The following is a 60,948-nucleotide window of genomic DNA, read 5'->3' as shown; positions in this document are numbered from 1 at the left end:
AATTCAAATTGCATGGGGCGGGCTTAATACCTCCGCCCCATTTTTTCTATTTCTTTTTTATTACTTCTTTTTTTTGAATCTTTCTTACCCGGGCGAACGTATAGTCCCCGTCCCACACCAGGCGTTGGTATAGTCCACGCCCCACACCAGGCGAACGTATAATGTACGTCTGACCAAATTTAGTCTTTCCACCGTAACGTCACACACCAGACTAAACTCAAAATTTGGTCTTTTTTCCCCTCTTTGGTCTTTGGTTATACTCACACCACTGCAGTTGCTCTAAGCGACCCAAAACTTACTGTTAAGTTCTTAATTGGAATTTATCCAAAGCATAAGGCCAAAGAGCAATATGGTACGCTATTTTTCTTAGCTATGGCTTATTTAAAGCGAGGTACTACGAGGCTTCGCCTGGCTTTAATGTCCTTTCTCTTCACTAAAGAGTGGATCACATCCGATCCACCCTTAAGCTAAGTGACGAGACACGGAACCGAGTTTCCGTAATGTCATTTTTTGGGAGGCCTACACTTAAAATCTCTATTTCTGTTCTACTTTTTATGGACCAAAAAATATGAGTTTTCGTCTATATAAAACTATGAGAAAAAAGAAACCCAACCCCTGAATGTCTTTTTTTAAAACAATTAATTGGGGGATATGGAAAGTTGAAGGATATTTTACTTTTCATCGTAATCGGCATGGTTTTGAACCGTAAAATATCCTTCAATTACTTTTCATATCCCCGATTAATCCTTTTTTTTTTGTTTCCCTATCTCTTGGCTATAATTAAGCTATAGCTAAGCAAAATGGCATTACCATGGTGCTTAGCCTAAAAAGGGCCCAAAAGGAAAGACTCACAAACAGCCCTAATTTTGAAAGCGGACAGGAAAAGTTTGTAAACTTCAAGGCTGTCTTTTAACCTAGTCACTAGATCTGATAATTTACTAGTGGCGAACATTTCAATCAGGAACTTAGAAATTCAATCAGGAACCTTGATAATTTACTAGTGGCGAACATTTCAATCAGGAACAGCATGTCAATCAGGAACCTCAGCATGTCTCACCTTGATCTAACTTGGCCGATGTATTACCATGGGTATTTTGGTTTTTACCATTTCTTGAAAAAAAAAAGTTTTTCTCCCATTTGCAAATGCAGTTTTATGATTATAAAATTCAACAAATAACTAGAGAGTGAAGAAAATAACTAATAACAAGGGGAGAAATGTGCATCCCCGGATAAAAGGGGTGCACGAAGTCGCACTCCAAAACATTTACAAATAAGTCGAATCAAAAGCAAATGATAATAATATCATGATATAGGCTTCAATTCAAGTCACTGGTTATATTGGAAAACTATAGCACAGAATCCCAAACCCTCACTTTGCCATCTTCTAATCTGCTCGAGATTGACCAGCTCGCGATGAGAGAATAATACCAACAATGAGACCATACAAGGCGAGTGCTTCAGCAAAGATAAGAATCAAGATCATCCCGACAAATAGTTTTGGCTGTTGTGCGTTGGCCCTGCAAACAACAATAACCAATTACCGAATTTTCAAAAGAAAGAAAAAAAGAGAGGAAAAGGTCTTAATGCCTTCAATTGAGCAAATCCTTCTCTAGATCCAGATCATACTCAAAAACTGTGGGATGCATTGATTCTTGAGAGACAAAAAGTAACAAATGTACGAACAACTCAGATGACAAGAAAGAAAACCTAGAAACTCATCCAATACAATAGAAGATTAAAATCGTTCACCATATTCATTGCGAGTAATAAAACACTGCCTTATCTAAAAGAAGTAAAGAACACGTCAAATGGATCAGTTCACAAATGCGGTTCTTATAGGAAACTCCATAACTTCTTAACTGAACCAACACATAGTGAAACATAGTAAACTATAAGTAAAATCACCCAAAATTATACTCAACAATATTTTACTCTTATTTGATCAGTTGTGTTTTTATGAGCAGTTTAACTCCATGTTTCCTGATAATACATAACCTTCAACATTGCAACATTAGAAGTTTAGTGAGAATTTTGCCTACAGCTTACCAATGCACACTTTAGAATTGTGAAAAAGTTAATAAAAACTAAGTAAATACTTTCAGTTGTATGGTAATACCAATTAGTTCTGCACTACATAAGAATGTATCTTCTAGTACCAGTAAAAAACATACACAGAAAAAAAAAATCATAGATCATGGAAAAATAACCTAGATAGTAACAGTGATCCAACGTACAACAGCAAAGGCAAAGCATATTAGCATTCAAATTAACCTTCGTCAACCCATAGAAATTTTAAAATGTATAAACATGAACAAATAAATCTTGATGTGAATTCTCTCAGACTTCAACGATACCAAAACATTCTGTTCAGAAGTTTAAAAAGAAAAGTCTACGCTCCAACAGGATCCTTATTGCATATCAAACAAGAAATCCATGTGAGGTATAAAAATCCTAGATCAAGCACATGATAATAAAAATCCATGTGGGGTTTTAGTTCTAATCTCCTTTCTGATGAAGAACAAACTAATTGTTCACATGGCCATAATCAAATTTCTCCTAAGCTCACAATCACAACTACAAACGTTTGCATTATGTTGAAGATCCATAACTGGACTGATGAATGGGCCAACAATCACAGAAGATATAGGGCAATTAATTAGGTAAACTACACCATAACCTAAGCAAAATTGATCAAAATCTGATTTAAGAAATTACAGACTCAGAAGAAACTATGGATTCATAAGAAGATGAAAGTGAATTTACCTGACACCTGCATCACCAACAATTCCAATAGCCATACCAGCAGAAAGACCAGCAAGACCACAAGCAAGACCAGATGATAAATGAGCATATCCATCAAACAAGTAGTATGATTTTGCCTTAGGATTAATACCAGTACTGATGATGACAGCGATAATTAAACCGTAGATTCCCAACACTCCAGCCATAACAACTGGAACAATAGATTTCATAACAAGTTCAGGTCTCATCACACCCATAGATGCAACTCCTACACCACTCTTTGCTGTTCCATATGCAGCTCCCATACCTAAAATCAACAACAACAATAAAAAGATCAAGATCAATTTAACCCTACAATCTAAGAAATCTACAGAAAGAAAAAGAGAGAGAGAGAGAGATCTACATGAGAAGACGAGAGCGGCAGCGGCTCCAAGGAAGCCGAAGAAGGGAGCGGTTTCATCTCCAGAGAAGCTTGAAGACATTTTCGAAGAGAGATCTGAGAAAAAAGCCTATTTCAGTTGGAAATTCTCTCTATCTCTCTTTGTGAAGACGAAGGAGAAGAGTAAAGGGGAAGATCGGGACTGATAATAAAATTGGTGATTAGACTCTCTCTACAAGGTGATGATTCAAGTTACGATACTAACCTTTAGTATACTCATAATTACGAAGGGTTGTCAGGTAATAGATGGTGGTACTGGTCCTGGCGGAGTTCTCCGGTTTGCCTTTAAATTGGAAAGTTCCAGGAAGGTCACTATTGACCAAACTTTGCCATGGTGTTAGCATTTGGGAAAATTTAATGTGGTTTCAGGTGATCCAAATTAGGACACGTGTACCTGTAATCAATGAAGATGAGTTGCCTATGGAATTAGTGGATATCAACGTCCAGTGACTTTGGAACACTGGAAAAATGATACTTTCATTTTTATTTTAGTAAAAAGGCACATACTTTGTGAAGAAGTTTTCTGTATATGCTAACGAAAGTTCATTATCTCCTCTGGGCTGTAGGATCCAAATTAGAACGTGGAACACATGTATTAATGGAAGAAGATACGACTATTGAAGCAATGATGTGTAAATGAGTAATATAAATTTCACACATAAAAGCTGGATAGCCAAAACCGAAATTCTAACGGAACAACTGACAAATGCTGTGAAAGACCAGACCGAAATATCACGCCTCATCGAAATCTAGATGGAACAACTGATAGAGGCAATATTATTCTTTATGGAAGACCAGTAAACTACAAATACCTGTTCTTATGGGTAAATTACATAATGTCGTAGATAGGAGTTTCAACGACTTTAAGTTTGACATACTATTACAAACACTTAACAATACAAATACCTGTTTTTATGTACATATAGACGATCTATAGAAGAAGTTCCTTATAGTCCAAAAGAGAAGAAGAGTTCATGCTGGTTTCCACACGGTGAGCAATTCATGAAATAACTCCACCATCAATTCCCTGTCTGCATTCCTGAAGAAAGCATCGATTTCATCTTTCACATCATATATTTTTCCAAAATCAAACAAGTACATCAGACACCCTTTCTTAAGCTTGTCAAGCTGATACAGCCAGGCCTCTTGAAGCCTCTCAAGGACATTTCCTGAATTAATATCCTCCAACAGACTTTCCTCACATGCATCTTTAAGGTCCAGAATGTCATACTTGTGTGCAGCTCCAAGTAGTGCCAATCTGTGCCTCCAAAAGTCATCTTGTTTTATGGTACCGTACAAGTAACTGAGCAAGGCCATACAAGATTCTACAGATATGTCCTCTATATCAACCATGGAAGACTCTTTCTCTTTTAGATCATGTAAAAACATACTCTGAAATACTGGAGAAGATGCAGATAGAATTGCCTTGTGTGCTCTTAGTGTGCCACCCGACGTGTTAATAGTGACATCGGTGAGTATTTCCTCATTGAGCATTCGGGAGAGACAGCAGAGTGTCCGCTGTGTTGCAAGAGATTGTGTTGCTCCATCGCCAGGCCATATCGAAATGGGATCACCACCCTGAAATTTGAAGAAAGTTTGGAACAGCTTAAACAAGGGAGAGTCATGACTATTTGGTGGAGTGTCGAAGTATAAAAATATGAAGCTCACATTAAGTTGACAGATTTTCAGGTCCAGAAATTCAACATCAATGACTATACGGCCCAAAAATGTGGAATCAACCGGCCAAACAAAGTCTTCACTGGTCCGGAGCAGTCTCTCGTGAACTGAAGCACCAATCAGGAATCGGTTAGTGGAAAAGCTGAAAACATTGAATATTTATAACAATAATCCAGAATAATCAGATGCCCATATTTGTATAACGAAAATACTGTTATTTTTGCAATCAACAATTAAAATTAAGTCCAACAACTTGGTTTAAAGAAGTTTCTTAGACAATTCCTCTACAGACCACAAGGCATTTGTTCTGTACGGGCTATGGAGATCAGCAAGGGTTAGGGAATGGAGTTGAGCGAGAAACGCTTTCCAAAAAGCAACTGTATGTGGGTAAGTTGGATCATCTGGACCTTCCATTTTTCTAAAAGCTGAACCAGGACAGCATTCAGAATGCATGTACATGCCACCAGAAATAATCATTCAATACAGACAACTGCAGGGTTGAATTTGTCTCAGGAAATCGTAATCCTTCAACAAGTTCAAGAGAATCTTGAGGTAGAGTTACTAATTTCAGAAAATATACGGGATAAAAAGTCCGATTTAGTCATTTAGAGCTAAACAACTCTTTGCTAAAAAAGCATGGAATATCAGACGTTCCATATCATTAACTGCAATGTAACAAATAATAATACTAGAACAACGGCCATCCCTTGTATCAGCACAAATATAGCATTTTCTATTGTTTTTGCAAGTTCAGGTTTTTAATAAAATAAAATAACTTAAATAAGTTGTTCAAGAAGATGTAGGAGAAGGGTGCCCCGACAGGTCAACAGTTAAGAAACAGTTGGTAAGAAACCCCATGCTAGTCTTTGAGAGGGAGTATTAGGGGATAATGGTTCCAGCCTCATATCGTCATGAATATAAATCCGTCACCTCCAAAAATTTGAGCTTCTAAGAATGCAGGTGTTCAACATAGTATAAGAGGAGCTGATACAAAAGAGGCCAAAAGATTAAGTCCCAGCTCTAGCTATTGAACAGTCAGAAGTTTTAACATTTTTCAGATTGCCTACTCTGACGCCATATTGAACAACCGTTTTCTCCAAGAGCATCTCCAATGCTAGGGATCAAGATCATCCTATGTGGAGGTCTTATATACACCTTTTGGTTGTGGGTCAATAATTACATGACAAACAAAAGTAAAGATAAGACTTTCTACCTAAATTTTATCTCCAATCCCCAAGGTCTTATTTAACACTGTTTATTTAATTTTAGAGACAAAAGATGATGTGGACTTAAGACCCAAGGTAATGAAGAAAGTCTAATCTAGACTTTCTCCTTTACCTCCACTTAGCCATGTCATCTTTTTTTTATGACCTGGACCCTTGCATTGGAGATGGAAATTGGGTGGAAAAGCTCTTAAATCCTATGTGTCATGTTATTTTAAGACCTTGATCCCTTGCATCGGAGATGTTCTACAAGCTCAAACTCGTAAAGAAATGTCAGTAGTATGCTTATGTGTAGAAGGGTCGGCACTTTCTTAAATTGCAAATGAGACTAATTTACACAGAAATGTAAAGATAACTTTGGATATACATTTAATGTTAAACACTGAAGCTCCTCCTATCCCTAGCACAGCAGCAAAATCCTGCCTTCCTAGAAGTAGAACCTCTCCTTTTATGGTACACCATACACTTGTCCCGTTTGGTTATTGACATGTGTCTCCCCATAACCCCTTCTTTGAGAGTTACTTTAGGAGTCCTACACGTGTCCTACGTTAGCTAGTGTTTCTCCTTTCGGCCCTACCTATCATAAGGTGCCACTTTTGGCTCTCGTTCCCAAGTCCAAAATGTGCCGGGTGAGAGCTTTACCTTCATAGAAAGAAGGCTAGGGCAGCGTTTCTTGGCATGAAAAACGCCCACCGTGGGGCTCGAACCCACGACCACAAGGTTAAGAGCCTTGCGCTCTACCAACTGAGCTAGACGGGCAGGTGTTTGCTGTTACTAACATTAGCATTACGAACCACATCCAAAGGTATATTACAACTCAAAGGAACATGAGACAGAGAGTGTCAAAAATAACCCAAAAATGAATTTGAAACGAAGGCCTGAGCAAGAAAAGGCACAAAATTGGAATATAAGTTGAACAGGCCGCTGGTGAGTAAGAATCCAGATCCAGAAGAAACCCAAAATGGGATTATATAAAACACAACTGAAATGATTACACCGGTTGAAGCGCCCAGGCGGAGCTATTTCTCTAAGAGTTGCCCCCGACCTTCCATCTCTTTATGACACTCAAGTGGAGCAAGCTGAATTATTGGAATGAAATAGGCAGTTTCCCACATATTTTACCCAGTTTATAGAGTTAGAGACATTGACACAAAGATCTACGTGGTTCTGCCACGAAGGCGGGGTTGAGGAGTTTCACTATGATACTGATGTTACAGCATCATGTCTACCTTGGGTGTGGTTCCTAAATATCATTAACTACATATATTTCCATCAATCAAAAAAGTAACTAGAAAATGGATGACGGAACGAACAGTAAGGGAAATTCATATTATAGTCAATATTTATAGCACAAACAGTTGAACCAGTCTGGACATTCAGCTTGCCGATTATCTAAGTAAATCAAATGAGCTATCACTAGGTAACGTTTAAAACGCAAGCTCGCTGATGCAAGGGATCTCTAGCTGTAATCATTTTGCATGTTTGGCAATTTATCTATTCATTCAGGCAAGAAATTGGTGTATCTTATTTCTTCAAAAACAACCAATCTTAAATTTTTACTGCGGACTATTCTTTTACATTCTTGTACACATATCATCACACCTAACAGGCATAACCAGTCAAAATGGCATGACGCCAGGTTTTAGACGGGCTAAGACAAATCAGATTCCTATGTTTTGATCTAAACCACTAACTTGGCTTCATGCCGTTTTGGATGTTAAGCTAGTATATTCAGTTTGGATTACGTAATAAGAAAAACTGACACTATTCTGTACCTACATAAAAGTGAATACATATCATGTGCACCATGTATCAGATTATTAATAATTGCACAAGAACTAATGAGATGATGTCGTTATAAATCCACACGAATCGGATCAACTCACTCCAAATAAACGAAAATCATAGTACTGACGGATACTCATTAGATAATCAGACACAACCAGAAAGCATAACAAAACTTACTGGGAGAAATGTAAGGTCGTCTATTAGGACCACAACTTGAGACTCGTAGGACGAATCTAGCAAGAGGTGGTTGTTCTTTGGAGACTCGAGACGGTTCAGGAAATAGACGAACATATAGATACCGATTCTTCTCAATTGATATGTGCCTAAGTTTGATGATAAGAAAAGAGAAAACCCTAAGTTAACATCATCAAGACAGTCTGAGAGAGAAAACTGAATTCGGGCTTAATTGGATGAAATTGGTTGGAAGATTAAGATGAAGATAAAGTATTACCAGTTCCAAATTCCAAGTTTGAAAGAATCGGATCGTCGATAAGAACAAGGACCAAAGCTCTCAATTCTCCATTGAGCTAACCTAGAAATTATCTCTACCTTTGAATCACTGCTACTACCAGTCATCTCTCACCCTCTTTGTGCAGGCATGAACTAGTATTTGGCTTTGATTAGCACTACTCTCTGTAAAGAGACCAAGGGGCAGAGAAGCAGAGAGGAGTGGTTGGTGAGTGGAATGTGTCACAGTGAAGGTGGTGGACTAACTTTTACTCAACTCTATTTTTGTAGCTAATCTTTAGTTAAACATGAAATGATTATACTCCCTCGGTTGCTTTTTAATATGCTCGTTTTGTTTTTAGAAAAATTTAAGAAAATTAAGAGAAATCATTAAAAGTGGTTTTTAAGAAGTGAAGTGAAATGGTTTCCATGGTACTTGTCGACAAAAGGAGTAAAGTGAAATGGTCCACATGACACTTGTCATCAAAGTAGTTAAGAGAAAAATGGTCCAAAAAATTAAAATAACATTTGACTATCTCAATTAGGAAACAAGCCTATTTTTTGAAACATTTATTTATAAAAACCAGCCTATTAAAAAAGAACAGAGGAAGTACTTTTTTTTTCTTTTTTACGATAAACATTAAAATGATTAAGGGGAACCTTAATCTAATGTCAGGGCCTCCGACAAAGGACCAGCACTGGCTTTGTGATGTAAGGGTTACTAACTCTCTAAATTAGTCTTTTGTTAGTGTATTTTAACTTATAAAAAAAGATTAAGGGGAATCAAAATATCTCCCCCTCTTTAAAGTAAGCAAGCTTAATTGAAATCCTTACTTTTTTTTTTGGTTCACCAAATGTTAAATGGTTAATCAAACGAATTAAGGACCAAAATGTTAAACAAAATAGAAACTGTTTGGTTAAGAAATATATATAAGGACTGAAATGCTTAAGAGAATAGGGACTTAAAAATAATAATATATGAATTATAGAAATACCCTTTTTGTAAAAATAATGATAAATATTTTAAAACTTCGTATCTTCCAAATGGTACGTCAGACTGTTGTGAATTCTATACATTTGGAAAGCTCTTTCAATCACCTACGCAACGAGTATAAACAAGCATATCAAATTTTTACTTTTTAATATATTTATAGTTCTCCGAAAAAATTGCTATAATTTAAAGGTAAATTGAAAGAGCTTAGGTACTTTTTATATGTTGCATATATAATGTTCAAATACTTCACTTGATATATTATAAAATTACTTAGAAAAATCTATAAATTTTAGTTTCGATACGAAAGATTACCTCCATTTCATTAAAAGTGATACTTTAATCTTTTTTCTTTTTTTTTCTTTCCATTTTTACCTAATATTAGGCTAAATTGAAAAGTAAAATGAAGGTACCACATTTCACAAATGGAATGAAAAATTAATGTTGTCGACGTGCATTGCATGTGCTCACTACTTGTTTTATTAAGTCTGTTACATCAGTAAGGTATGCCATAATCTTTCCAACCAAAAAGTCTGGAGGATCGATATACCATGTATCAAACATTATAGAGTCCCTAGCGTGCTTGACCAACGTATCTCCCGGACCATTACATTTTCTAATGGTGTTTACATCCAACTTGAAAAACTACTTAAATAATAATGTTCATATTCTGCCATGAGAGGGATGGATTATTTCCATTTATTGCATTAGCTATGTTGCTTGAATCAACTTCAATACATATATGCTCCACTTGTCTTTCTAGAGTCCATTGAACCTCATCCAATACAACAAAGCATTCTTCTTCCTCTGCACTTAGTACATCTTGTCTTGCAATGCACCTTGAGCCTCGATATTCACCTGCAAAATTTCTCAGTATCAGGCCAATACCACAATAAGAATAATTAAGTTTGAAAGATGAATCGCAATTTAGTTTAAGGAAAGGGCTAGTTAGAGGATTCCATCTTTGGTATCTATTTGCAGAATCTCTGACTTTATGATGAACTATATCCTTAGACTCTGCAGATTTTGTGATCTTCTAATAGTTATCACTGGATTTGGCTTGTGATTCTCGAAGAAACAATAACCTCTCTCTTTTCAGACTTCCCAAACTGTACAAGCAGCATTAACAATCCAGTCTTCATACCTTACTCTATTTCCATGTGCAGGAAACAACCAACTTTTGACCCAATCTGGGACACTGTTAAAGCTTTGTAAAGATTGTGTTATTCCTGGAACTGAAGTATAGACCGCTCTTGTGAAATTACAGTGCATTAGAATGTGATTGGTGGTTTCAACACTATAATCATACATAGAGCAGCCAGATGGCTCCCCATCAATTCGCATCATTATCCTTTCACTAGTCGGGACAATGTCAATTATACACTTCCATATAAATAGTTTGTTTTTTCTGGAAGCTTCAGACCCCAAATAATTTTCCGTAGTTGCACCTCTTCCTGATTTGTAGCTTGTGTACCATTTTTTATATCCATCTTTTTATTATAGGCTGACTTGACAGTAAACACCCCATTATGTGTAAGGTTCCAAACTAGATTATCATCCGCCAGTCTTGGAATTATGGTGTTGAAAATCTTTGTTGCAACATCAGGTACAAATAGCTGATTAATAAGATCAATTTTTCAGGTTTTGTCTGCTTGATTTATTAGATCACAAACATACATATCCTTTGAATAGAGTGTTGCATACGTATTCATAGGGATTGGAGGTTCATCCACACCAAAAATCCATTTATCTTTCCATACCTGAATTTTCTCTCCATTTCCTATTTGCCAAAAGCTATATTTCTTAATGAAATCAACTTCTTTAAATAGACTATTCCAGACCCAAGTTGCATTCTTTTTCTCTCTAGCATGAAGAAGAGCAGAATCCGAGAAGTATCTTTTTTTAGTGAATTCCCTCACAGCTGATCTTCATTGTTGCATAATATCCATGCACACTTAGCAAGTAAAGCATCATTAAAGATGTTAGAGCATTGCTCGGTCGAACTCGCGTGCATTGTTATCTCAAGCATGTTTGTCAATATTAGTGATCAAAACTATATGTCTTGATTTCTAGTTTACTTATGACTAAGTCTCGGTCTAAGATAGTCAAGTATATTTGAATCTCCAGACTCCATGGCGATCATCTTACGAAGACGAAGAACTACTCGAGGAACTAGTGGAACTTCATCCGATTAAAAGGTATGTGGAAACTTGAACTTATCTATCACTCAAAAATCTATTATATATCCTACTCTTGAGACAAAGTCGTATAAGTATGATAGTTTTCATATATACACATTTGCTATTTCGAGCTGAGTTTACTCGCCTATCTTTTTCTCGAAATATGTGTTGGCAAGATTTCGCTTTAACCATTTTCATCTTTACCCGTGATGAAAGTCATGATGACGTTTCAATCTTGAAAATAGCTTTGATGACGATAGTCGTGAATAACGATTGTTATAACATTATAGAAGAATGTTTCAATGATTGAAATGTAGAGTTGAGATTACCATCTATGGATATAAGCATATATAGTGTGTTCGCACATTAGTGTATAAATCCATGTGCCGGAAGCCAAGTGTGTGCATATGTGTGCATGCGGTATTAGTAAAAGAGACAGGTTGAGTACGCGTACCCGTACGCGTACCCACGAAAGTTTTCATACCGAAAATTTCTGCTGGAGTTTGTAAGTTTGCAAACTAGTAAACCAGTCACCTTAGGTACGCGTACTCACGGAAGTTTTCGAACCGAATTTTTTTTTGCTGAGTTTGTAAACTCAAATCCGGTAGCTAAGGTACGCATAGCCGTACGCGTACTCAAGCTGGTGATATCTCAAATCCGTAGTTCATGAACTTAAAACAATAAATTATAAGGAATGCAATCTTTGCAAACCGTGGCTATATTGTTCATGAATTGATTCAAGTGGATCAAACCGATTTTGTTTCAATTGTGTCTATGAATAAATACCTAAGAAATTGAACAACTCTTCAACTAGTTCTTATGAGTCATTTGAACTAGTTATGAGAAAGATGAATACGGTTAATATGAAAGTGCTCATATGGCTAACCATTGGTTAACTATTTGTGAACCAACTAAGTGTACACTTTTAGGTACGGTTACTCAAACTTAAATGAATACATTTCATTTGTGTGCGTGACAAGCTAAGTGTCGATCTAACGGTTGAAAGATATTAGCTTAGTTGAATCAGGTTTTTCATCTAACGGTAAATATTGAATGTTTTTTTACCAAGGTAACTTAGATTGCAAACCCTGATTTGAAAACTATATAAAGGAGACATCTCATCTGGAAAAACTAATCCCCACACCTTCTGTCTGATACTAGTTGGTTTGCTAGAGTCGATTATCCTTTAACCTTAGGTTTCTTCTCGAGACCCTGTAGGTTAAAAACGACTGGATGACTTCATTGGGATTGTGAAGCCAGACGAAACGAATTTTTTTTGTAGTTGAGCGATCTGATCTTGTCATTTTCTATCGTACGAGTTCAATTGAATAATTGGCTTGAGATTATATCTCTGATAGGTCAAGATAAAAAAAATCACAAACATCTTCGTCTCATCTTTTGTGATTCCACAATATCTAGTTTCGCTACCATACAATTAGATTATTGTGAGGTGATTGATAATACTAGGATGTTATTCGGGAATATAAGTCTGGTTTAACAATTAGTTCATGTTCACCTTGATTTACCAAAATACGGAACAAAAACTCTTGGGTATTTCTGTGGGAGACAGATTTATTCAATTCTATAGACTTTTCTGTGTGAGACAGATTTGTTTATCAAGTCTTCGACTTTGGGTCGTAGCAACTCTTAGTTGTGGGTGAGATCAGCTAAGGGAATCAAGTGCGTAGTATCCTGATGGGATCAGAGACGTAAAGAGTGCAAATGTACCTTGAATCAGTGTGAGATTGATTAGGGTTCAACTACAGTCCAAATTGAAGTTAGTTTGTAGTAGGCTAGTGTCTGTAGCGGCTTAATACAGTGTGGTGTTCAATCTGGACTAGGTCCCTTGGTTTTTCTGCATTTTTGGTTTCCTCGTTAACAAAGCTTCTGGTGTTTGTGTTATTTCTATTCCGCATTATATTTTGTTATATAATTGAAATATCACAGGTTGTGCGTTGTATCGATCAATTGTGTAATCCAACCTTTGGTTGTTGATTGGAAATTGATTTATCCTTGGATATTGGTGTTTGGTACCATCCAAGTTTTTATCCTTGTATTTGATAAAGACTCGCAGATTTCTATTTGCTTGAGTAAAGATCAAATCAAGAGATTGAGATATTAACTCCTCGATATACTTTTCTCTAGATTGAGTTTGACTGTCTAGTTGATTCTCTAGAAAGTATATTGGAGTTAGTCCATACATATTTATAATCGAAATATTGGGTGAGGTTGTTGTACCCCCGCATTTTCAATTGGTATCAGAGCAGGCAAACACGTTCAAGACCTCAAAAGTCTTTGTTTGTAGTGATCTGACTCTATGGACAGAGGTGTGATCTCTATTAACGTACCACCAGTCTTTGATGGCTCTAATTACTTATGGTGGAAAATTGTTATGCGAGATTTTCTTCAAGCGCGTGATTTTCAATCATGGGTATATGTTGTTAATGGCTATGATGCTCCTGTTGTTGCAGTAGGTAATGTTAATGTTCCAAAAAATATTGGCGAATACGATGCTGCTGAGATACTTGCTGCAAAGCAAAACTCCGACGGTTTGAATGCCATCATACATGCCATTGCCCCAAATCTTCAGCACCATGTGTCAAACTGCACTAGGTCTAAATATGCGTGGGATATCTTAGAAACCGTATTCGAAGGTAATACCAGTGAAAAGGAATCTAGGCTTCAAAACCTTAATTCCGATTCGGAAAACCTTCGTATGGAAGATGAAGATTCATTTAATGAGTTTAATCACAAAGTGTCTGAAATTGTTAATGCATTTTTTGCATTGGGTAAGACTATTCCTGAAAAGGACATTGTGATGAAAATTCTCAGATCGATACCATCTAGATACGACTCTAAGAAGCATGCCATCGTTGAGGGAAATAACCTTGATACACTTTCCAGAAACACTCTGATAGGAAAGTTAAAAATTCTTGACACAAGCAGAACGTTCGCGCTCAATGCTGTAACCAAAACAGGTGTATCCTCTCAATTGTCTTAGGCTGATGAATTGATAATTCATTATTAATCAGAAAGGTCAAGGATTTGATAAAGGGGAAAAATAGACGATGAATATTCGTCTTCAGTTAATGCTTCTGATGATTCAATAGAAGACAAAACTACTCTGGATGTCTCAGATGAGTCTACTACAGAGTCTCTCTCCTCTTCAACTTCTGATTCAGAACTTGAATGTGACACAGAGTTTCTTGAATAAAGAGATTCTTCAAGAAAACCTTCACTTGAAGGCCTCCTTGAAGAGAGTTGAATCATCACTCCGGGAGAAAAACATTGAGATGGAGCATCTTAATGACAAGTTCGTCAGAACCATGTGTCTAAAGGAAGAAGAGATTAACACTCTCAAGTATGACCTCCAAAGGTTATCTGGAAGCTCTGACAAAATTGCAGCAATGTTATTTCGTCAGAGATCCTTTGGAAACACTAATGGTTTAGGATTCAAAAGCATCAAAGCTCAAAGATGTGCGTTCCAACTAATCAAGGAACAACGTTTGTTGATTGTTGTGTAAACAAGAAAAATCACATAAAGACGAAAAATCCTCATTGATTTGTTCTTTTTGTGGACATTCGAAGCATGAACAGAGCACTTGCTGGAGATTCAGAAAGAGCAATAAGCGAATCACCAAACTTCAAGAGAATATGCAGAAAATGAATCTGGGTCCAGATAACCAAGCTCTTTTAAAAAAATTCAGATCGAGACGAGGTAAGAAATCTGTCTACACAACAAACAGTAAAAAGCCACGAAAAAATAAGAGGTGTCAGCATATGGCTCACTCAGTCACCAACTAATGCTGGTGACGTCCGCATCCTTATTTTTAGCTTAGGAAAAATGAGGTTTGCACTAAAAAGTGGCTCAATTCCTTGTGTTTGTAAATCTTTTTTTTTTTAATTGTTAAGAAAATATTTCCTAAGAAGATGGAAGGCGGATAAAAAATCCCGAAAGACTCATTCAATGTCTTTTTAGGATTTTGAGTTTACAAATCCGTATATGTAATTCTGTTTCCTTCTTTTCTCCTTCCTTATCAAAAGATACATTCTCATGGCTCATGTAACTAGAGGGATCACAAGAAGAGATGCAGTCGAAGCAGTTAATGTGTATCTTTATGAAGGAATCTCTTCCTTAAGAGTAAAGAAAGTGAAGTTTACAATCAATGAAGAAGGTTCTTCTTCTAACTGTCTCTTATCTGTTTGTCATTATGTTAATGATTTTAGAGGCATGGTGAAAGATTTCATCAACAAGAGAAATGATTTAAAATCTCAAATCATTTCCTCTTTAGAAAAGATAACTCACTATGAATAAATGTTGTCTCTAACTAAGAACACCTTGTGTGAACTGAAAAGAGAACTTAGTGAGTTAACTGACATTTCTGAAGATCTAGAGGAATTAAATGATCCCATTATCAATAGCTTCTTAAATAATAAGAAGGAATTCTATGTGGATGCTCTGAGAAAGCTCTATAATGTCTAGTAAATCTTCTTATGAGAATTTTATTCTTGTTTTGTTTAGAAGAATAACTAGAGTTTGGAATAGCTATTATTGTGAGTACACATAGCTAGTCCAACGTTTTCATCTTCGTGTTTTTAGGTTTATTTGTTTAAATTCTAAAAAATTGTTTTGGAAGATGATGCTTGCAGTATTAATCTTTATGGTTTTATATATTGCAATATGCTATGGGATATGTGTGTTTGCGTCCGTGGACTATTATTGTCCCATACGGTATCAAAAGTTATCTCGTTTGTATGTCGATATGCATGTATTGATACAAGAATGAATGAACTTTTGACAAACAAAAGTTAATCCTATTATGTCAATTCTTTGATGGAAGATAGGTTAAAATATTTTGTTAACAAGGATTATGTCTATTTTATATCGTTATGCAAATAGTGATGGAAAATAGAATGAGTCCTTGTATATTCCGCAGTATTGATCTTCCCTGATCCATATTTTATGTATATACTGTGTGGCTCCATAAGTCTTCTTGTGTGAGCATTTCCAACAAAAATAATCATAGATTCATTTGTGATTATTTTGGCTGTGTATTCCGATTAGATTAATCATGGATTCTCTTGTGGTTAATTTGATTGAGAATTTATAGATAACAAATCATTTTTTGGTTGTTGGTGTCCAAAGAAATCCTTCTTTTCTTGTAAAAGTAAGGTCGCTCTTGTTGTTCTTTCGGTAATAACATCAAATGGGGGAGAGTTCTTTTGAACTTGCGCTTAATTTCCATATCTTTGAGGGGAGTGCGGCTGTGGAATATTTGAGGAGTTATCTTGTATCTTTATAAACTCCGTGATGAATGCATTTAGCTTCGGCTATATGATTGCATCAACACAATGTTGATATGTACTTTTCTTTGGTCTTGAAGTGTCTCCATGAGAATTTCATTAGGATCCCGTTTTCGTACCTTTGCCAATTTTATTGACAAAAAGGGGGAGAATTAATATGTAGTTCACACTACAAATATATATGGTTTTCGGATCATTATGTAAGGGGGAGTGGTTTTCATGTTGAGACAAAGTATTGACTAAGGGGGAGTAATACATATCACTATAGTATTGTTGTCGAAGTTGTGATATGAGAACTTTGATGTTGTGTAATGATACTATGACACTGTATAACAATGATCGAGAGATTTTGTTTTTTCATTGTTATGGCTACGGAACTTCAAAAACGATGATGCTAAACTTACAACCTTTGGAATCATTGGAGTAATTGGAAGTGACGAAGATTTCGAGTAATGTTGAAGCACCAAGGAGATCGAGCATGTGGACAAGAAGCTACAAAGTTTTATCTTTTTTGTAATCCATATGTATTAATAGTTTTGCCACTAAAATTGACAAAGGGGGAGATTGTTAGAGCATTTCTCGGTCGAACTCGCATGGGTTGCTATCTCAAGCATGTTTGTCAATATTAGTGATCAAAACTATATGTCTTGATTTCTAGTTTACTTATGACTAAGTCTCGGTCTAGGATAGTCAAGTGTAGTTGAAGCTCCAGACTCCATGGCGATTATCTTACGAAGACAAAGAACTACTCAAGGAACCGGTGGAACTTCATCCGACTAAAAGGTATGTGGAAACTTGAACTTATATATCACTCAAAAGTATATTCTATCTCCTACTCTTAAGACAAAGTCGTATGAGTCTGATAGTTTTCATACATACACATTTGCTATTTCGAGCCGAGTTTACTCGCCTATATTTTTCTAGAAATATGTGTTGGTAAGCTTTTGCTTTAACCATTTTCATCTTTACCCGTGAGGAAAGTCATGATGACGTTTCAATCTTGAAAATAGCTTTGATGACGATAGTCGTGAATAACGATTGTTATTGCATTATAGAAGAATGTTTCAATGATTGAAATGTAGAGTTGAGATTACCATCTATGGATATAAGCATATATAGTGTGTTCGCACATTATTGTATAAATTCATGTGCCGGAAGCCAAGTGCGTGCATATATGTGCATGCGGTATTGGTGAAGGAGACAGGTTGAGTACGCGTACCCGTACGCGTACTCATGAAAGTTTTCATACCGAAAATTTCTGCTGGAGTTTGTAAGGTTGCAAAATATTAAACCAGGTACGCGTACTCACCGAAGTTTTCGAACCGAAAATTTCTGCTGAGTTTGTAAACTCAAATCCGGTAGCTAAGGTACGTATACCCGTACGCATACTCAAGCTAGTAATATCTCAAGAGTGAATTTTTGATGGGGGAGTGAGGGACAAATAGCAAGCTGCCATTTGTCCTTCTTTGTCAACGGTTTATAACGATGATTATTAAACGGAAGGGTATATTCGGATGTTCAAAATGGAAATACTAAATTCGTTTAATTTTGATTCTAATAAAACTTGCAAAACTTTCTTTTCTTATCTTAATGAAAGGGTTTGGATTCGTCTCTAATAAGGTATGTTTTCTTCTTCTAATCCAAGCAGTGGATTCGTCTCTATAACAACCTATTTTAAAAAAATGAAGGATAAAGAAATAAATCCAGTAACTGACTGGTTTATCCCCATCAATCAAGCTCGGGTAAAAAGAATCCCATGATTTAACGTGTTTGCATGATGGAAATGGAGAGTTTATTTAAATCCACTTAAAACCTCACCTTTTTATTATTTATTTGTTATCATTATCAATGATCACTACTTTCGGGAAACATATTTCTTTTCTTTTTATATCACTCGTTTCAGATCCGGGGAACTTTAGGTTTCGATGAAGTTTTAGTGATTTCATTGAGTTCTATATTTGTTGATTAATCACAAGTTTTTGTATCAATCTGTTCCTTTCTGTTGTTTATTTCTTCATAAACAAAAATGACTATTCATCTTCTTCCAATTAAAATCAATGGTTTGATGATATTTGATTGCAGATTGAAAGTGGGGAATTGCTGAAGCGAAGATATAAAGATATTTGGAGGAGAAGATCAGGAGGATAAATTTTTAATGTGATTTTGAAATCCAAAAATACCCTTTATATTTTGTTATATAATTGAAATATCACAGGTTGTGCGTTGTATCGATCAATTGTGTAATCCAACCTTTAGTTGTTGATTGGAAATTGATTGATCCTTGGATATTGGTCTTTGGTACCATCCAAGTTTTTATCCTTGTATTTGATAAAGATTCGCAGATTTCTATTTTCTTGAGTAAAGATCAAATCAAGAGATTGAGATATTAACTCCTCGATATACTTTTCTCTAGATTGAGTCTAACTGTCTGGTTGATTCTCTAGAAAGTATATTGGAGTTAGTCCATACAGATTACTAATCGAAATATTGAGTGAGGTTATTATACCCCCGCATTTTCAAAAGACTCTTAAGTTTCTTTCGTGTATCGATTAAGGAGAACCCATAACCTTACGAACTACAAATCAAAAAAAAAAAAAAAACTGTTTAAAATAGACTTTATGACTACTATCCTCCTCTACAATACTTCGCAATTGATCAACTTCGACAAAATTTCCAATGGGTGAATACTTGCAAGATGATCAACTACCTTTTTGTCTCGCGAAAAACATAAGGATATCTAATAGCCTCAAAAATTAACCTTAAGTGAAAAATACGTCTCTATATGTGAAGAACACTCCAGGCAGGGTAGGCTTCTTAGCAGCAAGCAACTTGTATACCACTATTGAATCTGTAATGACATGAAGACCTTTATATCTCTTAAACTTTGCTAGTTTGAAGCCTAATTCTTCACCCTGAAGTTCATGAGTTACCACAGTAGCAGGAACTGAACCACCACAAGCAGCTGCAATAGCGGTACCTAGATGATTCCTAATAATAGCTCCATTACCACCTGAATCATCCTTCCTTGATCCATCTATATGGATCATAACTTCATCCTCACTAGGAGGAGGAATCCAAGAACAAGGTATAATTTTCTTAGACTGAAAAGCATAAGTTATCCCCCATCCATCCATCAGCTCCCTAACCTGAGGTTTATCCATCTCTATAAGAATCGCAGAAATATATTTCAATCTGACATCATTAACAATCAGATAGCTAACTCCATCAGCAGTGGTACTTTGAGTAGAAAAACCTCTCATATTTCTTTCTCTCCATATATGATAAACAAAACTATTTAGGCAGAGTTTTTGCAGAGAAACAATAACTCCATCCCCTTTAAAAGTATCAATACACCATTGAAGTTCTACTTCCCAATTTACTCTTGGTTCTCTAAAACACCCCATTTTGATCAAAAGGCCAACCCAAATAGATTTTTAGAAAGGACATTCAAAGAATAAGTGATCTTCATCCTCAATACCAGTTTCACAAATTAAACAACTAGCATTCTCAGTCAAACCCCACCTCTGTGATTTAAATCTAGTTTTTAGCCTTCTTAATAAAGCTCCCCAAAAAATAAAAGAATTCCCTGGGATTCTATTCTTGAGCCAAACCATTTTATGCCAAATAACCTCAACATCATTACCACAAAGAGTCTTGTAAGTGTGATGCATAGAAAAATCACTGTTAAGACTAGCTTTCCAAATAGGCATGCCAGCATCTCTACTATCAAATTCTTCTCCCAACAACTAAGATAAAATAGGACAATCCACATTATGACTGCATGCAATTAGGAAAATTCCAGTAATCATCCTCCATACAATGTGCAAGAGTCATCTGTTAATTTGTACACATATCTTGAATACACTCAGCAGGCATCCAATCACATACTCTCCCTTTTTGATGCCATAAACCATAAAAAAACTAATGTTCTCACCATTACCAATACATACACCCATGAATTGCTGAGCAACACTTCTAAACTCAAGGATTATTCTCCAAATCCAAGAACAATCTTGAGGAATTGTTAAAGACCAAAAATCTCTGCTTTTTATAAGATTTGACTGAATCCATTGAGTCCAGATTGTCTCCTTACCAGAAGTGATATCCCATATATGCCTCAAACTTGCTGCAACATTGGTGCCTTCCAAATTCTTAACTCCATGCCCACCTACCTTCTCATCAGTGCAAATATGATTCCATCTTACTGGATTATGTTTCTTCCCTAAATCTGATCCAGACCATAGAGACCTTTTAAATATAGTACCCATCTCCTTTATAACTCTCTTAGAAAGCACAAAACATGTGAACCAAAAATATGCCATACCACTTAAAACATGTCTTATTGACAATAATCTTCCAGCAAAAGCCATATGTTTTGCTTTCCATTATTTGATCCTCTTGATTACCTTATCAGTAAGTGGAAGACAATCCACATAATAAAGTCTAGTGTATATTAAAGAAACCCCTAAATATCTAATAGGCGCATTTTATTTAGAATGTGATAAGCAACCAATAATAGCATTCACAAAACTATGTTCAACATCAGAATAAAAAATGGAAGTCTTCTTATTATTTATAACTAACCCAGAGAACTTACTAAAATCAGCATGCACATTAGAAAAAACCTGAGCAGACTTCATATTGCCCTTAAAGAAAACTAGGACATCATCTGCAAAACAAAGATGTGTCAGCTGAGTAATTTTGCACTTTGGATGAAGACCAAAAGAGCCAGAAGTAACTTGTTTCTTCAACAAAACACTTATAACTTCCATCACTATCACAAACAAATAGGGTGACAAGGGACAACCTTGTCTTATTCCTCTATAAGCACCAAAAAATTCATATGGAGATCCATTAACCATAACAAAGAATCTTGAAGAAGAAATACTTACCATAATCCAACCAATAAACTTACTTGGAAAACCAAATTTATTCATAGCAACTCTTATAGCCTCCCAACTCACCGTATCATAAGCCTTTTGAATATCTAATTTCAGAGCACACTAGGAGACCCCTTAGTATTATGATAATTCCTTACAATCTCATGAGCAAGAAGTATATTGTCTTGGATGGATCTTCCAGAGATAAATGCATATTGATTTGAACTCACTAATTTAATTCTTTCAAGACAAACTTATTCTAGAAGCAATCATCTTGATAATGCATTTATAAATGACGTTACAATAAGATATGTGCCTAAAATCAGAAATGGAAGATGGATTTTCACATTTAGATGTTAAGGTAAGAAAAGTATTATTTACCTCCTTCAATAATTTACCATATTTGAAGAAATTCATAATGGCTGCTACAAATCATCACCTACCATAGACCAATCGTTTTTAAAGAAATAGCAATTGTACCTATCAGGTCGAGGAGTCTTTTAAAAATGAATATAAAAAAGAGATACAAGTATCTCATCTCTGGATACTGGTGTATCCAACTCTATAACATCATCAGAATAAACCAATCTCTCAAAATTTAGATTAGCAATAACAACCTTGGATTAAACTGAAAAAGTGTCCTCATTAAACAAGGAATTGAAGAAATCAACACACTCAGCCCCAATTTCTCTGTCATCTTCCGATCTTACATTATTTCTAGAATTAAGAATCAAGATATTATTTCTTGATCTTCTTTATTTTAAATAAGAATAAAAAAATCTAGCATTTGAGTCTCCAACTGCCATCCACTTCACTTTAGATTTCTCTTTAAGAATTGATTCTTCATATCTTACCAATTTTGCACAAGATTGAACAACCGCCTTCTTTTATTTAGCAATATCTCTATTAAAAGGATATGTCTAAAGTTATTTTTGAAGATCATACATTTGATTCTTAGCAATCACAACCTGTTCAGAAAATCTTCTAAATCTATCATTTTTCTAATCAATCAACACCTTCTTAGGTCTCTTTAATTTATTAACAAGAACCATCATAGGATTACCACGAATAAGGGCATTCTTGACAACTTCTAAGAAATCTGGTTCATCTTCCCCAAAGCGGCATAACTTATAAGGAGGAGGACCATGATATCTTCCTTCAAAAATACTAATTATGGCTGGGCTATGATCTGAAACACCAAGATGAAGAAATTCTGCACTTGATTCAGAAAAATAATCTAGCCCATATTAACCATTACTCTCTCTATTTTTGAAGCAATTTTTGTTTCGCCCTCATGCTTATTGCTCCAAGAATAAAAACAACCACTATATCTTAAGTCAAAAATAAGACAATCCTGAGCACAATCCCTAAATTCATAATAATGAGCAGGGGGAATAGCAGCTGCACCAATTCTATCTCTAACCTCCAACATAGAATTAAAATCCCTCAGAAGAATCTAAGGTTTCTGAAAAAGTGGGGGTACAATAACCTCACCCAATATTTCGCTTAGCAATCTGTATGAACTAACTCCAATATACTTTTAAGAGAATCAACTAGACAGTCAGACTCAATCTTAATAAAAATTATATAAAAGAGTTATATCTCAATTTCTCGATTCAATCCTCACTCGAACAAATAGAAATTTGAGAGCCTGATTGAATACAAGAGAAATCATTTGAACGGTACCAAAGACCAATGTTCAAGGATCGATCAATTTCAATCAACAACCAAAGCTTGGATTTGTTAGAGCACTGCTCGGTCGAACTCGCATTCGTTTATATCTTAAGCATGTTTGTCAAGTTTAGTTGTCAAAACTATATGTCTTGATTTCTAGACTACTTATAGCTAAGTCTCGGTTTAAGACATATTAGTGTAGTTGTGCTCCAGACTCCATGGCGATCATCTTACGAAGACGAAGAACTACTCGAGGAACCAGTGGAAATTCATCCGACTAAAAGGTATGTGGAGACTTGAACTTATCTATCACTTAAAATTCTATCTCTCTATCTCCTACTCTTGATACAAAGTCGTATAAGTATGATAGTTTTCACACATACACATTTGCCATTTCGAGCCGAGTTTACTCGCCTATCTTTTTCTCGAAATACATGTTGGTAAGCTTTCGCTTTAACCACTCTTCATCTTTATCCGTGACGAAAGTCATGATGACGTTGCAATCTTGAAAATAGCTTTGATGACGATAGTCGTGACTAATGATTGTTATAACATTATAGAAGAATGTTTCAACGATTGAAATGTAGAGTTGAGATTATGTAACCAACTATGGATATAAGCATATATATAGTGTGTGTGCACATTAGTGTATAAATCCATGTGCCGGAAACCAATTGTGTGCAGTTGTGCATGCGACATTGGTAAAGGAGACAGGTTGGGTACGTGTACCCGTACGCGTACTGGAGGAAGTTTTCTAATCGAAAATTTCTGCTGAAGTTTGTAGTTTACAAACTGGAAAACCAATCACCTTAGGTACGCGTACCCGTATGCGTACTCATGGAAGTTTTCGAACCGGAAATTTCTGCTGAGTTTCCAAACTCAAATCCGGTTAGCTAAGGTACATGTACCCGTACGCGTACTCAAGCTAGTTATTTCTCAAATCGGAAGTTCATGAACTTAAAAAAATAAATCAATACGGAATGCAATCTTTACAAACCATGGCTATATTGTTCATGAATTGATTCAAGTGAATCAAACCGATTTTGTTTCAATTGTGTCAATGAATAAAGACCTAGGCAATTGAACAACTCTATCAACTAGTTCTTATGAGTCATTTGAACTAGTTATGAGAAAGATTAATATGGTTGATATGAAAATACTCATATGGCTAACCTCGGTTAACTATTTATGAACCAACTAAGTGTACACGTTTAGGTACGGTTAATCAAACCTAAATGAAACACATTTCATTTGTGTATGACAAGTTAAGTTTCGATCCAACGGTTGAAAGATATTATCTTGGAGAAATCAGGTTTTTCATCTAACGGTGAATATTGAATGCTTTGTTACCAAGGTAACTTAGATTGCAAATCCTGATTTGAAAACTATATAAAGGAGATATCTAGTAATTGGAAAAACTAATCCCCAAGCCTCCCCTATGATACTAGTTAGTTTGATAGAATCGATTCTCCTTTAACCTTAGGTTTCTTCCCGAGACCCTGTAGGTTAACGACTGAAAGACTTCATTGAGATTGTGAAGCCAGACGAAACTACTTCTCTTGAAGTTGAGCGATCTGATATTTCCATTTTCTATCGTACGAGTTCAATTGAATAATTTACTTGAGATTATATCTCTGATAGGGCATGATAAAAAGAAATCACAAACATTTTCGTCTCATCGTTTGTGATTCCGCAACATCTTGTTTCGCTACCATATGATTAAGATTGTTGTGAGGTGATTGATAATACTAGGTTGTTCTTCGGGAATATAAGTCTGTATTATCAATTGGTTCTTGTTCACCTTGATTTATCAAAAGACGGAACAAAAACTCTTGGGTATTTCTGTGGGAGACAGATTTATTCAATCCTATAGACTTTTCTGTGTGAGACATATTTGTCTATCAAGTCTTCGACTTTGGGTCGTAGCAACTCTTGGTTGTGGGTGAGATCATCTAAGGGAATCACATGCGTAGTATCCTGCTAGGATCAGAGACGTAAGGAGCGCAACTGCACCTTGAATCAATGTGAGATTGATTAGGGTTCAACTACAGTCCTGACCAAAGTTAGTTTGTAGTAGGCTCTGTAGCGGCTTAATAAAGTGTGGTGTTCAATCTGGACTAGGTCCCGGGGTTTTTCTGCATTTGTGGTTTCCTCGTTAACAAAATTTCTGGTGTCTGTGTTATTCTTATTCCGCATTATATTTCGTTATATAATTGAAATATCACAGGTTGTGCGTTAAGATCAATCAATTAGAATATCCAACCTTTGGTTGTTGATTTAAATTGATTGACACTTGGATATTGGTTTTTGGTACCATCCAAGTTATTATCCTTGTATTTGATAAAGACTCGCAGATTTCTATTTGCTTGAGTAAAGATCAAATCAAGTGAGAGAGAGATATTAACTCCTCCATATACTTTTCTCTTGATTGAGTCTGACTGTCTAGTTGATTCTCTAGAAAGTATATTGGAGTTAGTCCATACAGATTGCCAATTGAAATATTGGGTGTGGTTGTTGTACCCCCATTTTTTCAATTGGTATCAGAGCAGGCAAACACGTTCAAGACCTCAAAAGTATGTGTTTGTAGCGATCTGAGTCTATGGATAGTAGTGATATCTCTAACTTCGCAAAACTAGATCAGGATCCTCTTGATAATGTTTAGAGTTCTGAGACCTCAAATAAGTCTATCACTTGTTCCCCTCTGTCTGAGACCGATGTAAACTGGGAAGCTCGCTTAAATAATCAACTAGATGAACTTTCTGATGAGAGTGACTCAGACGAGGGACCAAATATTGATGAAGAAGTCTCACAGTATATTATACTCTTTGGAGATATCATAGGAAAAAAAAGATCAACTTCCTACCTGGCAGAATATCTGTTTCCTCTCTGTCGTGAAAACATGAAACTAAAAAAACTCTTTAAAGGATACGATAGTGGTTATACACTGTTACAATCCATCCTTAAAGACCGTGATGAAGATCTCCGGTCAAAGGACGCTGAATGTGAAAAACTTCATAAGAGTATCTATGAGTTGAAAGAAAAACTTACAGAATCTAAGGCAATGTGTGACTCTCAAATCAAAGAGGCTAATGACAGTAAACGACTCTTTCACATCAAAGATAAGAAATCGAAGGATGACCTGTATACAACTGTAAACAAGGTAAAATCACTAGAAGAGAATCTTAAAAGATTCAACACTAGCTCTACAAAATTATCCTCCATGTTAGGAGCATGTAAAGAACATCGTGATACACGTGGTCTGGGCTATAAAGGAATAGACGCTCCAAACACTGGGAAGATCAATTTTGTACGTGCAAATAATAACTCTCTATGTGAAACACCTACTACAGCTAATGTTCCTGTTAACAAAGATGGTCATTCTTCAAAAACAGGACATAAGAGAGCCGTGAATAACGTTACCTTTAAGTGCTATTATTGTGGAAACAAAGGTCACGTTGAACGAAAATGTCGTTTTCGAATAAGGAATGAAAAACGTCATAACATTCTTATATGGATGTCAAAAGAAGTAACCAAGCCTGTTTCTCTCCATTTTGAGAACGTTATTGTCTCAAATCCTGAAGATTACTACGATATGTCTTCTCTTATTCATATGTATGATCCTAACTCCTTCTACAATCTTAGAGGAAAGAAGGTCATATAAGAAACTAAGTCTGTGGATGTTCCAGTAAAAGGAAAAAGACGACAAAGGAAGAAGGAGGTTTCAATCAAAGAGGAAATATCATCTAACGGCAAGGATCACACTGTGTCAAATGAATCTGGTTCTGATTACATTCATATTAATAATCGTGCTTCCGATTTAAAGACCAGTATAAATAATTTCAAGCGAAAAATCAAAAAATTAAGGAAGAAATCATTTTCAGATATGCCTCATCCTTATCATAATAATTATTTTGAAATTATTCCCACTATTTCTCCTTGTACCTCAGAGAAGGAAAACGATGATGAGATACTCGCTCATACAACAATGTAATCATTTTGTAAACTATGCATTCTAATTCCAACCTTAAGAGAATGCACATTGAGTTCAAGATATAACCCATCTTGACAAAAATGGTTGTTGTATTACTCGTTTGTAATTCGTTTTCTATGGCTTGTTTGAACCACTGGTTTTTCAATGCTCCTTCTGTGTCTTATAAATCTCTTGGAAAAGTCTTTTGACATAAGGCTCCCTTTCTCGTAGGGTTTAGAACCCGTTTCCTAACCGTGAGCGTTTACGTACCTGGCCATTACCGACATTAACCCTAAGGTTTTTCTATATGTATCTCATACATATATATATATATATATATATATATCATGAATTTTTTTCTTGGTATATACTAGTTCGGTAACGGAAACAGTCTCCTGAGGATTAAAGGTGCAAACAATGGAAGGGTGCAAGAAGGAAGTTGAGATTGAAAGAGATGTTATCGCTGGGTTTTATGAGAATCTTGTTCTTATAAACTGCTACCAGGCAATAGATTATGAAAAAAATCAACCAGTTCAAATGTCACAACAACTGGTTGGAAATCTTCTTCAAGATTTTCAAGTTCTACGTGAACAATTCGTGATCGCTAAAAGAAATCTTTAGTTCGTGAGGAACAAGTTGAAGGAATCCAATGAGGAACTTGTCTCTGTTCGAGATCTTTTAGCTCGACTTGATTAGATGATTTATTTGACTAGGAAACTTCTTAAGAGAATTTTATTCTTGTTTTTGTTTAAGAAGGATAACTAGGGTTTGGAATATCCATTATTGTGAGTACACATAGCTATGTCCAACGTTTTCATCTTCGTTTTTTTATATTTATTTGTTCAAACTCTAAAGCTGGTTTGAAAGATGATTTTTGCAGTATTAATCTTTATGGTTTTATATATTGCAATATGTTATGGGATATGTATGTTTGCGTCCGTGAACTATTATTGTCCCATACAATGTCAAAAGTTATCTCGTTTATATGTCGATATGCATGTATTGATACAAGATCGATGAACTCTTGACATAACAAAAGTTAAGCCTATTATGTCAATTCTTTGATGGAAGATAGGTTAAAATATTTTGTTTACGAGGATTATTTCTATTGAATGTCGTTATGCAAATAGTGATGAAGATAGAATGAATCCTCGTATACCCCGCAATATTGATCTTTCCCTAGTCCATATTTTATGTGTATACTGTGCGGCTCCATAAGTCTTCTTGTGTGAGCATTTCCAACTAAACTAATCATAGATTCGTTTATGGTTATTTTTGTTGTGTATTCCGATTAAATTAAGGGAAATTTTGAATTTGGTGCCTATAAAATGGTATACCTTTGCGTTTGGTGCCAAACTTTGTCCAACTTTGAGTTAGGTGCCTAGTGGGACCCAGTCAAACAATTGACTTAACGGCTGACTAGTTGACCGTCCATAATTTGATTTATATTTTAGGTTAATAATTTATCAGCTAACGCTACTGACAGCCGTTTGAGATAATGGTTAGAACCACCATAATTGAACCACCACTACCAGTCTACCACCATTAAACCACCATCGTTATCATTAAGAAGAAGCATCAAAATCTAGATCAACCTATCCATCTTTCTTATAACAATTTTGAATCCATCTTGCTTATAGCAATTTTGAATTCGTATTGCTTATAGCAATTCAAACATGAAGCAAAAATTTCATGAAAAACTTTCAGAAGTTTCAGATAACTTAGAGTCTCGATTGAAAAATCAAAAATAACTCAAAGTACAATTAGAAATGTTTGCGATCGATCAAATATGATCTTAAGAAAATGAGAACTATATAAATTAAATGTTCATCGTCGTAGTCATGACTCAAGCCTCCTCTCTGTAAACGCTTCTAACTACTCATCTTTAAGAGTTTTCATAATACATTCATGAATCGCCTCTTCTTTTCCCTTGACATGGATCGCTTCTTCTAACTACTACAAATCAAGGTTGTTTACAAATCAGTTCATAATAGTGGATATACTTTTTGGAGATTGCTTCTGCTGGATTTAGATTCCACGAGTTAGTAAACAGAGATGGGTGTTAAGATTAGAGAAAAATAAGAGTTAGAGAGAGAGATAGTGGGAAACTTTGAGTTTCAGAGAATAGTAGAGGAGGAGATGAGTTGGAGATGATACCATCCTGGAAAAGTTAGTAAATAAAATAGAAATAAGAATTTAATTGGTCATTTTGCATTTTTAACTGTTTATTGGATGGTCAAGACGGTCAATCTATTGACTGGGCACCAAACTCAAAGTTGGACAAAGTTAGGCACCAAACGCAAAGGTGTAGCATTTTATAGGCACCAAACTCAAAATTTCCCTTAAATTAATCATGGGCTCTCTTGTGGTTAGTTTAATTGAGAATTTTTGGATACAAAATCATTTTGTGGTTTTTGTTGTCCAAAGAAATCCTTCTTTTCTTGTAAAAGTAAGGTCGCTCTTGTTGTTCTCTCGGGAATGACATCAAATGGGGGAGAGTTCTTTTGAACTTGCGCTTAATTTCCATATCTTTGTGGGGAGTGCGGCTGTGGAATTTTGAGGAGGTATCTTGTATCTTTATAAACTCCTTGATGAATGCATTTAGCTTCGGCTATATGATTGCATCTAAACAAGTTGATATGTGCTTTTCTTTGGTCTTGAAGTGTCTCCATGAAAATTTCAGTAGGATCCCGTTTTCGTACCTTTGCCAATTTTATTGACAAAAAGGGGGAGAATTAATATGTAGTTCACACTACAAATACATATGGTTTTCGGATCATTATGTAAGGGGGAGTGCTTTTCATGTTGAGACGAAGTATTGACTAAGGAGGAGTGATACATATCACCATAGTATTGTTGTCGAAGTTGTGATATAAGAGCTTTGATACTGTGTAATAATACTATAACACTGTATAACAATGATCGAGATCTTTTGTTTTCTCATTGTTATGGCTACGGAACTTCAACAACTATGATGTTGAATTGAACATCTATGAAATCATGGGAGTACTTGGAAAATACGAAGTTTTCAAGTAACGTTGAAGCACCAAGGAGATCAAGCATGTGGACGAGAAGCTACAAAGTTTTATTTATTTTGTAATCCATATGTATTGATAGTTTTGCCACTAAAATTGACAAAGGGGGAGATTGTTAGAGCACTGCTCGGCCGAACTCTCATGCGTTTCTATCTCAAGCATGTTTGTCAAGTTTAGTTGTCAAAACTATATGTCTTGATTTCTAGACTACTTATAGCTAAGTCTCGGTTTAGGACATATTAGTGTAGTTGAGCTCTAGACTCCATGGAGGATCATCTTACGAAGACGAAGAACTACTCGGGGAACCAGTGGAACTTCATCCGACTAAAAGGTATGTGGAGACTTGAACTTATCTATCACTCTAAAGTCTATCTCTCTATCTCCTACTCTTGAGACAAAGGCGTATAAGTATGATAGTTTTCAGACATACACAGTTGCCATTTCGAGCCGAGTTTACTCGCCTATCTTTTTCTCGAAATACGTGTTGGTAAGCTTTCGATTTAACCACTCTTCATCTTTATCCGTGACGAAAGTCATGATGACGTTTCAATCTTAAAAATAGCTTTGATGACGATAGTCGTGAATAACGATTGTTATAACATTATAGAAGAATATTTCAATGATTGAAATGTAGAGTTGAGATTATGTAACTAACTATGGATATAAGCATATATAGTGTGTTCGCACATTAGTGTATAAATCCATGTGCCGGAAACCAATTGTGTGCACTTGTGCATGCGACTTTGGTAAAAGAGACAGGTTGGGTACGCGTACCCGTACGCGTACTGGCAGAAGTTTTCTAACCGATCTTTTTTTCTGGAGTTTGTAGTTTACAAACTGGAAAACCAGTCACCTTAGGTACGCGTACTCACAGAAGTTTTCGAACCGAAAACATTTGCTGAGTATCCAAACTCAAATCCGGTTAGCTAAGGTATATGTACCCGTACGCGTACTCAAGTTGGTTATTTCTCAAATCGGAAGTTCATGAACTTAAAACAATAAATCAATAAGGAATGCAATCTTTGCAAACCATGGATATATTGTTCATGAATTGATTCAAGTGAATCAAACAGATTTTGTTTCAATTGTGTCTATGAATAAAGACCTAAGTAATTGAACAATTCTATCAACTAGTTCTTATGAGTCATTTGAACTAGTTTTGGGAAAGATGAATATGGTTGATATGAAAGTACTCATATGGCTAACCTCGGTTAACTATTTGTGAACCAACCAAGTGTACACGTTTAGGTACGGTTACTCAAACCTAAATGAAACACATTTCATTTGTGTATGACAAGCTAAGTTTCGATCTAACGGTTGAAAGATATTAGCTTGGAGAAATCAGGTTTTTCATCTAACGGTGAATATTGAATGCTTTGTTACCAAGGTAACTTAGATTGCAAACCCTGATTTGAAAACTATATAAAGGAGACATATAGCAATTGGAAAATCTAATCCCCACACCTCCTGTGTGATACTAGTTAGTTTGCTAGAGTCGATTCTCCTTTAACCTTAGGTTTCTTCCCGAGACCCTGTAGGTTAACGACTGAAAGACTTCATTGGGATTGTGAAGCCAGACGAAACTACTTCTCTTGTAGTTGAGCGATCTGATCTTTCAATTTTCTATCGTACGAGTTCAATTGAATAATTGACGTGATATTATATCTCCGATAGGGAAGGATAAAAAGAAATCACAAACATCTTCGTCTCATCGTTTGTGATTCCGCAACATCTTGTTTCGCTACCATACGATTAAGATTGTTGTGAGGTGATTGATAATACTAGGATGTTCTTATGGAATATAAGTATGGATTATTAGTTAGTTCCTGTTCACCTTGATTTATCAAAAGACGGAACAAAAACTCTTGGGTATTTCTGTGGGAGACAGATTTATTCAATCCTATAGACTTTTCTGTGTGAGACAGATTTGTCTATCAAGTCTTCGACTTTGGGTCGTAGCAATTCTTGGTTGTGGGTGAGATCAGTTAAGGGAATCAAGTGCGGTAGTATCTTTCTGGGATCATAGACGTAAGGAGCGCAACTGTACCTTGAATCCATGTGAGATTGATTAGGGTTCAACTACAGTCCTGACTGAAGTTAGTTTGTAGTAGGCTAGTGTCTGTAGCGGCTCAATACAGTGTGGTGTTCAATCTAAACTAGGTCCCGGGGTTTTTCTGCATTTGCGGTTTCCTCATTAACAAAATTTCTGGTGTCTGTGTTATTTCTATTATGGATTATATTTCGTTATATAATTGAAATATCACAAGTTGTGCGTTAAGATCAATCAATAATATCCAACCTTTGGTTGTTGATTTAAATTGATTGACACTTGGATATTGGTCTTTGGTACCATCCAAGTTATTATCCTTTTATTTGATAAAGACTCGCATATTTCTATTTGCTTGAGTAAAGATCAAATCAATTGAGAGAGATATTAACTCCTCGATATACTTTTCTCTAGATTGAGTCTGACTGTCTAGTTGATTCTCTAGAAAGTATATTGGAGTTAGTCCATACAGATTGCTAATCGAAATATTGGGTGTGGTTGTTGTACCCCCGCTTTTTCAGGATTTACCAATTGATCGAATCAACGCACAACCTGTGATATTTCAATTATATAACAAAATATATAATGCGGAAAATAAATAACACAGACACTAGAAGTTTTGTTAATGAGGAAACCGCAAATGCATAAAAACCCCGGGACCTAGTCAAGATTGAATACACACAATATTAATCCGATACAAACACTAGCCTACTACAAACTAACTTCGGCCTGGACTGTAGTTAAACCCCAATCAATCTCGCATTGATCCAAGGTCTAGTTGTGCTCCTTACGTCTCTGATCCCAACAGGATACTAGCACTTGATTCCCTTAGCTTATCTCACCCACAACTAAGAGTTTCTACGACCCGAAGTCAAAGACTTTAATAAAGAATCTGTATCACACAGAAAAGTCTACCGGAATAGATAAATCTGTCTCCCACAGAAATACCTACGAGTTTTGTTCCATCTTTTGATAAATCAAGATGAAAAGGAACCAATTGATATACCGGAATTATACTCCCGAAGAACATCCTAGAAATATCAATCACCTCACAATATCTTAATTGACTAGCAAAACAAGATATTGTGGAATCACAAACGATGAGACGAAGATGTTTGTGGCTACTTTTCTATCTTGCCTATTGGAGAAATTAATCTCGATCCGATTTTACAGTTGTACTCAATACGATAGAAACAGCAAGATCAGATCACGTAACTACAGAGAAATAGTTGGGTCTGGCTTCACAATCCCAATGAAGTCTTCAAGTCGTTAACCTACAGTGTCTCGATAGAAACCTAAGGTTAAAGGAGAATCGGCTCTAGCTTATACAACTAGTATCACACAGGAGGTGTGGGGATTAGGTTTCCTAGTTGCTAGAGTTCTCCTTTGTATAGTCTTCAAATCAGGGTTTGCAATCTAAGTTAACTTGGTAACAAAGTATTCAATATTCACCATTAGTTGAAAACCTAATTAGATTCAAGCTAATATCTTTCAACCGTTAGATCGAACTTAGCTTGTTATACACAAATGAAATGCACGTTCATTTAGGTTAGTGTCACCGTACCTAAACGTGTACACCTAGTTGGTTCAACAATAGTTAATCTATGGTTAGCCATATGAGCACTTTCATATCAACCATATTCATCTTCACCATAAGTAGTTCAAATGACTCAAAAGAGCTAGTTAGAGAGTTGTTCAATTGCTTAGATCTCATAAGTATACAAGACATAATCGAAGAAATAAAGTTTTGATTCACTCGAACCGATTCATGAACATTATAGCCACGGTTTGTAATTTTGCATTCTTTAATTTATAATGTGTTAGTTCATGAATAAACCGTTTTTAGAAAATAACCCACTTAAGTACGCATACTGAAGTACCCGGACTGAGCTTGTTTTCAGTTCACAAAGTCCAGCAGAAATTCACGGGATGTGAACTTCCGACAGTACGCGTACGAGTACGCGGATTTAGCTCCTGACATCCTAAACCAGTAAAGTACGCATACTTTGGTTCAAGGATTTTGGACTTACACAAGTATGAGTTCACATACAATGTTTATATCCATTCAAGGTTATATATTTTAAACTCTCATTTCAATCATTGAAACATTCTTAGAGGATGTTATATAGTGGTTATTCACACACTATTTTTCATCAAAGCGATTTTCAAGAGATTGAAATAACCATCATGACTTTCGTCACGAGTAAAGATGAACTAGGCCAAAGCGAAAGCTAACCAACACATATTTCGAGAAATAGATAAGCGATATAAACTCGGCTCGGAATAACAAATGTGTATAATCGAAGTCTATATAACAATACGACTTTTGTCTCAAGATAGGAGATAGAGTAGATAGACTTTTGAGTGATAGATAAGTTCAAGTCTCCACATACCTTTTAGTCGATGAAGTTCCACCAGTTCCTTGAGTAGTTCTTCGTCTTATATGATGATCGCCATGGAGTTCTTGAGCTTAACTACACTTTCTATCCTAGTCCGAGACTTAGCTATAAGTAGACTAGAAATCAAGACTTATAGTTTTGGCAACTAAACTTGACAAACAAGCTTGAGATAACAACGCTTGCGAGTTCGACCGAGCATTGCTCTAACAAACTCCCCCTTTGTCAATTTTAGTGACAAAACTATCAATACATATGGAATACAAAATAAATAAACTTTTCAGCTTCTCATCCACATGTTTGATCTCCTTGGTTCTTCAACATTACTCGAAATCTTCGTCACTTCCAAGTACTCCAATGAATCCAAAGATATTCAATGCAGCATCATCGTTGTTGAACATCCGTGGCCATATCAATGAGAAAACAATAGCTCTCAATCATTGTTATACATTGTCATGGTATTATTACACAACATCAAAGTTCAATTGTATCACAACTTCGACAACAATACTATGGTGATATGTATCACTCCCCCTTAGTCAATACTTCATCTCACATGAAAACCACTCCCCCTTACATAATGATCCGAAAACCATATGTATTTGTAGTGTAAACTACACATCAATTCTCCCCCTTTTTGTCAATAAAATTGGCAAAGGTACGAAAACTAGTGGGATCTTAATGAAATTTCCATAGAGACACTTCATGACCAAAAGAAAGTACATAACAACTTTTTAGATGCAATCATATAGTCGAAACTAAATGCATTCGTCAAGGAGTTTTTAAAGATACAAGATAACCCCTATAATATTCCACGTCCACACTCCCCACAAAGATTTGGCAATTAAGCACAAGTTCAATTAAGAACTCTCCCACATATAATGTCATTCCCGAAAGAACAACAAGAGCGACCTTACTTTCACAAGAAAAGAAGGATTTCTTTGGACATTAAAAAATCACATAAAACATGAATTTGTATCCAGAAATCTCAATTAAATTAACCACAAGAGAACCCATAATTAATTTAATCGGAAATGCTTACATTAGATAACTTCCGGAGCCGCACAGTATTTACATAAAAAATATGGATCAGGGAAGATCAATACTGCGGAATAAACAAAGATTTATTCTATTTCTCATCACTATTTGCACAATGACATTTAATAGACTTGATCTTTGTAAACAAAAGCTCATCCTTTCTTCCATCACTATTTGCATAATGACATAAAAGGCTTAACTTTTGTTTGTCAAAAGTTCATTCAATCTTTTATCAATAATTGCATACCGACATATGAAAGACTTAACTTTTGACCACATAAGGGACTATCAAAGTTCACGGACGCAAACACACATATCCCATAACAGTTTTTGCAATAAAACCAATAAAGATTAATACTGCAAAAATAATATTTGTCCTTAGAAGGTAGAATCAATCTTTTTCGCACGGATTTACACCAAGAGTGGTTACCAAAGGCGTATAAAAATATTTTCTTAACAAAGAAGAACATGCAAAGTCATTAAAGACCATGCATCATAGTTCACATAAGATGATTGTGAACATTCAAGAATCTCATAGCAATGCGTACTAGCGCCCATTCTTGAACTTCCTTCTTTGTGATTCATCAACATCATTCTTGTAAAAGCTACAAATTATCTTATAAGAGTAGTACTCCAAGAATCAATTGTGCCCAAGTCCAAGAGAAGTGGAACAAGTGCAACGAAACGGAGCAAAACACTCAAAAACAAGAGACGAGACAAAGATGAACCTTAACTCATCCAAATTCATAAATTCTCATCATTATTTTGAAGAGAATTCAAAGAGGAAGAGAATGCAAAAATAATAAGGTCATTTAGAGTTCGGGCGAAGAAGTTACGGCCAAAACAAGTTTACCGAAAAACGATATCTACAGGCCAGTATGCATACGGGTTTGCAAACGAATTTTCTTGTCCTGGAGCAGTATGCAAACAGTTATGCGTACTAAACCCTGGATATTGATTTTAAATGATGGTATTCATACCTGGTATGTGTATCATGAAGTCCAAACATCCCGAACTACTATTTTCAAACCTAAACATTTAAGAACCTTAAACACAGATCAAGTTAGGTAGAAATGAACGACAAGAAAGGTACGTGGATCATTATAAGTACTCTAAGAAAATAAATTAAATCACAATTATTTCTCATTATAGACATACATTTTTATATGAATCTAATCAAATTCTACAGCCTTACCAAACATAATATGTGCGCGCCAATTCTCGTGCTTCCCTCACCGTATACATAGCAGGGCATTCCTTAGTGAGGATGCACTTTCAACACACTCAAGTTGTGTTGAGGGGAACAATATCTTGCTCACCACAAGTGAATTTTGGATTATCATGAAAGATATCGCTTTTATAACCTTTTACATCCAAATCCATCTTTCCAAAGAACTCTTTAAGTTCCAACATCATGGATACTGCCTTCTCCATAGTCAAGGGATTTTCTGGGAGATCATTCCTTTTCACACTCAAAGCATCATTGACTTTCTTTGGAACCCATTTCTGAGTGTGTTTAGGAACAACCTGACCCTTCTTCCCATTACCCTCTTCTAAAATTCTTGGAAGAGAATTGGATTGGCTATTCTTTTACAAGTTAGTCTTTCTCCAATTGGGAGCATCAGATCTTGTGTTCGTCTTTACGAAGTTATACTTTTGATAACCATTACGATTTTGAAAAGGCTTCGTATGACGTTTATAGGAAAATCTTGGGTTATCACAACACTGATTCCTTTGTCTAAAGGTTGGACAGTTACAACCTGTAATGCTAAGGAGATTGGTCTTAACATATGATCTTGGTTTCACAACTTCTTGTGATGCCCAAAAAAGAACATCATGAATTTTCTCATTCCTTATACGGAAACGACATCTCCTTTCCAGGTGACCTTTATTTCCGCAATGGTGGCAAACATAAGGAATGTTCTTACCTCGATCCGTGTGTGCTGACTTTGGAGGTTGATATACTTTGCTCTTTTGAGCCTTAACTGCCGGTGAAGGTATTTCACTTTTGCCATCAGTGGAAAATTTTTGTTGAGAAGAATCACTAGCCTTGACAAATTTTACCTCTTTGCTAGTACTTGGAGAATATATTCCCTTATAGCCCAATCCTCGTGTATCACGATGATTTTTACTTGCTTCTAGCATAATGGTTAATTTGCTTGAACTAGTATTGAACTTTTTCAAGTCATCTTCCAACATCTTTATTTTATCAAGAGCAACAACTAAATCAGCCTCAAGGCGTTTTTCTTGAGCGAGATATGCGCCTTCTCTGTCATCAAAACTTGCTTGCTGGGAATTAATCCTTTCTTCAATTTCTGCAAGTTTCTATTCTAACAAGAAGTATTTTTGATAAACACAATCACATTCAAGTGACTTTCTACTAAGGTTTTCCTCGGTATCTTTGAGGATCGATTCGCAAGAGAGATTCCAACCATAAAGACCTCCGTAAATCCTTTTCAATTTATTGTTTTCTCGACAGAGATGAGTCAGAAGAGGTGTGACATGAGAAGTTGTAATCTTCTTCATTTTCAATGAATCCAAAAACTTAACATACTTTGAGACTTCCTCATAAACATCTCTATCAATATCTAAAAAGGCGAGGGTACCCAAATATACCTCAAGCTAAAACTTTTCCTACCTATAAGTCCTTTCTCCGAAAGTGATTGTCTATGGACTGAGTTGATACAATGCAACTAATCGGTTCATACTTCGTGTGATCGTCTATGGATACGAGATCGAGACAATACAACAACGAAGTATGTTTACTTGATAAAAAGGTTCGTACTTAATCAAACACAATAGGATTACTTATCAAGTAAATAAGAATTAAAGTTTGTGTAATTTACTTTAATTATAATAAAACAATTATAATACGGAAATATAATGTAAATGACACGGCAAGATTTTGTTAACGAGGAAAGCGCAAATGCGTAAAAACCCCGGGACCTTGTCCAGAATTGAATACTCTCAGGATTAAGCCGCTACAAAAAATTAAACTAACTTCGTATAGTTGAGACCAAGTAACTAAACCTATAGTTCACCTAGTTCCGTCTGTATTCCCACGCCTCCAACTTATGAATAAGTCACGTACTTGGAACAATTCCTTTGGTTCATATTCCAAACAGTAAAGGAACAACAAATCTTTTTGGTATCAAATATGTTCAATTAAGTGATGTGAGTCGGACAAAGGCTCTTCTGTTTATCTTAACATAAAATCCTTCGTCAGGTTCTTAGATCTATCTTATGTTCAATCATCAAAGGTAATTGTTAAGATTTTTGCAATCAATACTTTTAATCACAAAGAATTGTATTGATGCCGATCTACACAACTATTGAATCCAATCTACCAAAAGGATAAACCTATTATAGTTGGATCCTCTTATACCGAAACAAGTATTGTGCACACCAAAGATTATGAAACCCAAATCAGAAATCTTTGATATCTTCTTTGTCTTCAAATCTTCTTATATCTTCAATAAACACCTGCACACAACAGCTTGAATCTCTTGTGATTAATCACGCACAGAACGGAGTCTCTTAACAATGGATTATCACAAGATCGTCTTTAGTACTAACAACAGTCTAAAGATCCCTGTCGAAACTTCGATCTAGTTTGAGTGAATCATATATCAGAAGAGAAGATTCTAAAGCATAAAAAAACTAGGTGCAATCAAATATAAACCATCGTTAGTCAATCAAATCAATTGAAAATACAAGATAAACCACAATTATCTATTTTCCCACCAACGGTACTCGTAGAGCTTCTCAATCCCAAAGAAGACTTTAAACTGAGCAGCCGTAAGAGATTTCGCCAAATTAGGTTACTCTCCTCTCCGAATAGGCGGCTTCACCGGTAACAACACAACCGAGGAATTTTGATGTCATGAAGGATTAGTTTGCTAGAAATGCAAACTTCAAGTATTTATAGACAAGGAAGTTTGGATACCAAGGAATTTCCAAAACCGAAAATATTCTCAAAGATATTCAATATATTCCAAATTCGGTTTTCATAATTCCTAGAAATGCTCTGTCCAAAATAATGACCGAAAATCTCTTTGGAAAATCTCAACTAGTAAATGCACATTACTAATTCTCATTTTCCTAAAATAAAATTAAAAACCTTAATTAAAAGATTCTTAACTTATTTATATTTCGATCCTGGGATTTTGTTCATGTACGTGTTCAAAGTATGCCGACATCCTTACTTAGTAAGTCCTCTTTCAAACTTACGACCTTGAAATCGATTTTCCACACTTCCAAACAAGTTTAGAATTGGTTCATCCGACTTTCAAGAACTATGCGATTGATTAAGAAATACTCAATCACAAATCATGGGTTTAACGGTTCTAGCAAAACAAGTTTTGGTTCTACCTCCATGTGAGTACTTTGAATAGTTACACTAGCTTTCCAAAATTCGGTTGACTAGGTACTAGGACCGGTTCCCCACATATATATGGTATCTAACTCATATGTGTTGCACATGTCCATAGGATCGGTTCCCCTTTCTGCTACAAACTTGTTGCACCTCATACAAGGATCGATTCTCCTCTGTGATGTGTTGCACCTCTTCATAGGATCGGTTCCCCTTTACCCAGATTCGGTTCAACAAAACACAAACTCGACCATACCATCTCAGGTGATTACTTAAGATCGGTTTCACTGATAAAAGTCATACCAATACATAAGTCAGGCCTTTGTGAATAGTTTTACCAAGAACACAAACAAGTCGTGAGCGGTTATACTAAATCACACATATTGGATGTTCACAAGATATGCAATGAATAACAATCCTAATAACGCATGGAGATTTCCTTTTCGATTCATAAACAAGTTTATGAAATTACTTCCTTAAAACACATGTCATTGTTTCCTAGGATGAAATCCTCACCTCATACCCATACATAATCACAATAGCATTTCAACGATTATGTCGATGTCTTATCTACAAAGTTTAACGGTTAAACAATACACTTCATATTATATTCTTTAATACTATGTCTATCTAGAGTGTTCATGTTTCACAGTTTCGTTTTCAATATGCACGACTTGAAAGATACGTTAGGGAATGAAACAGTTCAAGTCAAATATCACTAACCTCAAGTGGAAGGATGATGTTGTCGTTGTAGCTTCTTACTTCTTCACTTTTTCAAGTATTCGCAATACTTGTAATGTCTCATATCCTAATACTTTCAAGCTAACTTATATGAAGTTGACTCTAGTACATGATCAAGCGACTCTTAAAATGAGTTTTGATTCACTATATTTCGCTTAGCAATCTGTATGGACGAACTCCAATATACTTTTAATAGAATCAACTAGACAGTCAGACTCAATCTTAATAAAAAGTATATCAAAGAGTTATATCTCAATTTCTCGATTCAATCCTCACTCAAACAAATATAAATTTGCGAGCCTGATTGAATACAAGAGAAATCACTTGAATGGTACCAAAGACCAATGTTCAAGGATCAATTATTTTCAATCAACAACCAAACGTTGGATTTACCAATTGATCGATTCAACACACAACCTGTGATATTTCAATTATATAACAAAATATAATGCGGAAAAGAAATAACACACACACAAGAAGTTTTGTTAACGAGGAAATCAAAAATGCATAAAAACCCCGGGACCTAGTCCAGATTGAACACACTGTATTAAGCCGCTACATACACTATCCTACTACAAACCAACTTCGATCTGGACTGTAGTTGAACCCCAATCAATCTCACATTGATCCAAGGTACAGTTACGCTCCTTATGTCTCTGATCCCAGAAGGATACTACGCACTTGATTTCCTTAGCTGATCCCACCCACAACTAAGAGTTGCTACGACCCAAAGTCGAAGACTTTAATAAACAAATCTGTATCATACAGAAAGTTTATAGGAATAGATAAATCTGTCTCCCATATAAACACCTACAAGTTTTGTTCTGTCTTTTGATAAATAGAGGTGAACATGAACCAATCGATATACCGGACTTATATTCCCGAAGAATAGCCTAGATATATCAACCACCTCACAATAATCTTAATCGACTAGCGAAACAAGATATTGTGGAATCACAAACGATGAGACGAAGATGTTTGTGACTACTTTTCTATCTTGCCTATCAGACAAATTAATCTCGAGCCAATTTTATAATTGTACTCAATACAATAGAAACAACAAGATCAGATCACACAAATACAGAAAAAAATAGTTGTGTCTGGCTTCACAATCCCAATGAAGTCTTCAAGTCGTTAACCTACAGGGTCTCGATAGAAACCTAAGGTTAAAGGAGAATTGACTCTAGCTTATACAACTAATATCACACAAGAGGTGTGGGTATTAGGTTTCCCAGTTTCAAGAGTTCTCCTTTATATAGTCTACAAATCAGGGTTTACAATCTAAGTTACCTTGGTAACGTAGCATTCAATATTCACCGTTAGATGAAAACCTGATTAGATTCAAGCTAATATCTTTCAACCGTTAAATCGAACTTGGCTTGTTATATAAAAATGAAAATCACGTTCATTTATGTTTGTGTAACTCTACCTAAACGTGTACACCTAGTTGGTTTAACAATAGTTAACCAATGGTTATCTATATGAGCACTTTCATATCAACTTTATTCATCTTCGCCATAACTAGTTCAAATGACTAAAAAGAACTAGTTAGAGAGTTTTTCAATTGCTTAGATCTCATAGAAGCATACAAGACACAATCGAAGCAAAAACATTTTTGATTCACTCGAATCGATTCATGAATATTATAGCCACGGTTTGCAAAGATTGCATTCCTTAATTTATAATGTCTTAGTTCATGAATAAATCGTTTTTATAAAATAACCCACTTAAGTGCGCATACGGGTACGCATACTTAAGTACCCGGACTGATCTTGTTTTCAATTCACAAACTCCAGCAAAAATTCACGGGATGTGAACTTCCGACAGTACGCATACGGGTACGCGGACTTAGCTCCGGACATCCTAAACCAGTAAAGTATGCATACTTTGGTTCAAGGATTTTGGACTTACACAAATATGAGTTCTGAAAAAGCGGGGGTACAACAACCACACCCAATATTTCACTTAGAAATCTGTATGGACTAACTCCAATGTACTTTCAAGAGAATCAACCAGACTCAATCTTAATAAAGTATCTCAAAGAGTTATAATATCTCGATCTCTCGATTTAATCCTTACTCAAGCAAATAGAAATATGCGAGTCTGATTAAATATAAGAGAGATAACTTGGATGGTACCAAAGACCAATATCCAAGTGTCAATCAGTGTAAATAAACAACCAAAGGTCAGATATTCTAATTGATTGAAATAACGCACAACCTGTGATATTTCAATTATATAACAAAATAAAATACGGAAAAGAAATAACACAAACACCAGAATTTTGTTAACGAGGAAACCGCAAAGCAGAAAAACCCCGGGACCTAGAAAAGTCTATAGTAATAAATAAATCTGCTTCCCACGAAAATACCTACGAGTTTTGTTCCGTCTTTTGATAAATCAAGGTGAACAAGAACCAATTGATAACCCGGACTTATATTCCCGAAGAACAGCCTAGAATTATCAATCACCTCACAATAATCTTAATCGACGCGGCGAAAGAAGATATTGTGGAATCACAAACGATGAGACGAATTGTTTGTGATTACTTTTATATCTTTTCTATCAGAGATATCAATATCAAGCCAATCTTTACGATTGCACTCGTAAGATAGAATATGCAAGATCAGATCACACAACTACGAGAAAGTAGTATCGGTCTGGCTTCACAATCCCAATGAAGTCTTCAAGTCGTTAACCTGGTTTATAAGAATAAACCTAAGGTTAAAGGAGAATCGACTCTAGCTAATACAACTAGTATCACACGTAAGGTGTGGGGATTAGGTTTCCCAGTTCCTAGAGTTCTCCCTTATATAATATTTCAAATCAGAGTTTGCAATCAATGTTAGTTTGGTAACAAAGCATTCAATATTCACCGTTAGATGAAAACCTGATTAGATTCAAGCTAACATCTTTCAACCGTTAGATCGAAATCCTAGCTTGTTACAAACAAATGAAATGCACGATTTAAGTTTGTGTAACCGTACCCAAACATATACATTCGTTGGTTCAACAATAGTTAACCAAATGGTTAGCCATATGATTACTTTCATATTAACCATATTATTCTTTACCATAACTAGTTCAAATGACTCAAATGAACTAGTTAGAGAGTTGTTCAATTGCTTAGATCTTATAGAAGTATACAAGACACAATCGAAGCAAAAACAATTTGATTCATTCGAATCGATTCATGAAATTTATAGCCACGGTTTGCAAACTTGCATTCCTTAGTTTATATAAGTTTAAGTTCACGAATAATCGTTTTTAGAAATAATTAACTCAAGTACGCGGACTTAAGATCATGGAAGAGTTTACAAACTCCAACAGATTTTCTCGGGTCGAGAACCTCCGACAGTTCGCGGACTGAGTTCGCGGACTGTTTTTCCGGTTTTCCTGATCAACAAAGTACGCATACTTCGGTTCAAGGAATAAGGACTTATACATATATGTGTTACCACACAATGATTATATCCAACATTGGTTATATATTCTAAACTCTCATTTCAATCAATGAAACATTCTTAGAGGACGTTATATAATTGTTATTCACAAACCATTTTTCGTCAAATCCATTTTCAAGTGATTGAAACTTAACATGACTTTCGTCACTAGGTAAAGATGAACTTGGCCAAAGCGAAAGCTTACCAACACAAATTTCGAGAAATAGATAGACGAGATAAACTCGGCTCGAAATAGCAAATGTGTATAATCAAAGTCTATATAAAAAAACTACTTTTATCTCAAGATAGTAGATAGAGTAGATAGACTTTTGAGTGATAGATAAGTTCAAGTATCCACATACCTTTTAGTCGATGAAGTTCCACCAGTTCCTTGAGTAGTTCTTTGTCTTATATGATGATCGCCATGGAGTTCTTGAGCTCAACTACACTTTCTATCCTAGTGCGAGACTTATCTATAGTAGACTAGAAATCAAGACTTATAGTTTTGATAACTAACATTTACAAACTGCTTGAGATAGCAACGCATGCGAGCTCGACCGAGCAGTGCTCTAACAATCTCCCCCTTTGTCAATTTTAGTGAAAAAACTATTAATACATATGAAATACAAAAATAAATAATACACTTTTGTAGCTCCTATTCCACATGCCTAATCTTCAACATTACTCGAAATCTTCGTCACTTCCAAGTACTCCAACGATTCCAAAGGTTGTAAGTTTAGCATCATCGTTGTTGAAAATCCGTAGCTATAACAATGAGAAAACAGAATTCTCGATCATTGTTATACAATGTCATAGTATCATTATGTAGTATCAATGTTCAATTGTATCACAACTTCGACAACAATACCATGGTGATATGTATCACTCCCCCTTAGTCAATACTCCATCTCACATGGAAACCACTCCCCCTTACATAATGATCAGAAAACCATATGTATTTTTAGTGTGAATTACATATTAATTCTCCCCCTTTTTGTCAATAAAATTGGCAAAGGTACAAGAAAGGGATCCTAATGAAAATTTCCATGGAGACATTTCATGACCAAAAGAAAGCACATATCAACTTATTTAGATGCAATCACATATCCGAAGCTAAATGCTTTCATCAAGGAGTTTATAAAGATACAAGATAACCCCTATAATATTCCACAACCGCCCTCCCCACAAAGATTTATCAATTAAGCACAAGTTCAATTAAGAACTCTCCCCCATAATATGTCATTCTCGAAAGAACAACAAGAGCGACCTTAATTTCATAAGAAAAAAGGGATTTCTTTGGACATAACAAATCACATACGAATATGAATTTGAATCCAATTAATACTCAATTCAATTAACTACAAGAGAACCCATGATTAATTAAATCGTAAATTCTCAACATAAGAGAACTTACGGAGCCGCACAGTATATACATAAAATATGGATCAGGGAAGATCAATACTGCAGAATAGAAAAGGATTCATTCTATTTTCCATCACTATTTTCACAATGACATACAATAGACATAATCCTCGTAAACAAAAGTTCATCCTATCTTCCATCAATAATGACATAATAGGCTTCAAACTTTTGTGATGTCAAAAGTCCATTCATTCTTTTATCAATACATGCATATCAACATAAGAAAGACATAACTTTTGACAAGGTATGGGACAATCATATTTCACGGACGCAAACACACATATCTCATAACATATTGCAATATATAAAACCATAAAGATTAATACTGCAAAAATATCATCTTCCAAACAATTTTTTAGAATTTAATCAAATAAACCTAAAAACATGAAGATAAAAACGTTGGACATAGCTATGTGTAAACAGTAAAAGAATATTTACTAGGCAAACTATCTCTTAGAGAACATGATTTTTAAAAAACTAAACCCGGTCAGCAACTATAGATTGAACATGGACGAGCTCATCAGTTTCTTTCTTCAGTTCGTTTTTCAGAAAATCAAGATTCCTTGTTGTAATTCCGAGTTGTTCACGTACGATCTCAAAATATCGAAGAAGATTTCCTACCAATTGTGAAGACATCTGAACTGGTAGTTCATTTTCATGATCGATAGCATGATAGCATGTTATGAAAACATGTTTCTTGTGAAACTAGATAGTCTTGCCCTTCTTGACTTCATCATCTTTGTTGCTTCCATCCATTGTGCACAAAAAAATTTCAGTAGAATCTTTTGACCTTATGGAACAATGTATCAGTTGATGACACACACACACACATACATATATATATATACACACACACACATATATATATATATATATATGTGTGTAAAAGTTCCATAAAAACCCTAGGAAGCTTGACGTTCGTGTGGGTCAGGTGTACGCGTACTCATGGTCACAACTTTACGTGACTAAACAGAATGGAGGACCAGAGCTGAACAAAGGATGAACTTCTTAATTACAAGAAAATAATTGCTGAGAAGCAACTACTTGGAGGAAGGACGATTAAATAGGGAATTTTTCTCAAAAGAGGATGATCAGAATTATCTTCAAGAAGGAAAACTGGAGCATGGCTCAACAGACTTTAAGGTCATCAAAAATACGACCTTGACAGCTTTCTCAAGACAATTTCTTGAGAACTATGAGCATACTTATTTAATCTAAAAGAAGGATGCTTCATTGAGAAGTCATGGTGTATTTAGATGAGCATTTTTCTCATAAATATTGTTTTCTTCTTTTTCTCCTTCCAGTGGATTTACAGAAAAATCACTCGATTTAGTTAAAGGAGTTTTATCAAGAGAGGAGCAAGGAGTACCTGAGCCAGTCGCTTTCCTTGTCTTTTTGATGCTCCGTCTGAGTCTGTTTATGCTAATCTTGAGCTCTGAGACTCGATTATTGATATGAATGAAATCTGGAGCATATACCTCTGGTTCACTATCTTCTTTAACAGTAGAAGCGGAATTTGGCTTTTCTTTCTTTCTCCTTTGTCTTTTTCTCTTCTCGGAGTTATTTAAGAAGTCAGTTGCCCTTCTGCCGTTTTTCCTTCTACCATTGTAGGCATTTTTAGCTTCAAATGCGCAATTAAGAAAAGACTTAACAAAGTATTTTTCTTGATTGTCAAAAATGCCTTTTAATCCAACATGAGAAACACGTTTAAGAACTTCTTTAGACATCCAAACAAGAATGTTGTGAAGTTTTTTATTCCTCAAACGAAAACGACATCTTCGTTCAGGATGTCCCTTATTTCCGCAATAAAAGCAGTTAAAGGAAGTTCTTTAACTGTTCTCGTGTGAGTAGTTTTAGAAGGAACATTTTCCTTATTTTTAGGAGCATCACCATCTGCAGGAGTTTTTCCAAATGAAGGAATATCACTAGCTTTAACGAAATTGATCTTACTAGTTTTTGGAGCGTCTATTCCTTTATATCCCAGACCACGTGTATCACGATGTTCTTTACATGCTCCAATCATATAAGATAATTTAGTAGAGATAGAATTGAATCTACTCAGATTCTCTTCCAGTGATTTCACTTTGTCAAGAGCAGCTGCAAAGTCAGTCTCCAAGGATTTTTCTTTGGCAAGAAGACTTAGTTCTTTGTCATCAAAACGTTTTTGTTGAGAGTCATATCTTGCTTCAGCTTCTGCAAGTCTTTATTTCAACACACAGAGATTTCGAAGAAGATTATCATATTCTAACCTTTTTGAGCGAACATCTTCTTGACGATCTTTAACGATATATTGTAAGAGTTTATATCCACCATCATATCTTTTAAAGAGTTTTCTCAATTTTATGTTTTCTTGACAAAGAGGAGCCATGTATTTACTTAAGCAGGTTGTTGACTTCTTTTCTTTCAACACACGGTCAAAAAGCTTGATGTATTGAGAGACTTCCTCATCAATACTTTGTCCGTCTTCTGAATCACTGTCATCGGAAAGATCATCCAACTGTTCATCAATAGATTTTTCCCATTCAAATGCAGATTCAGTTAAAGGACTAGATACAGAGTTTTTCTCGGGAGATTCTGGACATAGAGATGCACACGAGTTATTCTGAGTTGATGTTTCGTTATCAGAGATACTCTTATCCATATAGTCAGATTGCTACAAACACAGACTTATAAGGTCTTTAAACGTGTTTTCCTGCTCTGATACCAATTGAAAGAGATGAGGTACAACAACCATACCCAATATTTCGCTTAGCAATCTGTATGGACTAACTCCAACATACTTTCAAGAGAATCAACCAGACTCAATCTTAATAAAGTATATCAAAGAGTTATAATATCTCGATCTCTCGATTTAATCCTTACTCAAGCAAATAGAAATATGCGAGTCTGATTAAATATAAGAGAGATAACTTGGATAGTACCAAAGACCAATATCCAAGTGTCAATCAATGTAAATCAATAACCAAAGGTCGGATATTCTAATTGATTGAAATAACGCACAACCTGTGATATTTCAATAATATAGCAAAATATAATGCGGAAAAGAAATAACACAGACACCAGAATTTATTAACGAGGAAACCGTAAATGCAGAAAAACCCCGGGACCTAGTCCAGATTGAACACACACTGTATTAAGTGGCTACAGACACTAGCCTACTACAAACTAACTTCGGTCTTTGCTGTAGTTGAACCCCAACCAATATCACACTGATCCAAGGTACAGTTGCGCTCCTTACGTCTCTGATCCCAGCAGGATACTATGCACTTGATTCCCTTAGCTAATCTCACCCGCAACTAAGAGTTGCTACGACCCAAAGTCGAAGACTTTAATAAACAAATTTGTATCACACAGAAAATTCTATATTAATAGATAAATCTATCTCCCACAGAAATACCTACGAGTTTTGTGCCGTCTTTTGATAAATCAAGGTGAACAAGAACCAATTGATAACCCGGACTTATATTCCCGAAGAACAGCCTAAAATTATCAATCACCTCACAATAATCTTAATCGACGCGACGAAAGAAGATATTGTGGAATCACAAACGATGAGAATAAGATGTTTGTGATTACTTTTATATATTTCCTATCGGAGATAACAATCTCAAGCCAATCTTTACGATTATCCTCGTACGATAGAATATGCAAGATCATATCACACAACTACGAGAAAGTAGTATCGGTCTGGATTCACAATCCGAATGAAGTCTTCAAGTCGTTAACCTGCTTTACAAGAAGAAACCTAAGGTTAAAGGAGAATCGACTCTAGCTAATACAACTAGTATCACGCGTAAGGTGTGGGTTTTAGGTTTCCCAGTTGCTAGAGCTCTCTGTTATATAGTCTTTTCATCTAACGGTGAATATTGAATGCTTTGTTACCAAGGTAACTTGGATTGCAAACCCTGATCTGGAAACCATATAAAGGAGAACTCTAGCAACTGGGAAACCTAATCCACACACCTCTTGTGTGTTACTAGTTGCATAGATAGAGTTGATTCTCCTGTAACCTTAAGTTTCTTCTCGAGACCCTGTAGGTTAACGACTTGAAGACTTCATTGAGATTGTGAATCCAGACCCAACTATTATCTTTATAGTTGCGTCATCTGATCTTGTTGTTTCTATCGTGTTGAGTACAATTGAAATAATTGGCTCGAGATTTTATATCTCCGATAGGCAAGATAGAAAAGTAATCACAAACACTTCGTCTCATCGTTTGTGATTCTACAATAACTTGTTTCGCTAGTCGATTAAGTTTATTGTGAGGTGATTGATAATTCTAGGTTGTTCTTCGGGAATATAAGTATGGGTTATCAATTGGTTCCTGTTCACCTTGATTTATCAAAGGAGCGCAATTGTACCTTGAATCAGTATGAGATTGATTAGGGTTCAACTACAGTCCAGTCTGAAGTTAGTTGGTAGTAGGCTAGTGTCTGTAGCGGCTTAATACAGTGTGGTGTTCAATCTGGACTAGGTCCCGGGGTTTTTCTGCATTTGCGGTTTCCTCGTTAACAAAATTATGGTGTCTGTGTTATTTATTTTCCGCATTATATTTTGTTATATCATTGAAATATCACAGGTTGTGCGATAAGATCAATCAATTAGAATATCCAACCTTGGGTTGTTGATTTACATTGATTGACACTTGAACATTGGTCTTTGGTACCGTTCAAGTTACTCCTCTTATTCAATCGGGCTCGCATGTTTCTATTTGCTGATTATCGATTGAATTAAGAGTTAGAGATATTAAACTCATTGATATACTTTACTCTAGATTGAGTCTTACTATCTATTTGATTCTCTAGAAAGTATATTGGAGTAAGTCCTCTCAGATTGCTAAACGAATTTTTGGGTGTGGTTGTTAGACCCCCGCATTTTCAATTGGTATCCGAGCAGGCAAACACATTAAATACCTGATAAGTCTGTGTTTGTAGTGATCTGATATGGACAAAGGTGTTATTTCTATAAACGTACCACCAGTCTTCGATGACTTAAATTACTTGTGGTGGAAAATTCCTATGCGTGCCTTTCTTCAAGCGCGTGATTTTCAATCATGGGTTTATGTAGATAATGCATGATGCTCCCGTTGTGGAAGTAGGGAATGCAACCGTTCCAAAGAACATTGGTGAATACAATGCTGCCGAGATACTTGCTGCAAAGCAAAACTCCTACGATTTGAATGCCATCATACATGCCATTAACCCAGATCTTCAGCACCATGTGACAACGTCTACTAGGTATAAAGATGCTGAAACCGTATTCGAAGGAAATACCAGTGAAAAGGAAGCTAGGCTTCAAAACCTTAATTTCTATTGGGATTACCTTTGTATGGCAGATGAAGATTCATTTGATGAGTTTAATCACAAAGTGTCTGAAATTGTTAATGCATCTTTTGCATTGGGTAAGACTATTCCTGAAAAGGATATTGTGATGAAAATTCTCAGATCGCTGCCATCTAGATATTATTCTAAGAAGCATGCCATCGTTGAAGGAAATAACCTTGATGTTCTCTCCAAAAACACGTTGTTTGGAAAGATAAAGATCGTTGATCGTGAGCATACATCCAAAATCGAAAAGGATGTTGCCTTCAAAGCACAAAAGAACACTAAATAACTTGACAAAAGTAAAAGTGTTTATGTCTCTGAGGATGATCTTTCTGAGGCTGATTCATCGGATGAATATCTTGACAAATCAGTCTCTTTGATCACAAAATAGTTTAGGGATCTTCTATTGAAGAGAAGTAAACGGTTTTCTAGAGATAAACCCAGGGATACTGACGAGGCTGATGACGAGTTTATGCCTCAGTGCTTTAAGTGTAAAGGTTTTGGTCATTTTGCAAATGAATGTCTAAATCATAGAAAATACACTGAAAACAAAGGTCTTGCTGCAACTCTAGATGAAATGTCTGATTTATGATTCCAATGAAGACGAAAAATCGAGTGTTGCACTTCTTTGTGAAGATATTAGTTTTGATAATTGTAGAAATACATATATCAATCTTGATATTATTCCAGAAGAAGACTCAACCAATCTGGAAGAAAAAATTAACCTTTCTGTTGGAAACTCTATGTCTGATTTTTCAGGTTCCACTCTGTGCCTAGCAGCTTGCACATCTCGTGTGTCTGAATCATCTTATCCAGGGACATGTTCTTATTGTTCACTCAAGGGTCATGAACTTTTGAAGTGTTACAAGTATAAACACAAGATGAGACATGTCAAGAGACTTCAACGAAGAGCAAATCGCCTAGCAAACAAGCTCAAACTTGTTCAAAAAACCGCTGAGGTATGTAAGATTTTATCCTCTTCAAAGAATTGGTTTCCAAAGATAGGTCAAGACCACTAGAGAAAAGAGTATGGTCTAAACAATTTGATAGACAGGGTTCTATGAATTTCTTTCAAAGAGGTTATGGTGGACAAACTGTGGTTCACCGCGGCACAACTTGATTGTGTTGTTTTAGTGCATCTTGTCTCATGTGCCTGATTAAAAGAGAGAAGATTGTGCACACATCAGGCTTAAAGAAAAAAAACTTTTTTTTTTGTTTTTTGTTTTCTTAGTTTTGTTGTATGTTTTGGAATTCTTTCTTATCTAATTGATATTGGAATGGACTTCCCTGTGCATTCAATAAAAGAGGGATATTCTCGTCAATTCGAATCTCTTTAGGGTCGTGAATTCAGTGTGTGTGTGAACCTATGTGGTTAAAAGGTTCTGTAACCCTACATTCCTTTTTCCTCTCTGAAACTCTTTTCATCTTAAGACTGCATGTTGAGTTCAAATTGTGATTTCCTCTCACAAACCCATACACGTATGGAGACTCCAAGCATCATGTTTTCTGATGGAAAAGATGTTAACATGATTATGAAGCCATCAATCATAAAGGAAAAATAAAAATCTCCGGTGCCTCCAACTTTGAAAAGAAAAAGAAGGAATGTGAGGAAGCCAAGAGTTGTTCCTTCAAATTCTCAAAAGTTTTCTGATGTTCTTGAAGAGTTGAAGGAAACAAGGAAGGAGATTCGGCTAATAAAGGCTTGTGTTATGAGAACTCTCAAAATTCAGAAGGCCTTGGTTCGACATCATCAACCTAGAAGGTTTGTTGGAATTGACTCTTTTCTTCACGAACTTTATGTTCCCATGGCTGTTGACGACAAGGAGTTCGGGGATGATAAAGAATTCTTCAGAGGTCTCAATGTCTAGTAAATCTTGTTTTAGAGAATTTATTTCTTGGTTTTTGAAGAATAACTAGGGTTTGGAATAGCCATTATTGTGATTACACATAGATATGTCCAACGATTTTCATCTTCAATAGTTTTAGATTTATTTATTTAAATTCTAAGTTTTTGGAAGATGATTTTTGTAATTTCAATCTTTATGATTTTATATATTGCAAACTGTTATGGGATATGTTGTTTGCGTCCGTGAACCTGTGACTGTCCCATAATTGTTCAAAAGTTATCTCTATTATGTCGGAATGAATGTATTTATAGAAGATAGAATGAACTTTTGACATTACAAAAGTTAAAGCCTTTTATGTCATTGTTTTGATGGAAGAAAGGATAAAACTTTTGTTTACAAGGATTAAGTCCATTATATGTCATTGTGTATTGATGGAAAATAGAATGAATCCTTGTTTATTCCGCAGTATTGGTCGATCTCCGATCCACATATTTGTGCATATATTGTGTTGCTCCGTAAGGTTCATTATGTTTGAACATGACCAACTAAATTGATCATTCTCTTTTGGTTATTTTAGTTGTTGCTCCGTAACTTCTCTTATGTCGAGTATGACCAATTGAATTAATCACTTTTGTGGTTATTTTAGTTGTGTAACTCCAATTTAATTAATCGTGGGTTTTCTTGTGATTTATTTGGTTGTATTTTTTCGATTGTATTAATCACGAGTTCTCTTGTGGTAAATTCAATTGAATATGTTGGATGCAAATTCATGTTTTCATGTGATTTGAGTTATCCAAAATAAATCCTTCTTTTCTTGTAAAAGGAAGGCCGTCTTTGTTGTTATTTCAGGAATGCCATTTTATGGGGGAGATTTCATTTTGAATTTGTGCTTAATTTCCAAATCTCTGTGGGGAGTGCGGCTGTGGAATATTAGAGATTATCTTATATCTTTATAAACTCCTTGATGAATGCATTTAGCTTCGGCTTTATGATGGCATCTAAATAAGTTGATATGGTATTCTCTTCTGGTCATGAAGTATCTCTGTGAAAATTTCATGAGGATCCCACCAGTTTCCGTACCTTTGCCAATTTATATTGACAAAAATGGGGAGAATTAATGTGTAGTGTGATACTAAAAATACATATGGTTTACGGATCATTATGTAAGGGGGAGTGGTTTTCATATTGAAATGAAGTATTGACTAAGGGGGAACGATACATATCACCATAGTATTGTTGTCAAAGTTGTGATACAATTGAACTTTGATGCTGTGTAATAATACTATGACACTGTATAACAATGATTGATAGTGTTTTGTTTTCTCATTGTTATCGCTACGGATCTTCAACAAATGTGATGCTGAACTTACAACCATTAGGATCATGGAGTACTTGGAAGTGACGAAGATTTCGAGTCGCGTTGAAGATGCCAAGGAGATCAAGCATTTGGATGAGAAGCTACAATTTCTATCTATTTTGTAATCCATATGTATTGATAGTTTTTTCATTAAGATTAACAAAGGGGGAGATTGTTAGAGCACTTCTCGGTCGAACTCGCATGCATTGCTATCTCAAGCATGTTTTTTAATGTTAATGATCAAAACTATAAGTCATGATTTCTAGCGTATTTATAGATGTCTCTGAATAGGACATAGATATTGTAGTTGAGCTTAGATTTCACAGAGTTCATCATTTGAAGACGAAGGAATACTAAGGGGAGCTTGTGGAACTTCTTCGATAAAAGGTATGTGGACACTTGAACTCATCTATCACTCGGAAAGTCTATTTCTACTATCTCCTATATTGAGACATAAGTCGTGTTACGATATAGTTTTCTCTATACACATTTGAGACTTCGAGCTGAGTATATCTCGCTTACATATTTCTCGAAATATATGTTGGTAAGCTTTCGTTTCGACCAAGTTCATCTTATATCATGATGAAATTGCCGAGTAACATCTTACATGGTTTGTGTGATACAATCATTTGATGTAGGCTTGGAATATTTCGATAATGATTATTTCCATATCTTGAAAATTGCTTTGATGTTAATAGTGTGTGAAAACGGCTATTGTCAATATAGAAGAATGTTTCAATGATTGAAATGAAGAGTTGAGAATGTAACCATGTTTGGATATAAGCATATATAGTATGTTCGCACATTAGTATATAAATCCATAAACCGGGAGCCAAGTGTATGCATATGTGTGTATACGAAATTGGTGAAGGAGACATGTTTGACAAACTCTTAACTAGTCACCTTAAGTATGCGTACCCGTACGCATACTGGCGAAAGTTTTCGGACAGAAAATTTCAGCTGAGTTTGGAAACTAAACAAACTCAAATCCGGTTGCTTAAGTACGCATACTTAAGCTGGTTACTTTGTCAAATCGGTCAGTTCACGGACCCAAACATTTAAATCATAAGGAATGCAATCTTTTCAAACCGTGGCTATAATGTTCATGATTGATTCAAGTGAATCAAACCGATTTGGTTTCAATTGTGTTTTCTATAGCAATTGAACAACTCTTTAACTAGTTTCATTTGAGTCATTTGAACTAGTTATGATTGAGATGAATAAGGTTGATATGAGAGTAATCATATGGCTAACCTTGGTTAACTATTTGTGAACCAACATGGTATACAAGTTTAGGTACGGTTACATAAACCTAATGAGGGTACATTTCATTTGTGTGTAACAAGCTAAGTTCGATCTAACGGTTGAAAGATATTAGCTTGGTTGAATCAGGTTTTTCATCTAACAGTGAATTTTGAATGCTTTGTTACCAAGGTAACTTGTATTGCAAACCTTGATTTGAAAACTATATAAAGGAGAACTCTAGAAACTGGGAAACCTACTCCTCACATATCCTGTGTGTTACTAGTTGCATAACTAGAGTCGATTCTCCTTTAACCTTAGGTTTCTTCTCGAGACCTTGTAGGTTAACGACTTGAAGAATTCATTGGGATTGTGAAGCCAGACCCAACTATTATCTTTGTAGTTGCGTGATCTGATCTTGCTGTTTCTATCGTGTTGAGTACAATTGAAATAATTGGCTCGAGATTTTATATCTCCGATAGGGAAGATAGAAAAGTAATCACAAACACTTCGTATCATCGTTTGTGATTCCACAATAACTTGTTTCTCTAGTCCATTAAGTTTATTGTGAGGTGATTGATAATTCTAGGATGTTCTTCGGGAATATAAGTTCGGGTTATCAATTGGTTCCTGTTCACCTTGATTTATAAAAAGACAAAATAAAAACTTTTGGGTATTTCTGTGGAAGACAGATTTATTCAATCTTATAGAATTTTCTGTGTGAGACAGATTTGTCCATCAAGTCTTCGACTTTGGGTCGTAGCAACTCTTGGTTGTGGGTGAGATCAACTAAGGGAATCAAGTGCGTAGTATCCTGTTGGGTTCAGAGACGTAAGGAGCGCAATTGTACCTTGAATCAGTATGAGATTGATTAGGGTTCAACTACAGTCCAGTATGAAGTTATTTGGTAGTAGGCTAGTGTCTGTAGCGGATTAATACAGTGTGGTGTTCAATATGGACTAGGTCCCGGGGTTTTTCTGCATTTGCGGTTTCCTCGTTAACAAAATTATGGTGTCTGTGTTATTTCTTTTCCGCATTATATTTTGTTATATAATTGAAATATCACAGGTTGCGCGATACGATCAATCAATTAGAATATCCAACCTTGGGTTATTGATTTACATTGATTGACACTTGAACATTGGTCTTTGGTACCGTTCAAGGTACTCCTCTTATTCAATCGAGATCGCAGATTTCTATTTGCTGATTGCGGATTGAAGTAAGAGTTAGAGATATTAAACTCTTTTATATACTTTAATCTAGATTGAGTCTGACTATCTAGTAGATTCTCTAGAAAGTATATTGTAGTAAATCCTCTCAGATTTCCAAACGAATTGTTGGGTGTGGTTGTTAGACCCCCGCATTTTCATTCTCCTTATTGAAATTTTTACCCCTTCCTCTTTTCAAGTTCTTTATCATCCATCCATCACCACCAGTATTTTTGTTTTTTTTTTTCTAAATTGGCAGAAATAAGTTTGCAGCAGTAGCTGCAGTTGCAACATCACACGTATCTTGAGAATTCCCAAAAACATCACAATGACAACACCTTTGAGGTTTCCAGGTGTATTCAGCATGAAATTTAATTTTATTTTACCTACTAAAGCATCAATATGACTAGGCAAATCATAATCCACAGTAACCTCTACACAAAACCTAGCATAAGCCATGCCTGACCTAGTAGCAGTTTTTTTATCCAGCAATAATGGAACACTAATAAAACTTGCAAGCTTACTTAACCCTTTTGCATTCCATAAATGCAAAGGAACATTCCACAGATTGATCTAGATGGGAATAGTCTTTAACTCAGCTAATTCTTGCTCTATCAGCAGAGACCATGGCCTAACAACAAATGGCTGACCAGCAATGAGCAAACATCCATGTTCCAAAGAAGCAAATCTATCTTCATTTGAATCAAACTAAAAAAAAAAGCAGAATCTCCATGAAGAGTCATTTTCATATTTCCTTTCAGTCTCCAAGCCCTCGAAACAAAATTCTTCACGATTGAAAATGGTAACCTCTTATCAAAAAAACACCTAACTACTAAACCTTCACAATGATTGACATCCTCTTCAATTTATTCATCAGAAAATACGACAAGTTTTGCACCATCAACCACACTGGGAGGTGCATAAGGAAGACTTTCATGAATAACATCATCCTTTTGGGTACCCAACATCTCAGACCATAATACCAGATCTCTTTGAATCATACCCAAAATTCAACTCAGATCGACTAAAACTATTTCCACTGCAATCCTTTGGGAAAAAAAACCCATCCTCCATACCACACATACTTAGAACACAAATTAAATAAAGAAATTCACAAGAAAAATGATCTAGAAAACACCAATTGTTGAAATATAGAAGAATACTTTAAGATCAAAATCTAAGAAATAGACTCAGATTTTGGAGAAATAAAGAGCTTGACTGAAGTCAACGTCGCCAGAAGAATCGCATGTACCTAATTCCTAAGTTGGTTGCAAAAATAATAGAAAAAAATTGTTGTAAAAGTTATTTTTTTACTTCAACAATCATCCAAAAAATTGGTTTATGTATCAGCGAATCATAGAGAAGACAAAGAGGCAGAAAAAGAGAAGTATTTCTATTGATTAGAATCATCAGGTTACATGGATATCATATCCTTTATATACATGTAAAGTGAAAACCTATGTATCTAGTTGGGCCGCACATCCATTTTCTGTAGGCACTACAACACTCTCCTCTGTGCGGTCCAACAAAATTTCATATGTCCTTCACATATAATGCTTCAAATGTAGGTCTTCAAATGTGGTCCTCTCCTTGATGACTATTGTATCTTAGTCAATTGCTCCATTAGAACTTCGCTAGTAAAACTCAGAGGGAAAAAACCTTGTTGTAGTTCTTCACATATAGTATTTCATTTTTTATGCTTTACCTGTAGTTCACCACATGTAGTACGTTCTTCAAAGACCACTGAGTCTAAGTTAATTGCCTCGTTAAAACCTTGTCCGGAAAATACAGTGGGAAAAAACTTGAACTAAGTAAAAGAGTACAATATTGAGAATACTTGGAGCATAATTGGACTCACATACATTGACTCGTTAAAACCTTGACAAGGAAAAACCAATGGGACAAAACCTTGATGAAGGGAAAAGAGTAGAACGCGATAAGTCCACATAAAGTTACTTCATTGAAGTTCACTTCTCTTGTTGCTTCACAACTCAGAAAAACCTCGTGGGAAAAAAGAGTAACCTTGAAAACTCAGATTCCAGGTGTTTGTTATTGTCTCATTAAAAACCTTATCGAGTAACAAAACCCTATGGGAAAAAGTAATCTCGGTGAGGAAAAAAGAGCTCACCATACCGTTAGATGATCCCCCTGATGCCATACGGTTTCTTTAGTCTTATGCATTCATGGGGCTCAGATAATTTCTTTAGTCACGCGCAATCAACGGAGTTCGAAAATTTCCTTAGTCCTATAATTTTTACATGTGGACTTAGTTAATAAGTCTACCACATTTTTATCAGACCTTAATTTGCTGATTTGAAATGTCTTGAAGACATCATTATTGTTGTTGATTGTATTATGACGCTTGCAAACTATCGCATATCATTTCTTTGATTTAGATATTTTCAGTAATACCAATGCATCTGTTAAGTCTTCAAGTTCAACATATACCTAGTGTTGTTATCGTTGTCTCACTAAAAAAAACTTGTTGCAAAAAAAAAACTGTAGGAAAAATGATCTCGATCGAAGGGAAAAGAATACAACAAACCTTCATATTTCGAAGTAAATTATATTGACGTCATATCCTTAGATCCCCCCCTATTTCGATTCAAGGGAGTTTTTGGAAAATTCCTTTAGTCAAGTGTTTTATGAAAGTGAATATATGTAATGTTTAGTAAATAAGTATACCACATCTTCCCATGATTAATTCCATGGGAATGTAGCTTATTTTTCCTTCATAATCAACAATTATTCGAATTGCATTTTTGTTAGCAAGCCTTTTCATGTATTTGTAGAGATAAACTAACATATTTAAAAATTTTCCTTTATGTTAGAACATTGCTTGGTCGAACTCACAAGTGTTGCTATCTCAAGCGTGTTGTTGGCACGCCATAATCTTTTTTATATTCTATTAAAACCACCTCTTTATTTCAACGATACCTATCATGGGGGAGCAACCCATGATTGTTGCCCCTAGGAGCCGCCAAGAACCCAGAATTTCTTGGCCCGTGTTAGCCAGGTTGATCGGTTAATTCAATATAATAATAAATAGGAGTTAGTACTTGATTTCTTTGGTACCTGCAAATATCCAATTTTTTATGCCCAATACCCCATAAATAGTCCGAACTGTATACGAACAATAATCAATTTTTCCATAAAAAATTGTACCTTTTATTGAAAGGATTTTTTTTATATATACAACATACTTATACTTATCTAAGTATTGCAAAACCCTATGTATACCCTAATACTCTTGCGGACTTTATAGATCGGCAATTAAAAAAATAGAGTTTCATTGTCAAAACTATATCTCGATATCTTATCTATATTTAGTCAGTCTTGGATTAGGATAAAAGTGTGTAGTTGAGATTTGGATATCACTGCATTCTACCGTTTGAAAGAGAAGATCAACATGAGCTTTGGAGAACTTGAACATCAAAAGTTAAGTGAAGACTGGACCACATGTATCTCAAGTTTTCTTCTTCTTATCTTTGAGACAATGTCACATGACTAATTTAGACGGTACATGCATAACAAAAATTTCGAGTGAAGTTTATCTTGAATATCAATCTCGAAACATGACTAAGCTTAAGAAAATTTATCCATACTTGATGAATTTGGTTTAGAACAATTTATTGTTTATAACCTAATCATGATTCAAGATTTAATTATTTGAAAATAGCCTGGAACACTGATGAGTGTCATTGATGTTATTCGGGAAATTAGAGAGATACAAAACTACTGTTTGTTACAGCATTGCTCGGTCAAACTCGCATGCGTTGCTATCTCAAGCATGTTTGTAAATGTTAGTGATCAAAACTATAAGTCTTGATTTCTAGCCTATTTGTGGATGTCTCGGACTAGGACATAAATAGTGTAGTTGAGCTTAAATCACTCGACGTTCATCTCTTGAAGACGAAGAACTACTAAGAGGAGCTTATGGAACTTCTTCGACAAAAGGTATGTGGAGACTTGAACTTATCTATCACTTGGGAAGTCTATTTCTACTATCTCCTATATTGAGACATAAGTCGTGTTACGATATAGTTTTCTCTATACACATTTGAGATTTCGATCTGAGTATATCTCGCTTACATATTTCTTAAAATATGTGTTGGTAAGATTTCGCTTCGACCAACTTCATCTTATATCATGAGAAAATTG

The 60,948-nt window shown here is 35.4% G+C and overlaps 2 protein-coding genes and 1 non-coding gene across 3 annotated transcripts; all 3 read right to left on the bottom strand.

Annotated features, from left to right (window-relative positions):
* Positions 1-1,116: 1,116 nt before the first annotated feature.
* Positions 1,117-3,474, bottom strand: LOC113346507 (V-type proton ATPase 16 kDa proteolipid subunit-like). The gene is made up of 3 exons (XM_026590055.1): positions 3,146-3,474; positions 2,764-3,049; positions 1,117-1,517 (listed from the first exon to the last, which is right to left on the bottom strand). The coding sequence occupies exons 1-3, from the start codon at positions 3,222-3,224 to the stop codon at positions 1,385-1,387; spliced, it is 498 nt and encodes a 165-aa protein (XP_026445840.1). The 5' UTR covers positions 3,225-3,474; the 3' UTR covers positions 1,117-1,384.
* A 419-nt stretch (positions 3,475-3,893) lies between these two features.
* On the bottom strand, positions 3,894-8,605 carry LOC113346505 (BTB/POZ domain-containing protein At1g21780-like). Its single transcript, XM_026590054.1, has 4 exons — positions 8,321-8,605; positions 8,047-8,192; positions 4,850-4,965; positions 3,894-4,759 (listed from the first exon to the last, which is right to left on the bottom strand). The coding sequence occupies exons 1-4, from the start codon at positions 8,443-8,445 to the stop codon at positions 4,154-4,156; spliced, it is 993 nt and encodes a 330-aa protein (XP_026445839.1). The 5' UTR covers positions 8,446-8,605; the 3' UTR covers positions 3,894-4,153.
* TRNAK-CUU lies at positions 6,768-6,840 on the bottom strand. The gene has a single exon. It is a non-coding gene; the product is annotated as a tRNA-Lys (tRNA).
* Positions 8,606-60,948: the final 52,343 nt, after the last annotated feature.

This window comes from Papaver somniferum, unplaced genomic scaffold, assembly GCF_003573695.1.
Source record: "Papaver somniferum cultivar HN1 unplaced genomic scaffold, ASM357369v1 unplaced-scaffold_99, whole genome shotgun sequence".
NCBI lineage: Eukaryota > Viridiplantae > Streptophyta > Magnoliopsida > Ranunculales > Papaveraceae > Papaver > Papaver somniferum.
The sequence above is the reverse complement of the archived record's forward strand: the minus strand, read 5'-3'. Positions and strand labels throughout refer to the sequence as shown.

Coding starts and splice junctions, on each gene's coding strand:
- LOC113346505 (XM_026590054.1), bottom strand. CDS start 8,445: ATGACTGGTAGTAGCAGTGATTCAAAGGTAGAGATAATTTCTAGGTTA. Junction 8,193..8,320: donor AAACTTGGAATTTGGAACTG/GTAATACTTTAT, acceptor CATCAAACTTAG/GCACATATCAATTGAGAAGA. Junction 4,760..4,849: donor TGAAAATCTGTCAACTTAAT/GTGAGCTTCATA, acceptor TTCAAATTTCAG/GGTGGTGATCCCATTTCGAT.
- LOC113346507 (XM_026590055.1), bottom strand. CDS start 3,224: ATGTCTTCAAGCTTCTCTGGAGATGAAACCGCTCCCTTCTTCGGCTTC. Junction 3,050..3,145: donor TGCCGCTCTCGTCTTCTCAT/GTAGATCTCTCT, acceptor TGTTGATTTTAG/GTATGGGAGCTGCATATGGA. Junction 1,518..2,763: donor GTTGGTGATGCAGGTGTCAG/GTAAATTCACTT, acceptor TGTTGTTTGCAG/GGCCAACGCACAACAGCCAA.